The sequence below is a fragment of the Dromiciops gliroides genome, chromosome 5 (assembly GCF_019393635.1).
Source record: "Dromiciops gliroides isolate mDroGli1 chromosome 5, mDroGli1.pri, whole genome shotgun sequence".
NCBI classification, from domain to species: domain Eukaryota; kingdom Metazoa; phylum Chordata; class Mammalia; order Microbiotheria; family Microbiotheriidae; genus Dromiciops; species Dromiciops gliroides.
In genome coordinates, this window is record NC_057865.1 from 100,691,815 (window position 1) to 100,762,778 (window position 70,964).

The 70,964-nt window shown below is 40.7% G+C and overlaps 1 protein-coding gene across 1 annotated transcript; it reads right to left on the bottom strand.

Moving 5' to 3' along the window:
* Positions 1–2,429: 2,429 nt before the first annotated feature.
* On the bottom strand, positions 2,430–30,741 carry ARHGEF5 (Rho guanine nucleotide exchange factor 5). The gene is made up of 15 exons (XM_043965140.1): positions 30,345–30,741; positions 17,960–21,122; positions 14,960–15,017; positions 14,418–14,482; positions 13,991–14,244; positions 12,335–12,495; positions 11,653–11,805; positions 11,014–11,143; positions 10,636–10,710; positions 9,855–9,944; positions 8,309–8,466; positions 5,716–5,877; positions 3,853–3,923; positions 3,265–3,369; positions 2,430–2,905 (listed from the first exon to the last, which is right to left on the bottom strand). Exons 1-15 carry the CDS (start codon positions 30,486–30,488, stop codon positions 2,748–2,750), a joined length of 4,947 nt encoding a protein of 1,648 aa, XP_043821075.1. The 5' UTR covers positions 30,489–30,741; the 3' UTR covers positions 2,430–2,747.
* Positions 30,742–70,964: the final 40,223 nt, after the last annotated feature.

The following is a 70,964-nucleotide window of genomic DNA, read 5'->3' on the forward strand; positions in this document are numbered from 1 at the left end:
AGGCAGCTAAGAGAGGCATCTTGGTAACGAGCTTCATTTATTTTTATTCTTTCCATCCCAGGACACAGCATGTGTGTGTACTCTCAGGCAACATAAACCATGACCCTCCGCCATCCAAGAACTGACCCCTCCCCAGCCCATCCTTCATTTGGTTATATACACGTAACGCAATCAAGGCATGATGGGAGAAAGTCCTAGGCTGCAATATTACGGGATTACCATTGCATTTCCCCTAGACAAAAATGAAAATTCTGCTTGCAATCAGCCACTGTCTCCACACTTGATTACCAGGAATGGCTAGTCTGCCAGAGCAGGCTCTGGAGTCAAAGGAGCTGGGTTTATAGTCTCTTTTGCTTACTACCTGTGTGACCACTGTGGGCAAGTCACTGAACCTTCCCTAGCCCGTTTTGTTATCTGAAGAATTAGGGATTTGGACCTCAGGGATGCTTTACAGTGCTCTTGATCTATGAAGAATACATCAGCTTTGTTCCCACTGACTCTCCTAAATACCATGGTTAACTGCAGTTCCTATTTTAACCCCAAAGAAACGCCAGTACAGCCTCCCACTCCACTCATTTAGTCTCCCAAATCTCTGGTGCAAGAGTCTCCAGTGAACCTCCCCACCTGATACATGGCATTTGCTCCCTGCTACCTCTTCTCTCCATTCCCTGCAGTGCCTCATTCTTCCTACTAAATTGACACTTTTACATTTAAAGATACCAAGGCTCAAAAACATTAAATAAGTGGTTTTTGGTCACACAGGACTAGAACCCAGATTTCTTTTTGATCCAGTGTTCTCTTTGTGGTACCATGCCGTGTCCATGTGGAAACATTAGAGAAATGTATTTAAAAGGTGTATAAAATAATACATTTTATAGATTAGCTGGATAGGGAACATATTTGCTGGAGCCTCAGACAGAAATCTGTGTATCTTATCAAATAGTCTACTTTAATAGATGGTATTTTCTGTCTTTTAAGGTCTTCAAGAGGCCAGATGGCTACTGATTATCAGGACATTTTATTTCCAGCTATTGGTGATGCTCCACCCTCCAAACTAGATTACTAGAAATCATGCCTGAGAGGAGCTAAGCCACTCAGTTCTAGACACCTTGGGACCATATGCCTTTATCTTCAGTAGGACCATCTTCAACTCAGCAACTTACAGCTGTATGGTAACCTCTTGAGTAGCCCCTCTCTTTTTACCACCTCTTAAACAGTAATCAAATTAACACTACGATTACCTCTGGAAATAACAAGTCAATGGATTCCCCTATTGTTCCACTTATCATTGCTTTCTTCACTGGCCACTCTTCCACTGTATGACTTATCTACCCTGCCTGTGTTATCCATCCTGGACCACCCCCATTAGAATGCAAGCTCCATGAAAGCAGGGACTCTGATTTTTGGATTGGTATCCCTATCAGCACAGTGCTTGGCATGCAGTAGGCACTTAATAAATGCTTTTGATTCATTCATCCTGTAAAGATAATTCATCTTTTGGAGAAAAGTGAACTGGAGAACCATTGAATTTCCATCCCATCCAGAGATTCTGTTATACTATAACATAACTCTCACTGTCTATAGCACAGTTACTGGTGCACTCAAGAAGATTGGCCTGCATGAGTGTGTAGCTGGCATAACTCATTACAGGAAGAGGCAGAGAGTCAAGAAAGAGCTACATTCCTGAGGCCATAGCTAACAGAGAATCTCCCCAAATCCCTGGGGGAGTGGCAGCAAGGCAAGAATCAACAGCTGCCACAACAATCTACGCCCACTGCCTACATACAGCCCTTCATGGCACCCAAATGCAGCTGAGCCCACATTCCTCCCTGAAGTCCAGCCATGTTATGAACAATGTTAAGTGCTAAGGAGTCTGGGATGAAAAATTTCAAAGTGCCAAGTTTATTAGAGTGAGAGTGTATGACCCTCACATTTCCATAGCAACATACAGCTTCCCTAGAGGCACCTTAATCTCCTTCCCAATAATGCTGGTTCCCAAAGGAAAGGAATGCTGAAGAAATAATGGAGTTTGGAACAAAGTATTTGAAACTCCAGCCCCAAATGATCAACCTAGGAGCATGGGAACTTGTAAATTTCATAGAAGTGGAGCCCCTTGGCTCAGGTTCCAGTGTAGTTCTCCCAGACATACACACACACACACACACACACACACACACACACACATGTATGTATATACATGTGCACACACACATGTATAGGTGCACACATTCATGCATGCATGCACACATTTACATATATGTATGTGTGCATATGTACATGTGCGTATATTTATACACACATATGCCTATATGTATTGTGTATATATACACACATGCAAATATGTGTGTGTATATGCCTATAGGTATATATACACATGTATATATACATGTGTATATGTATATGTGTGTGTGTGTATATATATATACACATATAGTTTTTATATATGTGTTATATGTGTGTGTGTGTGTGTGTGTGTGTGTGTGTGTATAGTTTGTTAAAAAAATGGCTCCTAGAGTCTTGGCCCCACCGAAATCCCTTTGCCTTATATCCTTATTGTGTGTGCGTGCACATGCACATTCACACATGCATCACTGGACAATGAGTGGAAGGTCTGAAGCTTATGTCCCGTCTTGCTGATTTTTGTTTCCAGACTTTCAGAGGCATTCTGTTACAGAGAGGCAGGTGACTTCTCCCTCCTGTAGAAGTGATCATGTCCATGGGCCCCAGAGGATGCCCTTGAGTAGCAGTTATCTTTGGCGTCCGACCAGCTGTAATTTGGCAGTCTTGACTCTATGTGCCTCTGACAGGTTCCGCTTTCGAACATCAGGGTTGGTGATGAACTCCACGTGTGACAGAGGGAACCAGCCCCTCTCCCCATCTGACAACCTCATACCCTCTAGCCAACCTAGAGGGAGAAAAGTGAGGGAGGGTGATAATGTGGGTGCTGGGGAGAGGAATCAACTAGACCAGAATCTGGACAGCCTCTCCCTCAGTCTCAGACCTGGAATTTTTTCTCAACCACAGAGTTTTCTGAAATGGAGGCCACCCAGCAAGGTGAATCATCTCTACCCCTCCCCACCCACTCTTCTAGCCTGAATACAACAATATTGTTCAGTGATAGATACTGAGTCCTCAGGCATTTAAAAAAAACAAGTCTATTAGCATGAAGTCTACTACGACCCACTTAGCTCTTATTAAACCTTCTCCATGAACAACCCTCTCCCTCTGTCCCTTATCCTCCTCCTTCATACCCATTCTTCTTACCATCGCTGCTTTGCTGAGTCACCATCACCACATCTGCTTTCTCCAGTGCCAACTCATCATTCTCTCGAGGTTTATAAGAACGGAGACACTGAACCTGTGGGGAGTCTAGAGTACAGAGAAAGTGTGGAGGAGGCAAAGAAAAGAAGGTGATTGTGACAGAGAGATGACCAAAGACGGTTGAGCCTTCCCCCTGAGGCTCCTTCCCTAAGTCATTGTCCAACCACCAGCGGCATGCCCCCTTCCTTCCTCCTATTATAGAAATGAGCCAAACAGGAAGGAGGACAAGATTCATAGCCATGCCTCAGACTCAGTCCTGATTGTGGTTTCCTTTTACTCTCGAGCAGTTGGAATGGTAGACCTTTTTCTCTCTTAACTGCTGGCACCAGGCCTTGCCTGGCCTCCAGGGATCTTGAATCTTTCTCCTACCCCAATTCTCTTGGCTTAGGTGGGTATTTTCATTTCCCTCTTCCCTTACCCCACAACCAGAGTACAGTTTATACCTGGGTGACAGTTCTGGCTCTGTTCACATTTCTTCCTCTCTCCCTCCCTGAATTTCTCCCCGGCTTTTACCTGTCCCCTTATCCTTACCGTGACATTCCAAGAGGTCCAACTCCTCTCTTGGAAGTGCTAAAGCTGAGATCCAGCGAAGCTTTTCACTCCTGTAAAAAGAAATTTGGGTCACAACTTCATCTAGAACATAAGAGGGTTAAGGAGGAGAAAGGAGAATAGTAGGGATAAAAATGGGTAAAGGGGCAGTGGGAAGATGGGACAACTATCTAGTTATAGGGGGTAGGCTAACTGCTATTAAAATGCCGTATGGAACTCTGCTTAATTAGAAGTCAGAAAAGTACTTGACCCATAACGTTATTTGTCAGCTCCTAATTGTTCAACCTGCTTTCCTTCCCATCTTTTTTATGACTGTTCCCCCTGGCTGGAGTATTTGAAAATGTAGGAATACAGTCAAACTTTCAATTATACAGACAGGGGCTATGAACTTTGTTGATTACATATTTTTCCAGCCTTTTCATTCACAATTCTGGTGTCTCTGCTCACTTACAATATTTTCTGATCCTTGAATACATTTCTCATTTTGTACCTCTATGATTTTTACTCAAACTCTTCCATCCACTTGGAATGCCTGACTTGTTCCATTTCTGCTGTCAATATTCTATTAATGCCCAGTTTAGATACCATCTCATCCTAAAAACCTCCTCTGATAATCCAACAGGATGGAATCTCTCTTCTTCCCCTATAGTACATGTTAAAGTTATTTTTATGCCCATCTTGCCTTAGGAGATGTCTTATTTATCATTGTATTCCCTGAAGTCCCCAACACATAACAGCTACTCAATGAATATTTGTTGACTGAAGAAAACATTAATGGTGTTTGCCCTACCCCTTTGCATGTTTATGGAAAGTGTCCTTCTATATCTGAATTGGTATATGTCTGAAAATGCAAACTAATGCTGTTATTATCTAAATAGAAAATTTGATTTTGAGAATAGCATCAGAAAGATACAATCAGAAAAGTTACAACCCAGTTCAAGTACATTTAGGAAGGTTAACTTCAGCTTTTTGGGTTATTCATGCCACTATTTCTAAATAATATTGTGGATGATTGAGACTTGACTATATTAATATTCCCAAAGGACTCTGAGGAAAAATATCATTAAACAAAGGAGATATACTTGCTTTGGACCATCTGTTTATATAACATATTCATAGAAAGCCAGTGCTCCTATAAGTTTTTGCTCAATATAAAAAGTATGTAGATTTAATATCTTTATCTTGAAAGCCCACTGACCAAAGGGAACTGGGTATATGTAGAACACATGGACACCCAGAAAGTAAAGTCATTTCCCAAGAGATAAAGGGGCCAAGAATATGAACAAATATTTCTTAAAAGAACAATTGCAATTTTTTAAACAATCATGTGAAAGAATGCTCGAAATTATTAATGAGCGAAATGCAAATCAAAACAACCCCTTTCATTTCACACCCAGCAGATTGGCAAAGATGACATAAGAAGGTAGCAATCAATGTTGCAGGGGTTGTGGAAAAAACAGGCACACTACAGCACTATTGGTGTCATATCCTTGACCTAGAGATTTTACTGTTAAATATATACCCTAAGGAGGTCAACAGTGAAAAGCAAGGTCCCATAGAAACCAAGATATTCATAGCAGCACTTTTTGAGGTATATGAAAAAATGGAAACAGTGCAGTGCCTTCTAATTGAAGAATACTGAAACAAGTTGTGGCAAATGAATGTAAGTGAATATTACTGTCTATAAAACAACAACGACTATGATAGAAACAGAGAAGTATGGAAATATTTATATGAAATAATCTAAGCAGCTTTGTGAATGCTTCTTAGGTCAGCTCCTGCCTCACTACCACTTCCTAGTAATGCCCTCTTTCATTCCCTCCCAGTAACTGATCTCCATCTCACTGAGTCTCTGTTCGAAAGAGGAACTCGGCCCGGGTGCCCTGTGTGTTGTGAAGGAGAAAGAGGCGGAAGAGGTTCTTGTGTGGTCCATGAAGCTTCATTTCACACTTCTCCCCCCGTACGGATGAAAAAGGAGCATGGTCAAATACCAGGAAGCGGTTGCCCCTGTAGAGAAATAAGGGGTGTCATTCTCATTCCACAGACTTCATTCTTTCTCACTTAATTCCTATCCTACAAAATTTCCCCAACCCGCAGATTCTTGTATGAGTCACAGAATGGCAGTCATTTGACTAAACACATTCCTGGCTGGGAATCTGAGTCAAGATTAGTTTGGCCTGGGTTCTCCCAGGGGATCATACTCAATAGGCTCCATGACCCCAGAAATTAGGTCCGGGGTAACTTTATAAGCTCTGAATCAACGTTGAACCCAAGAAGATGATTTAGCCTTTAAACCATTCTTCCCTCTCATTTCTAAGATTTAGGCCCAAGTATGGGAAACCTAAGGCCTGAATTTGATCTGTCAGTCAGTCAACTAACACCTAAGATGTGCCAGATGCTTTATCTACTCAGCTAAGCATGGAGGATACAAAGAAAGGCAAAACAAACAAAAAATATTTAAAAAAAATAGAAAAGAATCCCTGCTCTCAAGGAGATCATAGTCTAAAGGGAGAAATAACACATAAATAACTACGTATGAACAAGCTTGATACTAGATACATTGGGGTCGTCTCAGAGACAAGGCACTAGCATTGAGGGAGATTATGAAAGGCTTCTTGCAGAAGGTATTGTTAAGATGAAGGAAGCCAGGGGAACTTCCTTCCCTGAAGAAAGTCAAGGAAAGTAGAAGGTAGAGATGAGGAGGAACAGCATTTCAGGTATGGGGGACACTTAGTAGAACTGATGACTGAAGAGATGAAGCTGTTGCAATAGTGCCTATTGTAAAGAATTGTTATTGGTCCCCACACTATACTGGGGTGATGGCAGTGTCAGAGGCAAGGAAAGGGGGATAAAAGAGATATTTTGAAGGTAAAAATTATAGGACCTGAGAACTGATTGGATATGGGGTAGTGGTGTGGTACCCTCAATACAAACAAGTTAGGAAAAGGAAATGGCTTAAGGGGAAAGGTGATGAGTTCACTTTTGGAATTTTGAGCTTAAGATGCCTATGGACCAATTCATTCTAGATGTCTGACTGGCAGTTGGAGATGTGAGACTGGAGGTTGGGAGAATGATTAGGGATAGACAAATAGATATGAAAGATATGTGCAGAGAGATGATAATTAAATGCAAAAGAGATGATGAGATCACCTAGTGAAATATTATTGAATGGGAAAGGGCCCAATACAGAATACTATGGGATATCATGGCTAAAGGGCATGAATTGGAAGAGGATCCAGCAAAGCCGACTAAGAAGGAGCAGTCAGATAATTAGGATGGGTACACATTGTAGAAGTTTCATTCACTGCAAAAAGTTAAGTTGTATGCATAGTAAATAGCTAAAGTTGCCAAGAGTTAAGAAGAGACTCAGAATAAATATAGGAGGAAACTAATGTAGATGTCTTTCTCAAGGACTTTAGCCATAAAAGGGAGGTGAGATAAAGGATGATAACTAAAGGGGATGGACAGATCATGTGAGGCTTTTCTGAATATTATAAAGGCATGGGTATGGTTGTATGCAATAGAGAAACAACCAATAGAAATGGAACAATTAAACATTAGTGAAAGAGTAGAAATGATGAGGAGGGCCAATCTCCCAGACAGAATGGGATAGAATGGGATCACTTGTTAGTGTAGAGGGAAAATGTCTTGGCAAGAAGAAAGGCCACTTCTTCATGTGAAACAGAAGTGAAAGAGGAGTTAGTGACAAGAAGTATCTAAATGTGAGACAAGGAACAGGGGAGAAGGAGCTTTCAATGAATAGCCTGTTTCTTTAGTGAAATATGAGGCAACATTCTAAGCTTGGGAGCATGGGGGGTGAGGAGGAGGAGTTATAGAAAATTTGAAGAGGGATGAAAAGGTTTTGAAAAATCCCTGGGGTGACTAGAAGAGTGAATTGATTAAAGTGTTGTAGAAGGATTGCTTTGTCACAATGAAGGCCCACTTGAGATTAGGTAAAGTAAATTTGTAGTGGATTGATCCGGTCCCCTGGGTTAGCCTAACTCCATCAAACAGAATCCTAGAGATTAAGGGTTCTAGAACGAATGAAGCTTCAAGGCCTTTCAAATCAAGGTTGACGCAAAATGCTGCTTACTGGGGGGACCCCACCCCAATCTTGGGCACTAAATCACTGAGCTATACCTAGAGTCACCAGGGTTATACCTAATTGAATCGCTGTTCTGGGCTCGGTGTCAATTACCGAATTTCAGCTCTAAATCGTGGCTCCATCACAGAAGCTTAATTAATCCCTGGGCCTCCTCCCTCTTTTATGACAGTGCCTTCTCATAACACCATGAGTTACCAATAGGTTGATGAAAAGGATCCCTCCTGGAATATATATACCATCCCTCCACCTCTACTCACCCCCCATGACAACTAAAGCTGGCAATTCTACTCCCCCACTTAGTTTCCCTCCCCATCTTTCCAGCCAGTCACTGACTCTCGAGGCCGGGATAACAACAGGCAGTCATTGAAGAGGTGCAAGTGTACAGGTCGAGTGGCCAGTTTCCTTCGTAGCCCAGGTGACACACTGGACTCAAGTGCTGTTAGCTCCCCACTCTTCACCAACCATCGCGACTGTGAGATCAGTGGAAATATCTGTGCAGCAGGAGTAGAGAGGGAGGGAATTATCACAGACTGGACCACAACTATATTCTTGTGTTCTCTTTTCTTTCCTCTGCTCCTATCTTCAATGACCACATTACTTACATCCTCCATAATCCCCTCATAAACACTAGGGTCTTTCTTATACCTTCTTTTTATCACCCCCAACTAGCTAGATAGAGCACTGAACCCAATTTGGTTTTTGTTTGTTTGTTTTGGTATTGATGGCTGGGTGTTTCTGTGTTTGGGATTGTGGAAAAGGTAGAAAGCACTTAACTATACATTCTAGCCTGTTAACCCTTGCCTAAACAGAAGTTAGAGACATGAGTAAAAAAATTGGGGGCCTGCTTATTATTAGGAATTGAAGGATTCAAAATGAGCAATTTCATTACCAGAAGTACATTCATTGAAAACTATTCTGGAAGCAAATTTATCTTGTGCCATAACTAAGAATTGAGGAGCAAAGTCTGGAGAAGAGCACAAACCAGATTTAGATATTGGAGGTGAGAAATACACAGATGAAGAGTACATTCCAGGGGTTAGGATTTGGGCATAACTGGGAAGGGATCTGGATGGAAGGGATTTCTGAAATATAATGGTATTTGGATGGATATTATCCTGATAATAATAGTGATAATGATGATAACAACCAATATTTATATAGCACTTTAAGTGTTGCAAAGCACTCAGTATTACTCATTTGCTTCTCATAACCCTGCGAGGTAAGGTCCTATTGTTATCCCTATTTTTCAGATGAGCAAACTAAGGCTAACAGAAGTTAAATGACTTGTCCAGAGATACACAACTAGTAAATATTAGGCAGGATCTGAACTTAGGTCTTCCTAACTACAAGCCACCACTTGTGTACTATATGTAAGATGCTGAAGCAAGGAAGATGGCAGATAAAGGGAATGGAGCATGCTCTGAATTGAATTTGAATATGGGATATATGTCTTAGGACAGGATTCATGAATACAGGCTACTTTAAGGTTCTAGCATGCACTGGTGGTTAGATAGGATTCTAAGGATAAGAGGACTAGATACAGAGTGGGAGAATAAAAATTCTAAAGATGAAGGTTAGGGTTAGGTTAGGGGCAGCTAGTTGGTGCAGTGGATAAAGCACAGGTGCTGGATTCAGGAGGATCTGAGTTCAAATCTGGCCTCAAACACTTGACACTAGCTGTGTGACCCTGAGCAAGTCACTTAATGCTTGTTTCCCTACCAAAAAAAAAAAAAAAAAAGGTTAGGCTAAAGCCTAAAGTTAAAGGCCAGTAGAATGGTACTGAGAAGTTCATTTGGGAACTATAGGGCCAGACAGAGATTCAGAGTTGGGGTTAGAGGCTGGAAGCTGAAGGTGGCAGTGGGAGATCAGGGGGGCTCACTTTGCACTCGAACTCAATCTTCTGACTTAGGTAGATCAGTTCTTCTGTCCGTTTCATTCTCTGCACATTGTTATTGCAGTCTCGGATGAGCTGGAATGTTGGGAAAAGATGGGGAAACAGGAAGAATTATAGGTATTAAAGGCTTTGGTCTATGACCAAAGTCTTTGACTATGTTGTTAAGAAAACCCTTTGTCCCAGAATCTGTAGAAATAGAACAAACTTGCTCTTCATTAAAGAGTTGAAATTGAATCTTTGCATTCCTGTATTCTTTAAAATAGCAGGAAAGGATGACTGGAGGAAAGAGATGAGGGCATGTTCCCCTGACACAGGATATCTTTGGTAGAGACTCCCCCCACTCCATTCTTGCCTTTTGAAAATGGAAAATTTGGGCATGGCAGAGTTTGTGTGTGTGTATGAGACACACACATACACACACACACACACACACACACACACACACAGAGTGAGAAACAGAGAGTATATCACACTTATGTGAGAGCAGCATTCATGGAATAAGAGAATGGTAAATTCAGGGTACAGAGAACTGGACTGTCTTTTAGGAGTACACTCATCCCTGTAGCCTTGGATTCATAGGACTGGACTGGGAAAGAGTTCTCTATGGGTAAGGAAGAGATACAAGTAAACAGGATGAATGACCAGTTCACTTTGTAAGCCAGGGGATAAACTGGACTTAAGGGTTATTAGCTTCCCACTCTTTACCAACCATCAAGACCACAAGATTAATGGAAAAGGGTAAAATACAAATTTAGGGGCTACTCACCTCTTCCAAGGCATGGTGTGCTTCTGTGGCCTCTGCTTCTTCTGGGGAGCCAGGCTGTGTCCTCTTAAGAATATTCTGTGGCAAAGGAACCCCGCAGTTTAAAGTAAAGATGTGGAGGAAGGATGTATAAAATGGCATGGGAAATAGGAAGGAGAGACTGGGAAGAGAATCAATAGTTGGGGGAGGACAAAGTTGGGCACAAACACAGCTAGAGGCAAAAGTGAAAAGGTTTACATCACTCGTGGAGTCTCGAGTGGTTTGAGAGAAGTGACTGGTACATTGAGAGAGGCTCACTCTGGAGACTAAGTACCAGAGGTTGGATCTTCAGGATTAGAGGATCTTGAAGTAGGGTTGAGGGGAAGAGGGAACCCAAATTACCTGGAGCAGCAGTTTGAGGCGAGTGATACGCTGGAAGGGCAGTATCAGAAAGGACTTGAGGGAAAGGCGTTGGCAGATAGGGTCACTCTCTAGCTTTTCTAGGACCTCCCGGAAATTGCTGTTGCTGCTCCTGTCATTAACACAGAAATTTAGATAAAAGAAATAGAGAGGCTACATTCAAAGGAATGAGGACCACGGGGAGGGGATGGACTCTACCTTAAGGAACTGAGGTATAATGTGGGAAGAATGAGGATGGGCATAGAGAACTAGGAGGTTAAAAAAACAAAACAAGGGGGCAGCTAGGAGGTGCAGTAGATAAAGCACCGGCCCTGGATTCAGGAGTACCTGAGTTCAAATCCGGCCTCAGACACTTGACACTTACTAGCTGTGTGACCGTGGGCAAGTCACTTAACCCTCATTGCCCAGCAAAAAACAAAACAAAACAAAACAAAACCAAAACAAAACACACCAGGGCCACAGACATGCATATTTGGAGGGCCTAGAAACTTCTGGAAGTTCAGGGTCTCACAGTAAGCATAAAGTTGGCTGTTCACAAGCAGGCATAATTTGGAAATTGGGAGGTTCAAGAGGGTTACAAGGAGGACCTATGCCAAGATGAGGCACAGAAAGTGGTCTCACAGTAGGCTTTGGAAAGTGCGCTCCTGGTAAGTCTGGTTGGTGACGTAAGGTAGATAAACACGCCGGAAGGCAGTTGCATGGGTCAGGACCACATCACAAACATGGAAGGTAAAGATGTCATGCTCGAAGTTCTCTTCCAGGTCCGAGAGAAACCTGTGGTTGTCCCAACAGATGTTGGGAGAAATATGGGTCTGAACAGAGTAGTCAGAGTACTTTCCCCAAATCCTGCTGTTCTTAAGCTACTGACTTCCCTCTTCCAGGTACTTAATTCCATCTCTTGAAGTTGCTCAGATCTCTTAGAGGTCAATCCAATATTTAAAATGCCTCATACCTCTGCTCTCCTCTCTCCCTATATCTGGAAGCATCCTTATCTCTGAGGGACAATGTGATACAATGGGAAAAGACATCAAGGTTCAAATGCTAGCTCTAACAAGTACTAGTAGTATGACTCTGGTCAAGTCATTTAATTCTTCTTCCTCATCTGTAAAAGATGGGCAATAATAATTACACTTCTTTTGTAAACATTAAAATCCTATATAAGTGCAATCTCTTATTGAAGCCTTAAATTCTTACTATGGTCAGGATAGGTAAAAGACTGCTAACAGGGACTGGTATTATTTTTGCAAATCATCCATTCATAGAGGAAACAATGGAAGGTGATTCTGGAGGAGGGAAATCTCACGCTGTGCTGACATCCCGCACATCTTGTAGACGAGAGAAGAGCCACTGGTGTTCCTGGTTGGACAACGTAGCCCGAAGCTGTGCTGAGAGCTGGAAATGGTCTACAGCCACATGAAGACTTCGCAGGTAGGAAGCTTCTGACATGATGAGTTCAAACTTGGCCTGGGGAAAGATGGGAGGGAGGGTCCTAAGTAGAAAAGAAAGAAGCTAAAGAAAACCAATGACTGAGATGGGGAAAAGATGGGGTGGCTAAGGAAGAGGCCTCTCTCATTCAAATAGAATTCTATGCAATTCTCTTTTCCCCTGCCCTTAATCCATTTCCCTCCTCTGAGACTGATTTCAAACAAGTACAAGTTTGAGGTGCTTAATACCCTTTCATATAAGCCCAATACTACAGAAATGAAGATAAATTGAAAACAGTTAAAGAATCCCTCACATAGTCAAGGTGAGAACCCAGAGACCCTGGAGTAAAAGCTTCTCCAGAAAAAGGTAACTGTTCTCAAGACCTCAGTGATATACATCTACCCACCCAGAGGCAGGTCCTACCCCAATAGACACAAGGAAGGAAGAAAACAAGTATTTATGAAATAACTATGATATACCAGGTACTGTTCTATGTGCTTTACATATATTATGTCATTGAATCCTCATAACTAACCTGGGAGGTATTATTATTGCTCTCATTGCTATTGCTTTATTATTATCCTCAGGTTAGAGTTGAGAAAACTGAGGAAGACAGAGAGTAAGTGACTTGCCCAGGGTTACACAGCTAGTAATGTCTGAGACTGAATTTGAACTCAGGTCTTTCGGACTCCGGGCCCAATGCTCTATTCATTGAGCCACCTGGCTACCTCTGCCCCTCCACAAGGGTGCACTGACCATAACATGACTTAAGTGGTCAGCAATTAGCCCAGTGCACAACATTAAGTCCAACTGATAAATACTTATTGAACTGAATTCACAGGATCTTTAGTCCATGGAAGTAGCAGTTTGGAATTGGGACAGGCAAAAGGATTTAATTCCTTGACTACTCCAATGCAAATTCAGAAACCAAGATCAAACTCAGCCTCTTAAAATCTGTCTTCTACAGCTTAAATGCCACCTTCTGCAGGAAGTCTTTCCCAGTCCTTTCAGCTGCTAGAGCCTTCCCTCTAAGATCATGGTCCTCTTCAAGAATGAAGGACAAACAACAATTTCCTATTTACTCACTAGATAGACAGATAGATATACACACAGACATACATACACACAGAGACAGAGATTATATGTATGTGTTCATATGTATACCTATACACACATATTTATTTACTTTTTCATTCATTTATTTATATGGCATATCCCTCATTTAAATGTAAGTTGCTTGAGGGCAGGGTCTCTGTATTGCTTTGTACCCTCAGTGCTTAGCACAGTCCCTGGCATATAGTAAATGTTTCATAAACATTTCCTTTTTGGTTGATTGATCATTAATTGGCATATATGTGCAGAGAGGAAAAGGGAAGATGGTAATAACTTGAATATAATCTAAAATTCTTCAGAGATGGTGTCTCCATGAGCTAACAGATGGGGAGCCCGCTCAGGTGGGTAGAGAGCAGGGGTATGGGATGATATTGATATTTATCTCCGATGCCCTCTTTCTTCTGTCCCATCCCTCTATTACCTCCTGTAGTTTTTGGTTCTCATGAGTCATGGAGAGCAGCATGGTGCTATTGCGTACTCGGGGGATGTCCTGCCATAAAGAGGCACTAGAGGCAATGGAGAGGCGCCGAAGGTAAGACTCTGTGATAACTGGAGACTTTCGGGGCTGTCGGGGTGAAGCTGGGCTGGACCCCTCAGTCAGGCTATCCAGCCTCTGCTGGCTTTGTATCTCCTTGTTTAGGGCCACATCACTATACTCCTGGTAAAGCAGGTGGGCTGGGAAAAGGAAAGAGAAAAAGGAACAAGAAGAGAAAATGGGAAATAGTTAAGAAAAAAAGCAAACAAATTTAGAATGAACCCATTAAACTGGCCCTGAATTGGCTCTCAACTCTTGATTCTCACTGATACTCATCTCAGTCTGGATTCACTGCTTTGTCCAAAGTACTCACAGGAATTGATGAACTTGGAGCAGCGTCTGGCAACAGAACCCATCACTTCCCTTGACTTCTTCTCTCTGTAGAGTGGAGATGGTCAATGGGTAGTTGATATCATTGGGAAGAGACATTCACTGGGTAGATGGGATATTTGATTATCTCTTATGCCCTCTCCTTAGGTACCACACATATGCTCTAGAGAAATGCTGAAATGGGATCTCAGTGTTTGGGATATTTTTGAAGCCCCTATGTATCCAACAGTGTATTTTCAGGGAGACAGTTCAAAGGAACAGAACTTGGGGGAAAGGGTTGGGTAGACCTACCTGCAAGTCAAAAGAGTATGTTCTACTTAAATGTTTCCTCTAGAATCTTGGTGTCAGTAATTTTCCTCAGGTAGATAGGGACACTGAGAAATTTGAGGGCTCAGAAGGAAGAAAATTTTTCAGTTTCAGGACCTAGTTACCCATAAACTGAGATTTTTGAAGGAGGCTTCAGTACCCTGAGGAAAGAGGATGTGTATGTTTGGGGGAAGGAAGGGTTGCTTGTAAAAAACTCACCGAAGAACAACTGTTTCTGAGGGATAAAGAGGTCTCTCCATGGGGGGGCCTTCCCTTTCTGGAAATTGAAATGGGGAGAGTTACTTAGGTTACAGGGACCCTGGGGGGTGGCAATTTCACAACAGAGCAGTGTGGAGATTAAGGTCCCAGAAAAGGAAACAGGTATTGCAAAAGGAGAGTGGTAGAACCCTCACTCTGGCTACCAAAAACCCTCAAGTAATCAAAAGAAGCAGTATTAAATCCACAGCATTCACAAAGTGGAGGAAGCAAAGAAAGCCCCACAGCAATGTGTCTTGATAAGATGTCTTCTGTAGTATTGCATTTCTTTCTTTCTGTTGCGGTTTTTTGTTTTTTGTGGGGCAATGAGGGTTAAGTGACTTGCCCGGAGTCACACTGCTAGTAAGTGTCAAGTGTCTGAGGTCGGATTTGAACTCAGGTCCTCCTGAATCCAGGGCCAGTGCTTTATCCACTGCGCCACCTAGCTGCCCCTATTGCATTTATTTCTGAGCAAATTGTATCAAGAAGGAAACTGACAAGCTGGAATGTATCCTGAGGAGTGTGACCAAGTGAGAAGAATAAGAACCCAGATACAAAGGATCAGTGGAAGGAATTGGGGGATAGTAAGCTGAAAGTAGGGGAAAAGTGGGAGATAAGATGTCTGTGTCCAAAGGGTTTTCACAGAGATGGCATTAAACTAATTTGTTTTGCTTTTAGTGGGCAGTAGTAGGACCAGTGGTTAAAAGCTCCAGAGAGGTAGATTTCAATTTAACACTAGGAAAATTTAATAATGAGAACTCTATAAAAATGGAACAGAAACATTTTAAAGGTGTGAGTTCACTGTTCTTTGAGGTCTTCAAGGAGTGACCGAATGGCCACTAGTTAGGGATATTTGAGAGGGTATTCTTGCTCAGGCCTGAATTGACCTAGACAATTACTGGGTTCCCCTATAACACACTCTCTCTCTCTCTCTCTCTCTCTCTCTCTCTCTCTCTCTCTCTCTCTCCATACATACATACATACATACATACATACATACATACATACATAAATTCATCAATATCCCCCTCCCCAAATGTCATAAATAGGGATACTTCAGATGAACAGAGTCTGAAGTATCCTTTGGGGATTTCTATTCATCTACAGGTTGAAATAGATGATTTATATAATCTATTCCAACTATGAGATTTTTTGATTCTCAACAAGCAGTCATCCAGAACTGTTTGAAGATAAATAGTGATAGGAAATCCACTTAAAAAAATTCCCCTTCAAGGAACAACATAAGATCATGAGGATTAAGAAAAGAGGCAGAGAGGAGCCAAGTGTTCATGAATGAAGGAATGAAGAAGGAAGCCAAGAGGGATACTAAAAACGAAAAGGATTTGAATTAGATAAGGTAAGGAAGCATGCAAGAGAGGAAAGGAAAAGAAGGAGAGGTAGAAGGTTAAGGAAATACTGAAGTGCTTCGTACATTGAGTATAGCATTGGCAAGCATCACACAAGTAGGAGGACCATTCTGATTTTGCAAAGGGGATGGTATCTATGTGAAGCTTATACTGATAAGACTGAATCCTAAAATGGAATGAAGTGTCAACTGACTCCAAGTAGGGCCCTGAGGTATTCCAGTCACCCAAAATCCTCTGGGGGTAGTTAAGGAGATGAATTATACTTTCTGTTCTTTGGGGATTAAAGATGAATAAAAGATGGGAGCTGAGGGGAGGGTTAGGCTTATGTTAATATGGGAACTTGTTTAAGTAGAGAGTGGAAAACTGGATAAAAAATGGAGAAGGAAGGGATGACAAGGGTTTAATTGAGCCAGAATCAGAGAGGGTGAGAATTGATACTGTGTGATCAGAGATTCAAGAGTAGGATTAGAGCCTGGGGAACTCCCCATGAAAGAAGGGCTGAAAATATAAGATGGGGCAGTAGATAAGTGTTTGGCCTGGAATCTGGAAAACCTGAGATAAAACTTGGCCTCAGACACTTCCTGGGCAAGTCACTTAACCACTAATAGCCTCAGCTTCTTCATCTGTAAAATAGCACCTACCTTCCAGGATTGTCGTGAAGATCAAATGAAATAATGTAAAGCACAGTGCCTGGCACATAGTAAGTGCTATACAAATGTTGGCTATTAATATTATTACCAGGATTCACTCTAATGGCATAAATAAATTTGTGGGTTGGGAGCTGGTAAAGGAAGAAACTAAAGATCATGTGAGAGAAGAAAAGGTATTGAGGATGCTATTAAGAGAAAAGGTGGGGCAGTATGGTGGCGCAGTAGATAAAGCACTGGCTCTGGATTCAGGAGGACGTGAGTTCAAATCTGACCTCAGACACTTGACATTTATTAGCTGTGTGACCCTGGGCAAGTCACTTAACCCTCGATGCCCAACAAAAACAAACACCCCCCCCCCCAAAAAAAAAAGAGAGAGAGAGAAAAGGAGGGGATAAGTAGGGGGTACAGTAGATAAAGCACCAGCTCTGGATTCAGGAGGACCTGAGTTCAAAACCAGCCTCAGACACTTGACACTAGGTGTGTGACCCTGGGCAAGTCACTTAGCCCTCATTGCCTTACAAAAAAAAAGAGAGAGAGAAAGAGAGAAGGTGGGAGACATAAAGCCTTGGGGGACGGAATGGGAGAATAAGAAGCCATGTTACAAAGCACATGGGGCTATGAGGGAAAAACCATAAGAGGAGGAGATGAGGACAGAAGGCTGTTATGGGGAAGGTGGTCTCAATGGGATCTGCAGCATTTTTTTCAAACAACCCCCTACCATTCTTTCTTTTCCTTTTTTTGCAGGGCAATGAGGCTTAAGTGATTTGCCCAGGGTCACACGGCTAGTAAGTGTGTGAGGCTGGATTTAAACTCAGGTCCTCTTGAATCCAGGACCGGTGCTTTATCCACTGTGCCACATAGCTGCCCCTCCCAACCCCTGCCCCTTCTTTCAATCCACTTCCTGCGATTGGTCTAATGTGTAGGATGGTGGCCTTAGCATCACTTACCTAGGGAATCACCTGGGAAGACAGAGGGTCTACGCAGGCCTTGCCGGTTCCATCCCTTGGTCTTGTTCTGTCCCTCAGTTGGACTCTCTGAATGCCCACCACTCACTTCCAAGAATTTTCCAGGATCTTTCCTATGTGGCCAGCTGGATGCTTTCTCCAAAGGTGGATGGCTGGGTTTCCCTGACTTCCGAACCAGACCTCGATCGGATCTGCGGGGCCCATTGCCATCCCCTTGAAGAGCTCCTCTGCTCAAAGTCCTCTTGGTGAGGGTTTCAGTTCCTTCTGGGTGCCCATGTTCATCCTGGATTCCTCCTAGGATGGAATGTTGTGGGTCCTGGGTCATGGAAGAGATTGGGGAAGAAGGACTCAGTAGGAGGAAGTTGGTCATGTTACTGAAAGCCAGAGAATGCATTTCGCTTTTATTCCTGCCAGGAGAGGTCAAGGAGTCTGTTGGCCTGTCCACAGCTGGAGGCCAGGAGCTACGTCCAGGAGAGAGAGGAGAAGGGACTTCCCGGTTTCCTCCAGGTACCTTGAAGGAGCCAGGTTTTGACCTCAATTGATCTCCTGTATCCACAATTATCCCATGAGTACTGTTGCTTCTCCACTTAGCCTTTGGGGGTAGTGGAGGTGGCTTGGTGTCAGGATCCGAAATGGGAAGAGGAGGAAGAGGTTTGTATTTCTTACTTAGAGTGGTAGATGTGGGAGGATGGGAAGGCTGAGGCATGACTGGGGTGGGGGGTAGCGGCTTATTGTACCTCAGCCTAGAAGTCTGAGTATGGTGGGAAGTGTCTGTGACTGGAGTAGATGGCAGAGGTCGGTTATGTCTTGCCTTAATAGGGAGAGAAGGTCCTTCAGGGGAGCCAGGTAGTACTGAAGCTAAGGCCAAAGTAGGAGGGTGGCTATACCGTTTTGGGGTAGGGGGCTTGGCAAAATGACTGCTATGTTGCCCCACCAGGGGAGGATGACTGTGCCGCTCCCGTATTGGGAGAGGGGGCAGCAGTTCATGTAATCCCATTTCCACCATGGATGAAGAGGGAGGGGAGTCATGGATAAGTTCACCTGAGATGGAGGCTTCTGTCTTTGGTGGATGCAAAGTTTGGCTATGGGTAGTATCAGGCCTATCGAAATTTGGGGTAAATCCCTGAAGTTGGCTCAAGGAAGAAGGGTGAGGTGAGTGCTCCTGCCTAGCCTGCTCCTCCCTTCCTGAGATCTCAACAGTGTGGATGACAGACTCAGGAAGACTCTGAGCCAACTCAGAGTGATGGAAGGAGGCTGGAGTCTGGGCCAGATACTGAAGCTGCCCTCCCCCATAGGAGCTTGGAGCAGAGTTACTCCCATGGTACTGAATAGTTTCTTCAGAGGAGTCTGGGAGATTTAGGGTGCTGCCCCAGTCAGAGTTGGCACACGGTACCAAGGGAATCTCTCCAGGAGAGGGTGTGTGGAGAATGTTCAAGGCAGCATCAGGGCCCACAGGGTCAAAAGAGAATCCTTTATCAAAAGAAAATGATCTAGAGAATTCTGGCAGATGAGATGAGGGTGAAGAGCCTCCAAAAGGAAAGAAAGTAGTGGGGCAGGAAGATGATGAGGTGGCTATGTTGGGATCCGCCTTAGTATAAGTGAAAGGAGTTGAGGTCTCTGTTCTAGGAGCTATGGCAATTGGTCTTGGAGGTGTTGGCTTACTCCCCAAGCTGGGCATTGTACTGTCCCCTCTACCACATTCTTCCTCCCAGCCATTTTGCTCTGCTTCTTTCTCAGAATCCTTTCCAGAGAGACTGTAAGGAGAGATGGACTGGAGAGATCCTGATGATCTCTGTCCAGGCCTCAGAGCAGAGTCTGGGCAGGAAGAGTGTATGGAGAGCTGAACTCTAGAAGACTCAGTGTTCATCCCTTCCTGAGACTCAGATCTTGTGAAAGTGGAAACAGGGTCTCCTGGGAAAGAGCCCCATGAAATATTGGCACCTGGAGCAACTTGGGTCAAAGGGAAGGGACCATAATGCTTCTGAATCTCCTCATCCTCATTCCTCTGTACCATTCCCTCTACTTCCAATGTTCCTTCAGCCACATTCTCCTGTTCTTCCTCACCTTCTTCCTCTGGCTTCCACTGTTCTTCTACTGGTCCCTGTTTTTCCTCCCTCTCATCCACTATCTTCCCTTGTTTCCCATCTAGCTCTGGGTCCTTCTCATAATGATCTACCTTTTCCTGCTCCTCTACCAGCCCATTTCCTTGATTTTTCTCCTTTTCTACTTTCCCATGACCCTGCTTCTCCACATCTTTTTCTCCTAGGTATCCTTCCCTGTGGTTCTGATCTTCTACCTCCCTATTAAATGTCTCTCCTTTTTGTTTTCCCAAAACCAAATCGAACTGTCCTTCTTTATCTTCTTGCTTTGGTTCTCCCATTTGTCCTTGAACACATGTTACCACCTCCAGTTCCTGCTTTCCTGAGAGTCCATCAATCCACTCAAGCTTCCCTTCATCTTCTACTTCCCTCTGTTCCTGCTTCTTCCATCTCCCTAGGTCCCTGGCCTCCTCTTGTCTTTGATACAACAGACCTTCTTGCCCTCCATTTTCCTGCCTCTCTTGAGCCTGGAACTCCCCCTCTTGATGGGCAGCTCTTTTTCCCTCATGACAGAGTACTCCTTTCTCCACTGTCTCACTGGCTTCTGAGCTCACTGTTTCCTTCACAGGGTTAAGGAGCTCTGGCCAAGATTCTATCCCAATATTGCTACTTATTTCATTGGGGATGGAGCCAACATCCAGGCTAGCAAGTACGGTGGGGTAGACAGAGCTGTCTGTGGGAATGAAAGGTGCATGTCCCTCTTGGAGGCCCTGGGATGCTAGCCCTGAAGATCTCTGAACTGTTGACTCTGCAATCATGACATCTCCGTAGTCAGGCTCCAAAGGTAGAGGATCTTCCTGGGAAAGAGTGGGTGGTGGCTCTTCAGTTGTGCCCGGCGTACTCAGATCTTTCCATTGAGCCGCAAAGACATCATTACCCTCTGCCCACTCCCAGGCAGGGTCCTCTGTCTCTGCTGCTTCAGGCTCCGAGCCAGGGGTAGAGGTATCCTTCATGAGGGATGTTGGAATGATGTGGAGTCCCTCCAGAGCTGTTGCTGGAGTCAAAGCTCTACGAGGAGGCCCTTCAGCCTCCATCAGGGCTGATTCCTAAAGAGAAAGAAAGGTAAACATTTTCCAGTAGACAGAAGCCAGAAGAATGTATTTCCTGGGGAAGCCTATGCTTGCTTTCGAGTATCTGAGTTCTGGATCAATTCTGGCTTGTAAGTGAGGTTACACTCACATAGAGAAATTCAGAAGAAACTCCCTCTACCACTGCAGAGGCTACTCTTCGGCAACTTATAACCTTGGAGGGTTCCCTGTGGCAATGGGAGGAGGTTAACTGACTTGGTCAGTCAGTTACTGACAATGTCAGTAGGTGTTAGAGGTGGCACTTGAATCCAAATTATCCTGACTCTGAAAATAGCCTATGAAATACTGCCTTTCATAGGAACCATAAGGAAGAAAGAAAGGAGACATTTGCTCTCCCTTCCTTTAATGGTCATTTTTCAAGGCTAAAAGTATCCAGCAATACATGTCTTCATTATCCAACCCACAACAGAAGTATTTGCGGCTATGATATGAATTTCCTTCTGCCCATTCTTCATTACAAATCCTGTTCCTCCTCTCCTCCCCACAATTCCTCTGGTTAAGACTCTTCTTCTTTTTATTTTCTCAGACTCTTCTTACCTTTTTCTTAGATGACTGGAATCTTCTAAGTGGTCTTCCTATCTCCAGTCTCTCTATCCATTCTAATCCATTCCCTAATCCATTCTAAACACAGCTACAACAGTACTCACCCAAAGCACCCCTCCAATTAGGTTGTTACTTAAGAACCTTCAATGGTCCCTCACTGTTTAATATCCACAATGATTATCCTGGCATTTGAGACCTTATATGACCTGATATCAATTCACCTTTCCAGCACACTACTCTCTTTCATGCCAGCCCATGCTTCACTTATATTGGTATGCTCTCTGGACAGTCTCTGAAATGTTTTGCCTCAATATCATTATTCACAATATCTCTTCCACCTAGCTAAGACTTTCTTTCCCAACTGCCTCTCAAAATTCTATCTTCTGGGGGCAGCTGGGTGGTACAGTGGATAAAGCACCCACCTTGGATTCAGGAGGACCTGAGTTCAAATCTGGCCTCAGACACTTGACACTTGCTAGCTGTGTGACCCTGGGTAAGTCACTTAACCCTCATTGCCCAGCCCCCCCCCATTCTATCTTCCATTCAAGACTTAGCCCAAATACCCTTTTCCTTAATTATATTTCCTAGTCGCAAGTAATTGATCATTCCTATGAATCCCTATAGCATGTGAGTCATCCCTTTCTTATCGCATTTATTATTATTTACCTTTTCATTGTGTATTTATGTACCTGTGTCCTTGATGAGGCTCAACAACTCCCTTATAAGACTGCAGAGTCCTTTAGGGTGATGTCTGTGGCTTGTTCATCCATGTGCCCCCCCGCAAAAAAAAAAAACCCAAACCAAAAACCTAGTACAAGGCCTTGTATACTACCTGTTGGAACAATGACTGAATGATATGGACAATTATACACACCTGGATAGGGAGCAGAGTGCCACAAGTCATTCATTAGCTATTTACATCCCTAAACTATCCAATCACATGTGAAAGACACATGTAAGTACACATACTGTTTGGTACAGCCAGGTACCCACCACCTGATATTTAATCCAATTCATCAGACACGTTTTAACCACTTATTATGTGCAAGGAGGCACTGTGCTGAATACAGGGGAGCAAAGACAAAAATATGAGGTCTATGATTAAATTCTACTAGTGAATCAAGTAAGAAAATACAAGAAAAAACGAGGACAGGAGATACTCTGACCAAGGGAAGCTTTGTAACTTTCCTCCAGACAGCAGGAAGGAGATTGCTTATATAATTCAGGCTCAGCAACTCAGGCAAGGCCCAAGATACTAAGCAAAGGCAGAAATGCAGGAATCCAGTTGAAATGGGGCATCAAAAGAGATAACCTATGTAAAGTGCCCTGCAATACCTTTAAGAGCTATATAAATGCTAGGTATTATATTATTAGTTCAGAATCCCAAGGCCATTATCAGATATACTGAAGACCTTAGACTAGAGGGACCAGGGAACCTGAGACTTTACTGAGAGTCCAAGCAGCAGGGCCAGTTGAGCACATCAGAACTACCTAGGGGGTTTTAAATACAAGGTTACACATGATTGTACATCCTCTTCAGGCTAGCCCACACTTGAAAGTCAACCCTGCTCACCCAGCCTGCCTGCTTCCTCCCCAGTGAGGACCAGACACAGAAAATGACACAGTCTCATTCACATACAAACATGTACAGGGTAACAGAGTAAACTCTAGACACATGACCTTATATATCCATCAGGCAGGACTTTCTATCTATCCAACAGACACCACCACCAGTGTAGGTGACAAGGTCCCATCCTTCTTCTCAGTGTATAGAGTTTGCATGAACGCCCAATGTTTCACTTAGGAATATAGGGAAGTTAATGTCCCACATTCAGTCTTGAGGCACCATGTATAACAGCCATATAAGTAGATCATCAGACAGACAGACATTTGATGGGAAATCATTCCTGAAGATCTCACAGACAATGGGTAAAACCTGGCCTCTGTCCATCCTACAGATACATCATTTAATTTTGACCCATTCAACCCATTGGTATCATATGAATATAATGACTGATGATTTTTGTCAACTCTATGGCTACAAAATATAATGTGGCTCTTTTTACCCTATCAGGGAATCAACCACCAAGTATTTATTAAGTGCTTACTATATTTTAGGTGTTTTAGGAGCTGTGTTAGGTGTTGAGTTAAGGATTAAAAAACAAAGAGGAAATAATCCTTGCCTTCAAGAAATTCCCATTTTATTAGAAGAGAAGACATACTCATATAAATGTACACAAAAACGAATGCTATGAATCACATTAATAAAGGTCTGAAAAATATCTGTGGTTTTGGGATAGACTGAAAACTCGAGATGAATCAACTGTGTGATACAGTAGCCGAACAGAAAAAAAACAACTAATGCGATCTTGGGCTGATGAAAGTGAGGAATAATGATGGAAAATAAGGAGAAAACAGTCTCATTTTACACTGCTCTGGCCAGACCACATCTGGGCCATTGTGTTCTACCATAGGTGCAGCAGTTTATGAAGGACACTGATGAGCTCAAGAGCATCCAGAGGAGGGTACCACATTGGTGAAGAACCTTGAGTTCATAATATAAGACCATTAGAATGTGAGCTTAAGGAGAGGTACTGTTCTCACTTCTTTTTTTTTTGTTTGTTTTTGTTTTTGTTTTTTTTTTGCGGGGCAATGGGGTTTAAGTGACTTGCCCAGGGTCACACAGCTAGTAAGTGTCAAGTGTCTGAGCCTGGATTTGAACTCAGGTCCTCCTGAATCCAGGGCCGGTGCTTTATCCACTGCGCCACCTAGCTGCCCCTGTTCTCACTTCTTAAATTCGTGAACCCAAAACCTAGAATGGTACTTGACATATAGTTGTTGAATTGTTTCAGTCATGTCTGACTATTTGTGAGCCCATTTGGGGGGTTTTCTTGACAAAGATACTGGAGTGGATTGCCATTTTCTTCTCCAACTCATTTTAAAAATGAGGAAACTGAGACAAACAGGCTTAAATGACTTGCCCAGAGTCATACTCCTAGCAAATGTCTGAGGCTGGATTTGATGCACAGTAGGCACTTAATAAATGCCTGTTGATTGATGGCTGATAGCTAGCAATTATTTAGTACTTTAAGGTTTGCAAAGTGTCTTATAAATATTATCTTGTTTTATTCTCACATGAGAGGTAGGCACAAGTATTCTAATTTTACAAACTGAGGGAGACAAGTGACATGTTCAGGGTCTCATCATCATCATCATCAATAATGTTTATATATTGTTTACTGTGTACCAGGTACTGTGCTAAGTGTTTTATAATTATTATCTCATTTGATCCTCACAACAACTCTTGGAAGTGGGTGCTATTAATATCACCATTATAGAGATGGGGAAACTGAGGCAGTCAAGTTTAGTGACTTGGCCAGGGTCACATAGCTAGTAAATGTCTGCAGTAGGATTCAAACTCCACTATGCCTGACTCCAAGTCCAACACTCTTTGCACTATACCACCTTGCTGCTTCCAATGACTGATCAGGTAAAGGAAGTGGGGACATTCAGCTTGGAGAATAGTCAAGTAGGACAAAATAGCTGTCTTCAAGTACTGTCATGTGAAGAGGAATGAGCCCTGTTTGACTTGGCCTTTGAGGGGAGAATTAGAAGCAATGGCTAGAAATTGCAGTCAAATTCAGGCTCGATGCAAGGGGAAACTTTCCAATAACTAGAGCTAATTTTAGGTGGAATGAGCTATCTCCAGATCTAATGGTTTCCCCTTAACCAGAGGGCTTCAAGCAAAGGCTTCATGACTGCTGTTCCAGGGAATTTTATTGGACATTCTACATTGGACTATATGGCTGTCAAGGTCCCTTCCAACTGGAAAGTCCTGTGATTTTGTGAAGCCATTCACACTGGTGTACCATGTGTGGTATAGTTCCCATTCACTCCATAGATGCTATATGAAACAGCCGAGTCCACCTAAAGACACTGAGTCCTTATTCAGTCCAGGTGTGGCTATTCTACATCAATGTTATCCAGTCTCCAAGTGTTACATGGACTCTATATATTCCATTAATGCCATTTTGTCCTAACCCTAAGCACCAAAAAATGCTAGGTGTCCCTTACTTTTTATCCAGTCCAATTGTACATTTACTCTGTGAGTTCTATAGGATCTATGTATTCAATAGATATCAGGACTGAAAAAGACCCGTTTCTATTATATAAATACCATAGAACTTGAGCTTTAGAGGGCATGTAGTCGGACAATTTTATTTAACATATTAGGAAACTGAGGTCCTGAGACTTGTCTAGGGTTACAAAGCTAGTGCCAGAGGTACAATATAAACCCAGGTTATCTGACTCTAAAAGCCAATTTTCTTAAATGGTTTCTATATACACCTAGAAAGTAGCATACTCCCTCTCTATCTGAAGATACTTGTAGTGACTCTTTCCCTACCTTTTCCAAAGACATTATGATATGGTCTCTATAAACCCCAAAGAATTGTTCCAATAATTCCAAAGATACTAGGTATGGCAAAAACCAATCACACCATCGACACTACAGGTCCTCGTGTATCTGAAGACCCTAGGAACAACTGGTCACCTTATCTACCTTAAAAGATACCACATGACATCATTCACTCCATATATATTGTTGAGTGCCTCTAAGCTCATAAAACTAGTGAAAGTACCTTGCTTCCTGTTATTCCGTAGATGCCACAAAGTTGGAGTTCTTAGCCTTGTTTTTTATATCATGGACCTCTTTGATGGTCTATAAAGCCTAGGAGTCCTTTCTCAAAATGTTTATGATGTTTATAAATGCATAATATAGGGGCATCTAGGTGGCGTAGTGAATAGAGCACTGGCCCTGGAGTCAGGAGGACCTGAGTTCAAATATGGCCTCAGACATTTAACACTTACTAGCTGTGTGACCCTGGGCAAGTCACTTAACCCCAATTGCCTCACCAAAAAATTTTTTAAAAAAAATGCATTTTATATATAGATAGATAGATAGATAGATAGAGAGATAGAGAGAGAAAGAGAGTATGACACTATATTTGATATATGATGTGTAAAATATTATATATGTAATATAATGTGTGATATACATACTTACAAAAGAAACCAATTATATTGAAATAATGATGTCTTTTTTCCCATCCAAGTTCACTGATCACCTGCCTCCATGAAATTTATCCATGGAACTTCTGGGGGGAGGAGTCTGTGGACCCCAGCTTAGGAAACCCTGCCATAGAATATATCTATTCCAATAACATTACACTAGAGGAAAATTAAAAGGCTTTTTCCCATAGACGATGACTGACATAGCATCTATCTACCTTATAAACACCTAGCTTGTATCCAATCCAGTCTATGAACATTTTGTATCGACATGTCTCCATCTACCACATATACATCATGTATGATGGGGTACCATTTATTCTCTTTATACCATATGACAGGGGCAGCTAGGTGGCTCAGTGGATAAAGCACCAGCCTTGGATCCAGGAGGACATGAGTTCAAATCCAGCCATAGACACTTGATACTTACTAGCTGTGTGAACTTAGGCAAGTCACTTAACCCTCACTGTCCTAAAAAAAAAAAAAAGAAAAGAAACTGCCTATATCATATAACAACTCTTATCTTACCTTTAAGACACCAAGGTGATATGAGTCTTTCCATAGATAGCACATATGGAATTCATACCAAAGACACAAAGAGTAGTAGATACATTCACTAGCCCCCTTATGTGTGCCATGTACAAAACTGCTTCTAGTGGGCAGTTAGGTGGTGTAGTGGATAAAGCACCAGCCCTGGATTCAGGAGGACCTGAGATCAAATCCATCTTTAGACACTTGAAACTTACTAGCTGTGTGACCCTGGACAAGTCACTCAACTCTCACTGCCCAGACAAAAACAAAAACAAAAACAAAAACAACCTACTTCTATCTAGACTCTGTAGTGTTTACTATAATCTCCATAGGCCACAGAGATAATAAATAGAGCTATACTTCAGTAATTCAGACAACCAGGTGACTTGTTTCACCAGGTTGTACATCCTCTACAGCTTAGCAGCTACTTTTGGGTGGCGGGTGGGGGAAGAGAGGGGTGGATAATCTCCTGATGGCCAGACTTCTAATGATGAATCTCTGATCTTAGTGGGGAATGGTGCAAAAGAGATTCTAGTTTTGAAACTTGTAAGTGAATGCTTTTCCCCCAACTTGATAAGATCTTCCAGAAATTGTAATTAGCTACTGTAGTTTTTAAGAACCCAAGTTATTTCCATATCTTTAAGAGTCAGAGTCTTCAGAGTAGGGCTCTAGTGGAAGACAATAACCATACAACCCAGATTTTCTGGAACCACACCCACTTACAAGAAAAAAGGGTGTACTTTTATCAGCTGCAAAAAAAAAAAAAAGAAAAGAAAAAAGAAAGAAAAGAAAAAGAATACCTTTTGCTTGGCTATATATCCTAATTATAAATGGTTGATGATTGATTGATTATTTGATTGATTGATTGTCACAGTACCCAGAAAAAACAGAATGATAACCCTTAGACAAACCAGAGATACAATATAAATTCCTTATCTACTTCTTAGGCCCAACTTGCAAAACAATTCACCTACACCATAGAAACAGTATAAAATTGTCCTTATTCATTCCATTCCATACACACTTTATATGTTACATTGGGCATTACCTTATAAATACTAGGGAGCCAAGAGTACCTATTTATTTTTACATTGTCTTTTCCATTAGAATGTAAGCTTCTTTAGGCAAGGGGATATTTTTATTTGCCCCGCTCCCCACCTTGAATTTCTAGGGCCTGCAGTATAGTAAGTAATCTTTTAATAATGCTTACTGATTGGTTGATTTATCTCCCAGACATTTTATATGCCAGGGGTATTACTACTCCCTAGCTACTATCATGAAATACTGTATAAGACAGTGCTTGTCTTAACTACCCATAGCTACCATGTATGGCATTTCTATCTACCACACTGACACTATGTGTGCTAAGACCCCTTGACATCTGACATATGTGACCTTTCATGTGCATCCACACACCTAGATAGACCTGAATTTACCACTGTCCAAATCTTGAAGGTGAATCCTGCTGAACCAGCCTGCCTGGTCCTCAGTCAGATCCTGACACAGCCCTATTCGAACACAAACACTGATAATACAAATCCTTCCACATCTTGGGGACATCCTGATCTACCCCTCTCCTGTGCCAGGATCTATTGTGTATATACATTCCTCTCTTTATCCTCATGCACACTTCATACCTCCAATGCTGAACTGCTCCTTTAAAGCATCCTCTCTCACAACTTCCCTGGGCTTAAAGAAGGATTATTTCTATCTGGAGCCCTTAAAAATGATTTAGCTAACTTGTTGCATGTTAAGGCATAGGCTAGAAGTCCTTCTATATTGGAGGTACAGAGATAACAGGAAGTTTTGGATATACACTAGTACAGAAGAAGGGGCAAAATAGTAAAAGGATTAATGGATATATCAGTGGACTTGGGGTCAGGAAGACCTGGGTTCAATTCTTGTCTCAGACACTTACTAGCCATGTGACTCTGGGCAAGTTATTTAACCTCTCTGTGCCTCAGTTTCCTCATGAATAAAGTGAGGGGGTTGGATCTGACAGTCTCAAAGGTCCTTTCCAGCTCTAAGTCTATGATCCTAGGATCTAGTGAGAGTACTACGATAATTATCCCTGCCTCATACAAGGCCTTACAAGGGTGCAAAAGAAGGCACCAGAAGGAAGCAAAGGAGGAAGGAAGCAAGGACAGAAATCCTCCTCCCACTACTACCACCACCTCCTCTTCCTTCTCTCAATTTATCAGCGACAACAAGACAACCTAACCCTGGCCAGAGTTCACTTTCATGAAGACGAGGAATTGTGTGTCTGGAAAAGAAAATCCAAGGCCAAGTGTGGACCCAGTACTGGGAGTCTTGGCAGGATCAATACCCAGCAAGTGTCTTCTTGGAAGTGGACTACCGAGTAAGCTGAATTATGTTTCTGGACATGAGGCTCTGGAGGAAGTACATTTTGGGAGGAGCTTCCAGAACTTGGATTTGGGGAGGGGAGGTTGGGGGAAGGGAGGGGCTCTTATTTCTAGTTGAAGCATCCTTATTCTCGAGAGGGATGTGTTGTGTATGTGTGTGCCCCTATGTATGTTTGGGTCTTGGTGTGTGTATGTATGTATTTGGAAGGAGGTCCCAAGTGTGGTTAAAGGAAAGAGGGAAATATTTCTGGGCATAGGGTGCTTTAGGGCTTCCTTATTATGGTGGTTAGATCTCTACTGAAGGGATTCTGGGGCCCGGGATTCCAGGCGGGAGCCCTGATTTCTGGGGCTGCATAAGAGTTAAGAGCCCGGAGCAGGGACAACATTTTCGAGTTGGGAACCCTGGAGCACTTTCTTCGGACGGGAGCATTTACTTTCCGTCCTCCTCGTCTCGCTTCCCCAAGGGGGACGGACACACACACACACACACACACACACACACACACACACCTCTAAAACTCTTTGCCTATCTGCCCAGCCCCCCATTTCCGGAGCCTGCTCCCAGGGACCCAGCTGGGAAGGCCTCCTTTCCCCACCGTTCCCCACTTCCCCAGACGCCCCACTAGAGCTCAGCCTGAGTTGGGGGCAAGGGGAGGAGGAGGAGGGCACCCACCTGGTCAGTGTCACATGGTCCGGGCTGTCTGAGTAGAAAGATCGCCACTGGGGTCCCAGCTCCTGCCGGCAGTCCCCGACTCAGGCCCCAGCCGCCCCACCCGCCTAGCCTGCCCCTCCCCTCCCAAAGCGGGAGGGATCTCATTCTCCTAGGAAGTTTCAGGTGAGGCAACCCGGGACACACCTTCCTGGGGGTGGGACGGGACCAATCTATGCTGCGGCCTCATTGGTGTGAGAGGAGCCGGGCGTCAGCCCTGGAAAGTGACTGGGGCCCCTAGAGGAGCCCGGGGAATCAGGGGAGGGACAGGCTATTCAGGGAACGAGCAAAAGAAGGAGATGTCTGCTGGGGCTGGGAGCAAGCAGGGTCGAGTGGGGAGATGAAGGCAGCGAAATGGGAAGAGCGGAGACCGAGTTGGGAAAGAAGTTGCCAGAGGAAAGATAGAACTGAGGAGGGGGGTGAGGGGGGTGGTTGGGGCAGCGAGGACCGGGCACGGAGTGACGCCGAGGTGGTGCCCGGAGAACAGGCTGAGGAGGGGAGGAGGAGAAGGACAGAGCTGATTTTAGCTGTGTCTTTGGATATCTTCTCTCTCATTCTCTGGGTCTGTGTTGTTCCCTGTACCTGGCGATCTGAATTTACCTGTACGTTCTCCCTGCGCTGAGATCGTTCCTTCATGTTTGTGCTCCTCTTCCGGCTTTTGGGTAGATCTGTGTCCATGTCTTGGGTGTGTAAGAGTCTCTTTGCCTTTGGTATATACACATATACATTCTTATTGTTTCTTTCGCCCAGAGTTTGTTACTAAGTGTCTATGTGTCTTTCCACATCCGGTTGTTAGCCTTCTGCTTTTATCTGCCTTCCTTCCCATGCTAAGATCATACCTCCTTTGGATTGTACTTCCCTAAGAAGCAGAGTTTTTAGCTCTGTCACATAGTGTCTTTTCCCATAGATTTCTCTCCGTCTCTGTCTCTCTACTCTGCCAGTTACCTTGGATTACTTTGTATACACTCAGGTAATTCTACTATATGAATACATTGTTGTCCCTGATAGAATGTGAATTTAAGCTCCGTGAGGGCAGGAAAGGGGCTCTTATTTTGGCCATTTTTACATAGTGTACTGGCAGATCTTAGGTACTTAATATATGCTCATTTGTTGGGTTGTTTGATAATTGAGATATGTCTCAAGGTATATTTCTGTGTCCCTCTATTACTGCACATTGGTAGTTTTGCGTCCATGCATGCCTGTGCCTGATTTTGTGTCCTGTATTTTTGTCTCTTGTTTTCTTTCTTGTTTCCCTATTAGTCTCTGGGTCTGTATGGAAGTATCTGTGTCTCTGTGCCAATGCAATGTTGTTGTTGTTTGTTCTTCCTTCTCAAAGAGGACCTAGACAAAGGGAGGTGATGTCATGACTTGCAGGGAATTGGATTTAAGTGAGAGAGGGCTATGCAAAGTCACCAGCCTTACTCCTCCAGAGCCATCTGGGTCCAGTGGCAAGATATACATCAGGATGACTGGAGATGGCTGGAGACTTTGACCTTTTTTAAGCTAAGGTCTTTCCCAAGTCACACTTTGTCTGAGGCAACACCCATTCAGTGATTAAAGCTAGGTAAGAAGTGGCAAAGAATGGCCTCCTTTACCTAGTCAAAACAAATGGAAGGAAGGAAGGGGGGAGGGAGAGAGGAAGGATGGAAGGAACGAAGGAAGGAAGGAAGGAAGGCAGGCAGGCAGGCCATGCCTCACCAGGACCCAACTGGCAAACTCTAGTTGGGCAATGAAGCTCCCTCCCCCTTCCCCTGTCCCTTTCCCTTTTCCCTCCTCTAATCCATATGAGGAATCACACCGTTGCCTGCAGGTGCTCAGCCCAAAGGAATATAAGTTTTTATTGCTTAAACCTCACAAGATGTCTAAAGGTTTAGGGCCTAGATTTTTTAAGGACCATGCCCTAACCCCAAATCACTTTGACTCTCATAAATTGGCCAACAATAGATCCCAGCCCAAACCTCATTGACCATTGTTTGCTCGCTCTCACGCTCTCTGTCTCTCTCTGTCTCTCTGTCTCTCTCTGTCTCTCTGTCTCTCTCTTTGCAGGGCAATGAGGGTTAAGTGACTTGCCCAGGGTCACACAGCTAGTAAATGTCAAGTGTCTGAGGTCGAATTTGATCTCAGGTCCTCCTGAATCCAGGGCTGGTGCTTAATCCACTATGCCACTTAGCTATTGTTTGGGCTCTTAATGGCTGAGAGAGGGTAAATAGCAATTGCCTCTGTGCTTAAGTATCTCCTTGTGTCAGGGTACTGCTAAGCCAGTGTCTTAGTGTTTCTTGTATATTTCTTTTTTTTTCCTTTTTTTGGCAGGGCAATGAGGGTTAAGTGACCTGTCCAGGGTCACACAGCTAGTAAGTGTCAAGTGTATGAGGCCGAATTTGAACTCAGGTCCTCCTAAATCCAGGGCCAATGCTTTATCACTGCAACACCTAGCTGCCCCCTGTATATTTCCTTAGGTCCTCATAATTATGTATCTCTCTATATGGATATACCTATGTATTAATGTAGTGCTTTTTTCCAACAATGTGTACCTTTCATGATAATTTTGGAGTAGTTGTGTTAGGTCTTTTAATTGTGGGCACATGAGCCAATCAGTATTGATATAGACAGGTATTGGTAGAGGAATTGCCTAATGGGGAAACTCCTTTTCATTTTAGAGTTGCCTAAGCACTGAGACATTAAGTGACATTGCTCAGATTCACACAGCCAGTATATGTCAGAGGCAAGACTTGGGTTTTTAAGGCAGGCTTTCTATCTGCTACACCATGGTGCCTCTTACTTGTGGCAATGCATGTTTCTCTTGGGGTTCCCTCACTCTGACCACAACCTCCTAATTTGTCTCTTCTCCCATCTACTGAAAATCTGCTTTCATTTTTGTCTTTTATCTTTTCTACTTTAGTCAGTTCATTAGACCTCTTCTGACTACATTTGATTCCATGCTCAGATACTTCAGTATGGTGTTCATAATCAACCCAGGGGTGTTTTCCCCCCATACTATAAACTGTGCCTGCCCTGCCAATCCAAAGTCAGGATTTATTTCAAGCCTGCTTCTCTCCCTATGATCTTTCTTTGTTCTTTTATCTGGGTTGCACTGTTTTCCTGGAGTATAAGCAGAAAACCATGGACACCTGGCCACTATCACTTGATATAACCCAAATTCATCTAGGTCTTTATGGCTTTCCAACATTCATCTACGTTCTCTATTATACTTCACATAACTGCCATTCTAAGCCTGCTTCACTTTCCTCAATTCCCCCCAAATCTCACCCTCTCCATTCTTGCTTTCTTTGATGTCCTATGCTTTCAGAAGCAGGTTAGGGACCACTTCTACTGATGTCAGTCACAAAACAAGAACTCATATTTATGTAGCACTTTTAAGGTTTGCAAGGCAGTTTCCTTACAATTACTCTGTAAGGAAGGTAGTACAAGAATTATGATCCACATTTTCAAAATGAGGAAAAAGACTGAATTTAAATAACTTGCCCATGGTTACACAGGTAGGGAGGATTTGAACCTGTTTCTCAGCATCACATTCTCCTTAGGCATCATTTTCCTAACTTTTTTTTCCTTCAGTCATTCTTGACCATTTCTTCCTTGAATTTTCTCCTTCTTTGGCTTCTATGACAATAGACTGTCCTTTCTCCTTTCCTGGCTCCTGCTTTCATTCTCCCTTTCCAGCATACAACTGTGAGTGATTCCCAAGACTTCTGCTGAGATTTCTGCTCTGCTTTCTCTATACAGCTTCTCTTGTAACTTGAATCTTCTTAAAACATTTCTTTCATCCTGAAAATTGCCTGATCAGAAATGTACAGTAATCTCCATTGTCCAAAGGGCAAAGTTCAAATAGACTACCTGGAATTTTAAGACCTTCCATAATCTAATTCTACCTCTCCAATCTATACACCACTGTACATACAACATACTGATGTATATATACAACTCTCCCAATATACAACACGCATTCCAGTTGGGAAGATCTACTCATTGACCAACAGTATGTGCCACAATAATTCCTGCTGCATATACATGTATTCATGATATTCCTTTTATATAGAATGTTCATCCCTACTTCTTCCCTATTTATCCAAATCAAATCCATCGATTATGTTCTTACTTTTAAATCCCTCATTAGCCATGAAGATTTCCCTGATTATTAACAGTTTACGTATAGCTTTTTCTTCTCTAAACTGGGTTTATAACTGGAAGACCTGGGATCAAATACCATCTTTGTGTCTTAAACCTCTTTGGCCTTGGGTAAGTCATTTTTCTCTGGGCCTCAGTTTCCTCATCTGTAAAATTAAGGGAGGGGGTAAAGCTAGATTACTTCTGAGGTACCTTTGGCCTTTGATCTCTGGTCCTATTAGTCTATTACAATTGCAGTCCTTACCCAAAATTTAATTCTTATTTTTTTTTAGTCGTTAGTCTTGTCCCTCAAGCAACTGTACCTATTTCTTATAATTCTTTTGTAACCCTCCACAGCTCTTAGCATCTTACTAGGAACCAATGTTTTGCACCAAATATATATTTATTAGCATATTGTATGACTATGGGGCAGCTAGGAGGCATATTGGATAGAGTGCCAGGCCTGGAGTCAGGAAGACTCATCTTCCTGAGTTCAAATCTGGCCTCAGACACTTACTAGCTGTATGACCTTGGGCAACTCACTTAACCTTATTTGCCTCAGTTTGCTCAGCTGTAAAATGAGCTGGAGAAGGCAATGACAAACCACTGGAATATTTTTGCCAAGAGAACCCCAAATGGGGTCATGAAGAGTCAGATACTACTGAAAAAACAACTAAACAATAATAAGCCCCTTTTGGGAATCACTCTCTCTCTCTGTGAAAAGAAGTGGTCTGACACATCCATCACCTATGGATGTTGTGTAAGTTTTTTGCATCAGTTATATGGTTTTAATACCTAAAACATATTGGCCCTATAGGAATTTTCAGGCTTGAATCAGATACAAAGAAGGAAAGTGAGGAGGAAGAACCTGCTTCTGGAAAGAGATGCTTGGAGAAGAGGGAAGAAGGGGTAGGAGAAAGTCATAAAATGTGGATTCATTATGCATTAGGAGAGGAGTTGAGAGTTATAATCCAGAGTCTGGATTCCCTCACAGGAAATGAATGAGAATGTTAGAGCAGAAAAGAAGAGATTGTAGGATTTAGAATTGGAGTGATTTTAGAGCCTCTGTAGTCCAACCCCTTATTTTACAGGTAAGGAAAATGGGGGAAGCCCAGAGATTTTATATGACCTAAGTTGGTGGTAGGGCCAGAACTAAAATTAAATCTTTTAACTCTAGAGCCCATGATCTTTCTTATGTTCTTAGCCTGAACCACATGAACTTTTTAAAAAAATAGTAGTTTAATAACTATTTAAATAGAATTTGTTTCTATTGTAATCTTATGCATTTTATTGAATGCATTCTTGGGGGGCAGGGTAATGAGGGTTAAGTGACTTGCCCAGGGTCACACAGCTTGTGTCAATTGTCTGAGGCCAGATTTGAACTCAGGTCCTCCTGAATCCAGGGCCGGTGCTTTATCCACTGCGCCATCTAGCTGCCCCCAAACGCATTTTAAAATATGATTTTGAAAAAGGTCCAGAGGCTTTGCCAGACTGCCAACATAGTCCATAACACATGAAAAAACTTAAAAAGTCCTGCTCTGTACCCTGCCCCAACACAAGTGAGCCATGTAAATAAGAGTTAGTTTCAGTTTGGCAGTAGCCAATGACTGTTTTTGTTAACAGAAGTGACACAGGACTGAACTTTAAGCTTTGATTATATGGAAAGAGCATATATGACTCCAGAGATCTCTGACCCTGGTCTAGAGGGCAGGAGATGATATAAGACAATAGCAGCGTCTGGAAAGAAACTAGATGGCTGCTTAAGTTAAACTGCAACTAGTAATAGGGGGGCCTCAGCCTTAGCACAGTGTCCTACATAAAAGGTACTTGATAAGTATTTGTTGATTCATTGGTTATTACTGATTCCCAAAGTTCAACTCCCTTAAATGTTACTCAGATGAAGATTTCTAGATTTCTTCTTCCCTCATCAATATTTAGAACATTATGTTTGAATATTCATTTGAGACTTACTTTGATGAATAATAGTGATGTAGAAGATGACTCTGGGCTCTCCAAGAACTATGATGATAAAGTTCACGTTCTGACTTTGAGTATAAGCTCAATGATGGACCATAACTATTGTCCAAGAAACAACAGAGCTAATTTTCAGCAACACCCATCACCAGGTCATTTGCAGGATGATGATTCTTTTTTTTAAAACTGCAGCAACTCTGGAAGATTATCTGTTAACTTAGAGAAGGGTTATAATGGTCATGATTGGAAAGAGTACCCTTCCTAATAAATTTGTACCTGTTTGATGTATGAATACATTTTTCAATAAAGAATATATCTCTCTGAAAGGCTTTGAACTCTGAGTCCTTCTGTTATCCCTACTGAAAGAAAACATTCATCCTTCCTAGAGTCAAACAAGACCCACTGTCATTTGGAGTCAGATACTCAAATTTTAAGTTCAACCTCAAATAAATGCTGATTACTCTAAAAAATAGTGGTTTTTTTGTTGTGCTTTTTTGCTCTGTGAACCTAATTGGAACATTAATGACGTCTAAGGTCTAAAAGGGGTCCCATCTATTTTTCATCCCTCTTGTGAACTTACAAAAATAAGCCTTCAAGCTTTATGCAGTTATGTGTGATGTATACAATGACACCCAGACCCTTCATATCCTACATTCCTTTGCCTAGATAGGAAACAAACATGGAAGTGACCTCTGCTTTTGCAGAGCTGGTGTCCCTTTGGTGGTTGGCATCCTTCATGATGGAAGATGATCAAAATGACATCACAATGTTTGGGTCAGGGTACAGTGTCTGGGGCAGCTAGGTGGCACAGTGGATAAAGCACCAGCCCTGGATTCAGAAGGACCTGAGTTCAAATCTGACCTCAGACACTTGGCACTTACTAGCTGTGTGACCCTGGGCAAGTCACTTAACCTTCATTGCCCTGCCCTCTCCCCCCAAAAAAGTACAGTGTCTGAATGTAGCTGATCAGATTAATACAAGCTAGGAAGGCTCTACTACAGGTCAGGCACAAACAGTCAATATGAACATTTGGATTGGAGATGCCTCTAAATTTGTACATCTCATGTTTCTTTTGAGCTACTGCAATTCTGCTTTGCTTATAGAGCACAGTGCTTCCTTTGATGTGCCAGTGTCATCCATGTCTCACAACTGATACTTTCACAGATACCTTGAGAGTAGATTTGTATCGATTCTTCTAACCACCATGTGAGCAATTGCCTTGTGTGAGTTCTCTATAAAATAGTCTTTTAGGCACACATATGTTTGGTATTCAAACAATGTGGCCAGCCCATTGGAGTTGTGCTCTTTGCAGTAATTTGAATGCTTGACAATTCAACTTAAGAAAGGACCTCAAGAGGCAGCTAGGTGGCACAGTGGATAGAGCACTGGCCCTGTATTCAGGAGGACCTAAGTTCAAATCCGGCCTCAGACACTTAACACTTACTAGCTGTGTGACGCTAGGCAAGTCACTTAACCCCAATTGCCTCACCAAAAAAAAAAAAAAAAGAAAAGAAAAAAGAAAGGACCTCAGTGTCCAATACTTATCTTGTCAGGTAATCTTCAGAATCTTCCTAAGAAAATTCAAATGGAAGGGATTCAGTATTTTGGGATGGTACTGGTCAGTGGCTCTGTAGACCTTCAGTTTGGTAGGGAGCTTAATACTTCTCTTCTCTCATACTTTCCTCACAAACACTCAGCTAGGTCTGGCAATGCAGGCATCAACCTCATAATCCATGTGGACATTTCTGGAAAGTACACTGCCAAGGTAAATGAACTTATCCACAGCATTCAAAATTTCTACATTTGCTGTAACTGATGGTTCTATGTACGGGTGGTGTGGTGTTGCCTACTGGGGAATCTCTGTTTTCTTGGTGCTAATTGTCTGGCCAAAATGATCAGAAGTGTCAGAGAATCAATTCAAATTTTGTTGCATCTCAGCTTCAGAGGCTGCATTGAATGCACAATCATCTGTGAACAAAAAGCTGAGTACCAGTTCTCGCTCCCCTTTAGCCTTACTTAGCTTGTAGCTTTTTCAAGTTAAATAATTTACCATCATTGTGGTAGCTGACCTGGATGTAATTTTTGTTCTTGTTGAAGATATGTGACAACACTGCTGAAAACATCATGATAAAAAGCATGGGAGCCTTGCTTCACTCCATTGGTGACTGGGAAAGCACAAGAACATCATCCATTATCTAGAACCCATGCAAGTGTGCCATCAGAATTGTCAGGCAGCAAACACCATATCGATCATTCCCCAAACCTTTCTGAAGACATGCTGGATCTCAGGTAGATGACTATCTTCCAGGTGAAGGATTGGCCTATTAAGGAGGACTCTGGCAATCAGCAACACTGACTTGATGGCAATGATTAAGATAGAGGAGGGCTTACCCCCCCCTCCCCCCAATGGTTGTCACAGGACAACCTTTGGTATATTATTACTGGTAGAATGAGGCATCCCTTATGTCATATTCTAGATCCAGCCTCTACTCTCTGGCTATGTTCCCAGGCTCTTCTCCCTACCAAAAAAAAAAAAGTACTTTTTTATCTCCAACCTTATCCTATCTAGATTCTCAGGAGTGCAGTGTGTGTGTGTGTGTGTGTGTGTGTGTGTGTGTGTGTGTGTGATCTTAACATCAAGTAGTCCTTGGCAATCCAACTGGAAGACAATGTAGTAAAGCAATGGTGTCAAGTCAAATTGCTAAAGTGTACCTAAGGATCCCTGCTGATGCATATTAACACAGAAAACCACACATTAACATTATGTTTCATTGTAATTTTTATTTATTTTGTTAAATATTTTCCAATTACATTTCAGTCTGCCTCTGCTACACTCAGGAGTATTTTAGGCTCCATTGGGCCGTATGTTTGCCATCTCTGTATCAAAGAGTGTGGCTGGTCGGATCTAGGTTGGACTTTCTGGAGTTCTGATTCTGGTTTTCTTCCTGTCCTGCCCATCAGTGAGTTAGTCTTTAGCAGACCAGTCCTTTCTTTTCTAATTATGTGATCCACCACATTTTAGTGATACAAATGTCCCAATTCAATTAAGATCGAATGCTGAGATCTCTTCAAACCCATTTTTCTCTCCTTAGGCCTAGTTTATATTCCTTTGATCTGGTAGCATTGCATAGGTGTCTCTTCCCCCCCCCCCCTTCCCTCAATACCTTACTCCATTCCTCTCTCAGTACATAGTCTTGTCCTTCAAGCCTATCTTTCCCTCATCTTCCATAACAATCAACCAATCAGTCAACAAGTGCCATTTAACCTTACTATGTTTCAGGCACTGGGTTAGGGATACAAAGGTAATGAATAAAACTGTCTGTACTTGTGAGAAACTCACATTCCATAGGGAAAGATAATCAGGACATGCATATATGTGGCACCCTGCTCACTGTCCCAACTGCTGTTTAAACTGACAAGTTGGGTTCCCAGAGGAAAATGACCCTTATTCTCCTCATGATCCAAGGGATAACCCTGAGGAGTTGGAGCTTCTAACACTAATCCCATCTAGTATGCTTCCAATTTGAATCAGCCTGATGACAGCAACTAGCTTTTGCATAGGGATATTTACTGAGATAAAGACAGAAGCAGCAAAGACAGAAGTTCTAAAGATATTTATTCATAATGGTGGTGTATTCTCTGCTTGCCAGTTCTTTAGGGAGAGTGGGTGCAAACTTAAATATGAAGGTACCAAGGGAAACTTGTAGGGAACATACTCCAGCAATGAATAAACATTTATCAGGTACCTATTATGTGTCAGGCACTATGCTAAGTGATGGAGATACAAAAAGAGACAAAAGACAGTCCCTGCCCTCAAGGAGTTTATAATCTAATGACTCCCAGCCCTGGAGGACCAGTTCTCCTATTCAAGAGTATCTATCAATTTTGCTTTGGGGTGTAGATTTCAAGAGCTCCACAGCTCAATTGGGCTGGACATGATGTCTGTTGACAGGTCATTATATTGTTGAGCTGGGTCAAACAGGTCAAACAGGTCACTCCTCTAAGCTAGCACCTCATTGGCCTCAGCTACCACTGCTACTGTTGGGGGGGTAGGTGGGAGGTCTCTGCTACAAACTCTGGTTGTTGAAAGGATCTCTGATGACTTTCAACCTTTTGAAGCTAAAAAGGGAACCTGCTCAAAAGCATCTCTGAAAGTTTATTCATCTAAGATCAAGAAACAACAATACAATACTATGTGCCCAGGGACACATGGGGATGAGGTGGGAAGATAAAGCAATCATTACCCTTCTACCAACTGGATGTTCATAGTAGTTTTTGTTTTTGTTTTTCTCACTCAAGAGCTGCCAGGGAAGAGAGAGAGTATCTATCTATCTATCTATCTATCTATCTATCTTTCTTTCTTTCTTTCTTTCTTTCTTTCTTTCTTTCTTTCTTTCTTTCTTTCTTTCTTTCTTTCTTTCTTTCTTTCTTTTCGCAGTGATAGGAGGTTGGGTGAGGAACAGAGACAAGACTAGTCTGTCTAGATCACAGAGTACAGGAGGGAAAATAATGCCCAATGAAGCCTGAAAGAGAGGCCAGGGCCAGGTTGTGGGAAGCTTTAAAAGTAAAAGAGAGGGGCAGCTAGGTGGCGTAGTGGATAGAGCACTGGCCCTGGAGTTAGGAGGACCTGAGTTCAAATCCGGCCTCAGACACTTAACACTTACTAGCTGTGTGACCCTGGGCAAGTTACTTAACCCCAATTGCCTCACTGAAAAAAAAAAAAGTTAAAGAGAGGAGTTGATTTTGGAAGCAACCTGAAACTACTAGAATTGATTGAGTAGGATAGTGCCATGGTCAGATCAGTATTAAGGGAAACTAATTGGCATCATTGTGAAGGATGGTTGGATCCATTATGAGTCTTGAGGCAGGAATACCCATTTGGAGGATTTTTGCCATAAACTAAGGTGGTAACTGTATTATAAAGAGAAGTGTTGGGACAGCTAGGTGGCACAGTGGATAAAGCACTGGCCTTAGATTCAGGAGGACCTGAGTTCAAATCCAGCCTCAGACACTTGACATTTAACTAGCTGTGTGACCCTGGGCAAGTCACTTAACCTTCATTGCCCCACAAAAAAAATAAGAGAGAGAGAGAGAAGTGTTTGCATGTGAGATCTGTTAAGGCTGAAATATGTAGATTTGGCAACCCATTAGATATATATGGGGCAGGGAAGGTGGCACAGTGGATAGAGTGCCAGGCCTGGAGTCAGGAAGACTCATCTTCCTGAGTTCAAATCTGGCCTCAGATGCTATTAGCTATGGAACCCTGGGCAAGTTACTTAACCCTGTTTGCCCCTGTTTATTCCTAATGAGCTGGAAAAGGAAATGACAAACCACTTCAGTATCTTTACCAAGAAAACCTCAAATAGGGTCACAAAGAAATGGATATCACTGAAATTACTGAAGGAAGATAATGGCAACTCTAGGAATCTGGAAACCATGGTGATGGTTTCAAGAGAAATAGAGAAGTTTAGAAGTGATGGGGTTTGGGGGGAGGGAATGGAAGATAATGAGTGCTATTTTGGATTTTTTTCTCTCTCTCTCTTTTTAGTGCTTAATCTAGTTTCCCATATCCTCAGGGTCTATTCTTATTGGTGTCTATTCACCTTTCTGGATTTGAGCCCTTTCCTCTTGGCATTTTCTGTTTCTATAGTGTGTCCTGAACCCTCCCTGCACGACTTCAGAAAAGGAGTGAATTCCAAGTACTGACATTCATAAAAATACCCTTTGGAAGCCTCTAAACCTTGCATGCACACATGCCTAGCAGTATTCTTGAAGTTCTTCTATGCTTTGAGCATGTACTATTTTTGCATTGGAACATTAAAAAAAATGTTTTGCCTAGAGCAAGCAGCATGAGTCACAGTCTCAAATTCTTCTTGTTGTTTAGTCATTTTTCACTTGCCTTCCACCCTTCATGACCCCATATGGAATTTTCTTGGCAAAAATACTGGAGTAGTTTGCCACTTTCTTCTCCAGCTCATTTAACAGATGAAGAAACTGAGGCAAACAATTTAGTGACTTGCCTAGGACCACATTGCTAGTAGGAGTCTGAGGCCAGATTTGAACTCAGGAAGATGAGTTGTCCTGAGTACAGGCCTGGCACTCTATCAATTGTACTAAGTGGCTGCCTGCACCCTTAGATTAACCTTTTAAAAAAGACAATTTTCTTGAGGAGACTTTGGTGCATTGGGTACACTGGTGCCTGTGGTGAGAGACCCTGGGCACCAGGGAGCCATTTCTGAATTAACCAGGGATAAACCACTGCTTGAACAAAGGAAGGAATGAAGGGTGGAGTCCAGCCAGGAAGGAGCTGAGCCACTGTTATAGAAGCTGTCCCCTGCAAACTGTTATTTCAAATATTTTTGCTAAATAGGCATTAAGCTCCATTGTTTGTATTTTCCCAGAGGAATAAATACAGTGCTGTACCGTAAGGCAAAGGCTGTGTTCCCTCCCTGGACAATCCCAACAGCAGGCGAATAGCTTAAGAGTCCTCAAGGACTATAAAAACCTTCAGTCTACTTGGCTATCCAGGGACAAAGAGAGAGTCATGGGACAGGAATGATAGGGAGTCGGGCTAAACTGGAAGAATCTGATAGATTTCACAGGTCTAAAGAAGCAAGGGGTCAAGGTCAGAGAATGGAAGGTCAGAGTCAGCAAGAAAGGCATTAGGGAGAATGACTGGCAAATATCCGATTGTAGGGCAGAGGCTGTTTCCTTAGTTATGGCTTATGTTGCCTGTTGGGTGTGGGTGTTCCAAGCCCACGGGACTTCATTGTCATCACAAGGAGGTCAGAGAGTTATAGGTGAACCCTGCCCTTGATTGGATCCTACTCTGAAGCTCTGGGATTACCTCACACACAGGTCAGCATTAGCTCTGCTGCTCTTAGGCCCTGTTTGTTTGTTACTCTACCTGGTTCTCCTGAACTGTGATTCTGGACCTTTCTCTTTCCTGGGTTCAGATCTCACAGATTTAGCCTCTCTGCTGAGGGTCTATATCTCAGTCATTAGCCAGGTGACCACCTTTGTTTCCAATCTATCACCTATTGGCTGATTGGCTCCATTGGGCCGGATGTTTGCCATCTGGATTTATATCTTGCTTCAGACACATACTAGGTGAGTTATTTAACCTCTTGGTTTCCTCAATCTGAAAAATGGGAATAATAATAGCACCTACCTCATAGGGTTATTGTATAGATCAAGTGAATATATATATATATATTATACATATATGTATATACACACACACATACACACACATATATACATATATAATACATACATAAGTACGTACATTACAGCATTTTGTAAATCACTAAGTACTGTATAAATGTTAGCTATTATCATTTTCCCTCCTGTCTTTGGTAATTTCATTACAGAGTCCATCAATAAACCCTTTTTAAGCAGCACAGGCTGCTTTATACTCTAATCAAGCCGGAAGAGGATGGCCCATTGCCTGGCACGTCATTTTAGCAGGCTGAGGGTGAAACATTCCCTAGCATCAGGGTCATGTAGAGTTAGGTCGGAGAGAAATCTGCTAGGTCTTTCTGGGTCACATTGATTTCCTGTGGTGCTTCTTTCTCTGGAAGAGGAGAAGGGGCCTGGAATTCAGTCTTTGAGTTGTGTAACTAAGGTGTGTGTACTGAGACAAAGAAAGGCTTATGAGATTCCAGGGATCTTGAAGACTTGAGAGCACTGAAGGCAGAGATGTTGATGCTCTCTAAATATTCTTCTTGCTGTGTGACTTTGAGTAAATTACTTTATCTTTTAGAAACTTCTTTTTCTCCATCTGTGAAATAGAAATAATACGAGTTCTTTCTGCTTCAAAGGATCATTGTGGAGAAAGTGTTTTAAAAGACTAAAAGTGCTACATGAAAGTGACTTTTGGTGATGCTGTTGCTTCTGTGTTGTTTAGAGGTGGTAGGGTGTCATTAATATCCTGGCCCATTGTATCCCTAATTATGACTACTAGCATTATATTCTGGTATCATTGGGATTGCCCTGGCAGGGTTTAGTTCTAGATAACTGAGCCAGGAAGAGAGAAGACCTTTTCTTCCTACAACCAGTCATCTCTCTCCTTTAGGAGGCCAGTCCATTTCACTGGATGCTTATGGTTAGTGAGTGTGAATAGGGGTAAGAGACACCTAAAGCTAGAACCCAGTATACTATAAAGGGTACATGGTTTGGAGCCATAGAATCTGGGTTTAAGTCTTGACTTAACTACTTTATAATTGGGTGACCTTGGGTGAGTCATATATTTTCTCGCTTTAATACATGGTGGTTAGACTAAGATCCCTCATCATTCTAAACCCTGTGATGTTATGATCCATTAGAGGGTTCAGGATTCAGAAGGAAGCTCTAGGACTTGGGAGGACTAGTCAGGGTCCAGTCTGAGAGGACTTGGTTACCAGGTACCGTGCCAAGGATGGGACTTGAGCATGGTGAATTAGATGATATTTTGGAATTAGATTGTAGGGAGAGGGATTGATCACAAAGGACAAGGCAAGAGTAGGAGTCAGTATCTTAGGGATGAGAGTAGAATAATTGACTTCCTGGTTAAATTCATATAGAGAAATGCAACCCATTGATTGACTCAGCACCCAGCCCCTTCTGGGCCAATTAGTTTTCATATTTTCATCTCTCTCACTGAACTAGTTATTTCCATGACTAGATGGAGCCATCACTTGTACATGACAAATTTTTAGCATTCATTAAAAAAATAGTTTTGAATTATATCTCCTTCCCACCTACTGTTTCCCAATTCACTGTGAGGGTGAGAAATGTGTAATCAATTTATACATGTGAAATCATTCAAAACATATTTCCATATTAACCATGTTGCAAAAAAAAAAAAGGCAAGAAAAATAAAGTAAAAAAAAATATATCATGTTTCAATCTGCATTCAGACCCCTGGAGGTGGATAGCATTTTTCATCATAAGTCCTTCAGAATTGTCCTGGAACATTGTATTGATCTGAATAAGTCATTCACAGTTGGACCTTGTATAATATTGCTGTTACTGTTGTACATAATAAATTGAGATCTGAATTGCAGAAGACCAAACTTTACAAAATCTAGGCTTGCAGAAACCATTGAGTAATAACATTTTCTGTAGGATAGTACAAATTTGGCTATGAATTCTTTTAAAAATTTGATTTCCTGGGGGTATTTAGATGACACAGTGGATAAAGCACATGTCCTGGATTCCGGAGGACCTGAGTTCAAATACAGCCTCAGACACTTGACACTTACTGGTTGTGTGACCCTGGGCAAGTCACTTAACCTTCATTGCCCCACCAAAAAAAAATTGCTTTCCTAAAGTCTAAGGGACATTAATACTATACCCCAAAATCCATTTCCTGGCTACTATGAATACTAAAGTGATATAGTAATTTCCCAGTTTACCTCATGGACAGATTTTTTGTTGTTATTGTTGGGCAGAGTTCTTGAAGGGTAGCAAAGTGTTAAGGAATCTTTACTTCATCAGAGCTCTGGCCCAGAATCATTATTGATGTTTTGACTTTTGATCAAAAATGGAAAGAATCAAAGTATTAATCTGACCACCATAGCAATTCTCTTTACTTCAAGTGAAATAGGCACTGGTAGCAGGTATGGGGAGATAAGGAAAAGAGAAGAAACTAGACATATCTGGCTCATTATAAGTAGTTAATAAATACTTTTTCTATAGTTATCTTTGTCTGTCTATATCTATTGAATCTATCATCTCTCTGTGTCTCTGTCTCTGTCTCTCTTTCTCTGAGGGAAAACAAGGGAGATAAGCGACATAAGGCCCTGAACTGGGATGGTGGTTGTTGTATGAGTGCAGAGAAGGGGCCATATGCAATAATATTAATAGCAGTAACAATAGCTAGCATTTCTATAGCACTTAGTATGTGTGGAGCACTGTGCTAAGTGCTTTACAATTATTATCTCATTTGATCCTCACAACAATTGGGAGTGTGTGTGTGTGTGTGTGTGTGTGTGTGTGTGTGGGAGGTGCTATTGTTATCCCCATTTTATACATAAGAAAACAGTTTATACATGAAGTAAGCAGAAGTTAAGTGACTGGTCCAAGGTTTTCCTGACTCCCTGTTGGATATTCTATCCACTGTGTACATGAGTGAACAGATAGATGGTAATGACTTCAACTGAAATAGGGAAATTTGGGAGAAGAAAGGGAGATAATAGGCAGCTAGATGGTGCAATGAATAGACTTGTTCCTAGAGTCAGGAAGATTCTTCTTTGAGTTCAAATCTGGCCTCAGACACTAGCTGTTTGACCCTGGGCAAGTCACTTTACCCTGTTTGCCTCAGTTTCCTCATCTGTAAAATGAGCAGAAGAAAATGGCAAACCACTCCAATATCTTTACCAAGAACACCCCAAATGGGCTCATGAGGAGTTGGACACAACTGAAATGACTGAACAATAACAACAATAAGGGAGAGAATGCTTCTATTATATTCTACCGTGATCAGGAAAAACATATGGAGTATTCTGTTCAAGTTCAGGCAACATATTTTAGGAATTATAGAGAAAAGCCAGAGAATGCCCAGAAATTACCCACCAGGATGATGAGAGGACTGGGGAACATATGATTTGAGGATTATTTGAAGGAATTGAGAATATTTAACACAGGGAAGAAAAAATTAATGGATATATGATAGTTATCTTCAAATAAGTCTGCCATATGATTGTGACAAAACTTTGTTCTAGCTGTCCTTTGTTCTCCTCTTTGGGTTTGCTCCTTTTTGTTCTTTTCCTACCTGTGCAACTACTTCTCAATCTCCTTTGATGGACCATTGTATTCAGCCCCAGTGCCTCTCTTGAATTCTACTCCTACTGTCTATTGGACATTTGGATAGGGATTGCTGCCATTGCAAATGCACCATATCCAAAACAGAACTCATTATAATATTTTCCCTCACTACCACCCTCTTCCTCTTGACTCTTCCAAAACTGTTTCCAGTGAGGCCAACAGCATCCTTCCAGTCATGCAGGGTCGTAACTGGCATTATCCTAAATTCCTCATTTTCACTCACGGACACATCTAATCAATTGCATACACACCCTTCACTCACACATTCAGGATATTGTCACCTCTCACTTGGTAGAACACCCTCCAGATCCCAATCTATCCTTCACCCAGCTTCCAAAGGGATTTTCATGAAGCACAGGTCTGATTTTTATACTTGCCTTCTCCATAATATAGGCTTCCTATGACCTTTCAGATCAAATATAATTCCCTGTTTTGTATTGAAAGCCCTTTAAAATCTGACTCCAGAGTTTTGGGGGGGGGTTCTCCTTTCCTGATTTTTTCTCTACCCTCTGTGTTCTTCTGGAGGGTCTGAGTCATGCTGTTCACATTTGCATGGGGCTGCTTTGAGCAAAGTTTCCAAACAGAGTGGGGAGGGAAAGAGGCTGCAGTTCCTTACAACAGGCAGTGCTGGGAACAGGGAGATTTTGCAAACCTTGCTAAACAGGACTGAGTGACCATTGGACAGGGAAATAGAGAGAGGAGGTGCAGTAGCTGGACCCAACCGTTTTCCTGCCTGATCATTCCTGTTCAGTCTCATTTGCCAGATATTTTCTCCCTATAATGTCAGATGAAGAACTGTTGAAAGAACTGGATGTATTTGGCTTGGAGAGAAGACAGAAGAGAGATATGATAGTAGTCTTCAAGTATTTGAATGGCTGTTGTGTGGGGGAGGGATTGGATTTGTTCTGTTTGGGGTAATAGATATTGCGAAGAAGCAAACAATCATGATGATGATGATGACATATAGCACTTTAAGTTTTGTGAAGCACTTTACAGATATTATTTTATTTCATCCTCCCCAGGAGCCCTGGGAGGTAACAATTTTACAGAAGAGGAAACAGACTAAGTGACTTGCCTAAGGTTTCATAGCAATTAAGCATATGTGGCTGAACTTGGCCTTTGTGACTTTAGGTCCAGAGCTACAGCATCACCTAGTTGCCCCAAATTTATTTTTCATTGCTAGGGGAAAAAGAAACAACTTCTAAACTGAGATGGTGACTTCTTTACCAGAGGTCTTAAAGCAAGGCATGCATGATGACCACTAGTTAGTTTTGTTCCAGATGGGGTTGTTGAACAGCTAGAGATTGAACCCATTAAAATCAGTTCCCCTTTAATTCTGAAATTCTTTGATTCTGTGAGGAAGCATAAAATAATCCTAACATTTAAAGAATTTACAGTGTAGTTGTGAAGATGAAACAGGAAAAGTTAAAGAACCAGAGAGGACAGTATAAAGCTAGTGCCAAAGAATTGTATACTTGATAAATCCTTAAACCATCTAAGAGAGGGGAAATGAGGTATATATTGAAGAATGGGTGAAATCAATAGATGGTTAGGGGAAGGTAAGACAGAGTATTACCTACTGTGGATACCACCTGTCCCCTACCCCCATAAGCCTTCTCCTAATACCTCGGATTACTCAGTATCTTCAAAACATATGAATTAATACATGCAAGTTCTTGTCTACCCACTCACACATAACTTCACAGTATTTTTTCCTTTTCTTTCAGGAGTAGGGCTGATTTCTAGAGGTACCAAAAGGAGAACAAACAAAGTGGGGAGGATAGAATGGAGGAACCCATGAAGTATAAAACTTAAACTCTGGTTTCTAAGGATGACAGTATTATAGCCTGGAGGAAATTCCTACAGGGGAAAAAAAAAACCCCAAAACTTTTATTCTCTGAAGTGATAGGGAACTATATGCCAACAGACTCCTCATCTCTACACCCCCAGAGGTGCTATTGCTCCGAATATTGCATGCTCACTTATACCATTCAGCTTTAACCCCACCTTGACCCCTTGAGGCCCCCACCATGCACAGAGTTCTTCCTTTTCAGAATATGGATGGAATGTAGTGGAGTCTATGGCACCATCTTGTGGACAAAAATTGTAATTGCATGGAACCAGTCTTGATGGTATTCCCCCTATGTGGGTAGATAAAGATTAATTCTTCTAAAACTAGGGGGTTTTGCAAGTAAGAAAATAGACCCAGAGATATGAGGTGACTTACCCACAGTGATAGCTTCTTAGGAAGAAACCTTGGACTTTATTCTCTGTCGAATGTTTACACTATACCACACATCAGTTGTTTTGAAGGTATTGGTGACCAGGAGGTATGGTCCTAAAATGCCTTATTGGAAAATGAAGCCTAAGCAAGAATGATGTTTAAAAATGTCCCAGCTGTTGCTGATTGAATGAGCAATCCATCTTTGAGGCCTCAGTGGCCTGGAAGAAGTTAGAGCTTTCAGGATGCTGGGCAGGTGCTGAATAAGTGGAGCTTTCTCACTTTTGCAGTTCTTTTCCTGGGATCTGAGCTTCAGTGGGTTCAGGCTTCTTCCTTTCAGGTTCAGAGCCCTCGGGCCTGGCCTACAACCATTCCACAGGGTCCCCAGTCACCACTCCAGGAAGTAGGCTCATGGAAAATCCCCAAAGGGGAAAATGAAGTCAGTTGTAACATCCCAGAGCACATGAGGATAGGGAAGTGAACTCAGCCAGGATAGTCAAATACATGGCCCAAGACCGAATTTGGAACAGAGCTGGAGCCTTACGTATCCATCCCTTTTAGATGTGCCCCTGTTCCTGATTCTGTAGCAAAAGAACATCATAATAAACCATTGCATGAACAATAGAGGGTATGTGGACCACTTGTGCTCCAGATACCTCTCCCAGAGGAACTGGCCAGTCTTATATACAAATGTAGTTATAAGGGAAAAATACCCAGGAGCTCCAGTCACTATGACTGGAAACCACACCCAGGAATTTCACCTCTGACCCTACCCTTCCTCCATCCTAGTCTCCTTATATAGGTTAGTTTGAATACATACCTGGGTTGTTCCCTTGTTTAAATACACTCTTGTTAGAGGGTAAAGTAGTCTGAGTCATGTTTTCAATCAGGCAACTAGCATTCATTAAGCCCCTACCAAGAGCCAGACTCTGTGCTAGGAACCGGGGATACAAAGATGAACATGAAACAGTCTTTGACCTCAGGGAGCTTATGTTTTATGGGAGAGATATGTATATCCATATATGCATCGATACCTATATGCAATACACACAATGCACAGCATACACATGCACATATACAAAACTCCAAGTGCATGTATATATGTATATATAGAAATATGTAATATGTTTGCATATATATACCTTTACATCAATATTTATCTCCATATCTACTTATATACCTACATATTTTATGTATATCTTACTATACATGTACTTATAGATATGATTATATCTATTATGTATGTATATGTAAGTATATAGCTACACATAATAGAAATTGATATCTATATAGAGATATAGAAGTACATATCTCTATCCATATGTAATATATTTATATGATACTTATATATCTAGATATAGGTATGGATATGTACTTTTGCATTTATATCTATATTTCTATATAGATTTGGAAAGATATACAATATAGTATATGTATATATGTCTGTCTGTATTTATCTATCATCTATCATCCATCCACCCATCCATCACCTATCTATCTATCATCTATCTATCTATCTATCTACATCTATCTATCCATCTATCTATCTACATCTATCTATCTACATCTATCCATCTATCTATCTATCTATCTATCTATCTATCTATCTATCTATCTATCTATCTATCTATCTATCTATCTATCTATCTATCTATCTACCTCTCTCTCTCTCTCTCTCTCTCTCTCTCTCTCTCTCTCTCTATCTATCTATCTATCATCTTTCTCTTCTCTTGTAGCTGAACTTCCTCCCAAGGTGGTTTCAATTACTGAAGACCTTAGGAAGCATCAAGATTAGAAGGTGGCATTTTTAGATAGTACATTGTGAGTTTAGAAAACTTACAGAGGGACAGGAAGAGATCTGAGGACAAAATGCAGGGGTGGTAGCTACATGCAGCAGTGGGCCTTGGTAGCTGTTGTTAAGGGCTAAAATTCTAGCTAAACTGTCTAAAATGTCTAATGAGTGGTCGCCAATAAATTATAAGCTTTAGCAAGAGTTAGACTTTTAAGCATTTATTAAGGAGAATAAGAATTTGGTAAAGAGAGAAGAAAAGGCCTAGATTCCTATCTATTAAAAGGAGAGCACATTTCTAGCTCCCCTCTCCACCAGTGTCCTCAGGAAAGAGAGCGAGAGTGAGCGCCAGTCTCTTCCTTCCTCCTCCCACTAGTCCGCATCACTTCCTGATGCCAAAGAAAAGACTCCTGGTCTTGCCCTCAAAGACCTTCCTTTCATGGGTGGAACTCTTCTACAGTAAGTCTCCAGCAAGTGGCATCATTCCAATCGTTACAGTTCCCCGCTTTGTTTCCTCAAGAAACGGTATGTTTCCTTGATGAAACAGTCTTGAGGAAACACTGTCATGGTAGAGGTTAGATGGAAGACTCTTGCCAAGAAGCTGACTAAGTTTTGTAAGAGGCTGGAGCCTTTTCTTTTCCATGACTGGTAGCTTGTGTTATTCAGAGAATACTCAAGAGAGTGACTGGATTCTGGCTTGAGTTGGAATAATGGTGAATCTTGTCCTCAGAGTTTTTATTGTCCCAAACTAGGGGCAGAGTTAATTTGTTTGTTTGCTTTTTGGTGGGGCAATGAGGGTTAAGTGACTCTCCCAGGTTCACACAGCTAGTAAGTGTCAAGTGTCTGAGGCTGGATTTGAACTCAGGTCCTCCTGAATCTAGGGCCAGTGCTTTATCCACTGCAACACCTAGTTGCCCCCGCAAAGTCAATTTCTAAGGGTTTATTTGCTATTTAAAAGGGTTGTATTTTTATTTATTTATTTGCCTACTGGTTATTAATTTTTTTAAACAAGGATTTGCTAAGATAAGATAATGTTAACATATTTTATTTATTTATTTTTTGCTAAGGAGAATGTATACAAGAAAAGGGAAGCCTGTGGGTATTTGACTGAGTTAAATTCAACTTGCTTAGACCAATTTGAGTTGGCAATCAACAGATTTCCTGTAAGCTCTAAGCATTTTGATAGTAATAGTGAATCGATAAATTCTTATTAAGCATCTACTGTGTGTCAGGTACTGGGCTAAGCATTGGGGATAAAAAGAGAGGCCTTGCTTTCAAAGTGTTTACAATCTAATGGGGATGACAAGAAGACAACTATGTACAAATAAGATATGGGGTAAATTTGAAATAATCCACAGGGTGAAGGCACTTGAATTAAAAAGGATTGGGAGTATCTTCCTGTAGTATGTAGAATGTTAGCGGGGACTTAAATGACTCATTTCCAATTCAGGAAACCATCTCTAGTTTCTGAAGGGCAGGGCTATAAAAATCATTAAATTTTAAAATTTTTATTTTTAATTTATGGAATAAAATAAGCATTTCCATAACAGTACAATAAAAGAGTATTGTACATGAAACTGCAAACCTACTTTGCACAACTTGCTATTCCTCTCAAATATACAACAAAATTATCATGCACATTTCTTTTCTTCCCTCCCTCCAAACCCCAAACCAGAGATGGCTCTGTTTGTATGTATATGTATATGTACTTCTATTTATCAGTTCCTTTTCTGCATGTAGTTAGTGTCTTTCAAAAGAGTATGACTGGAAGAGGTAACTTCTTTTGACATCAGGGAAAAAGATCTCAAGTGGTTAATTATGTTTTACTTTTTCAGTTCCTGTTGTTTTTCCCTTGCTATCTGTGTTATCACTTTCACTTTAAAAGTCCTATTTTTTCACTTCAACTTTCTAAATTTTCAGTTGGCTATCATCATCCTAAGAGTCTGAGAAAGGGTGTTTCTCACTTTAGTTCCTTAGTGGGTATTCCTTTGCATTTTCAGACATAATCACCTTTGGGCAGTTGCATGTTTTATGCAATGTCATGGTTCCCTATGCACTCTCAATTCATATCAATTTAATTCAACAAATGATTATTAAGTGCCTGCCAAGTATGGAACTCTATAATAGGCGCTGAGGTAGAAACATAATTTAGATAAGACATAGTCACTGCCTGTTTAATCATTTAAATATTTAGAAATCAACTCATTCCAATATTAAATAAATTATTTGGAATAATAGGCAAAGAAGGGATCCTACCAAGTCCTTTTATGAAACAAATATGATAACGACACCTAAACCAGGAAGAGTAAAAACAGAAAAAGAAAATTATAGATCAATTTCATTAATGCATATGGATGCAAAAATCTTAGAGAAAATACTTGCTAAAAGATTACAATATTATTACAAAGATTATACATTCTGACCAAGTGGGATTTATTCTAGGATTGCAGGGATAGTCTAACATAAGGAAAACTTTTAATGTAATTTATTATAGCAATAAAAAGTTAAAAAAATTTAAGATTACATCAACAGCAGAAAAAGCTTTTGATAAAGTACAACACTCATTTCTATTAAAAATACTTGAAAATATTAGTATAAATTGATTTTTCCCCTAAATTGATAAAAAGCATTTATCTAAAACCATTGGCAAGCAGTGTTTGTAATAGGGATAATAAGCTAGAAGCTTTCCCAGTAAGATCAGGTGTGAAACAAGGATGCCCATTGTCACCAATAATATTCAGTATTATTACATTGGAAATCCCAGCAATAGTAATAAGAAGAAAAAGAAATAGGGGCAGCTAGATGGCATAGTGGATAAAGCACCAGCCCTGGATTCAGGAGGACCTGAGTTCAAATCCAGCCTCAGACACTTAACATTTAGAAGCTCTGTGACCTTGAGCAAGTCACTTAACCCCAATTGCCCTGCAATAAATAAATAAATAAATAAATAAATAAATAAATAAATAAATAAATAAATAAATTAAAAAAAATAGAAGGAATCAAAATCAGGAATGAGGTAATAAAAATATCTATTTCTTCAGATGATATAATGAAGTACTTGGAAAATCCCAAATATTCAACTAAAAAGTAACAGGAGGTAAAGTCAATCTACATAAATCATCATCTATCCTATATTTATAAAAAAAAAAAAATCCTGCAAGATACCCCCTTTAAAATAACTCTAGACAGTATAAAATACCTGGGAGTATACCAGCCAAAACAAACCCAGGAACTATTTAAACTAAATTGTAAAAAAACTTTTTATACAACTAAAATCAGATATAAATAATTGGAGGAATATGAATTGCTCATGGGTAGGCAGGGCCAATGATAAAAATGAAACTTTTAGCTAAATGAATTTATATATTCAATGCCATCCCAATTAAATTGCCAAAAATTTATTTTCCTGAACTAGAAAAAATGACAACAAAATTCATCTGGAAGAGCAAAAAGTCAAGAATATCAAAGGAACTAACTAATGGAAAAATGTAAAGAAAGGAATTTTTGAAGAACCAAATCTTAAACTATATTATAAGGCAGTAATTAGCAGAACTATTTGGTACTGGCTAAGAAATAGAATATAGTAGTAATACAACTTATTGCAGGAAATAAATATAAAAACTTTGTATATGACAAATATAAAAACAAGATTTTGGGATAAGAATTCATCGTTTGGTCAAAATTTTTGGGAAAACTGGAAAGTAGGACGGCAGAAATGGGGCATAGACCCATTTCTTATTTATTCAGAACTCTATTTTTCACCAGTTACATGCAAAAACATTTTTCAATGTCCATTTAAAAAAACTTTATGGTCAAAATTCTCTCTTTTCCTCCCCTTCCCAGAAGGCATGCTATTCAATATAAGTCATTAAGTCATACATGTGTAATTATGCAAAACATTTTCATATTAGGTTGTGAAAGAAAAGAGACAAAAACTCAAGAAAAATAAACTAAAAAAATTATGCTTCCATCTATATTGACACCATCAGTTCCTTCTCTGAAGATAGATTGCATTTTTCATTATAAGTCCTTCAGAGTTGCATAGACCAATATCTTATACCATTTACCAAGATAAAGTCAAAATGGATAGATAAACAACCTAGATATAAAGAGAGATATTACAACAAAGTTTGAAGAACATGGAACATAATACTTATTAGGTTTATGGATAAGCAAACATTTTTTGAATAAGCAAGAGATAGAGAGCAGAGTGTGGTATAAAGTGGATTATTTCAATTACATTAAATTAAAAAGGATTTGTAAAAATAAAACAAATGTAACCAAGATCAGAAGGAAAGCAGAAAAATTGGGGAAAATTTTATAAACAGTTTCCCAGATTAAAGTCTTATATCTCAAATATATAAAGAATTTTGTAAAATCTACAATGAGTCACTCCCCCAAATGATAAAATGGTCAAAGGATATCAACAGGCTGTTTTCCAATGAAGAATTAAAAATAATTTATAGTCATATAAAATACTACAAATCATTATTGATTTGAGAAATGCAAATTAAGACAACCATGGGATGTCATTTTACACCCATCAGATTGGCTAAAATGATCAAAGAGGAAAATGACAAATATTGGAGGGAGTGTTGAAAAATCAGGACACTAATTCATTGTTGGTGGAATTGTGAACTGATCCAACTATTTTGGAAAGCAATCTGGAATTATACCCAGAGAGTGATTAAACTGCTTATACCCTTTGACCCAGCAGTATGACTACTAGGTCCATTTCCAAAGATGATTAGGAGAAAAGGAAAGAAACTATATGTTCTAAAATATTTATAGCAATTCTCTTTGTGGTGGCAAAGTACTAGAAATTGTAAGGGATGCCCATTCATTGGGGAATGGCTGTACAAGTTGTAGTATATAATTAAGCTAGAATACTACTGTGCTATGAAAAATTATGAGCTTGATGATCTTAGAAAAATATGGATAGACTTGCATGAAATAATGAAGAGTGAAATGAATAGAACCAAGAGAATGTTGTATACAGTAACAGTGATTTGGTTTTAAGAACAACTTTGAGTGAGTAAGTCATTGTGACTATAATGAATACCTGAATTAACTATGAAGGGATACAAAGGAAGACACTAACTGTATCCAGAGAAAGAACTGATAAATAGAAGTATATACAGAATGATTTTACACACACACACACACACATATTTATGTCTAATGGTAGCCATTTCTAGCATGGGTGGAGAAAGGGGGAAAATAAGTTTACATGATAATTTTATTATATATTTAAAAGGAATAGCAAGTCACACATAATAGCTTTGCAGTTTCATCTGCAATCCTTTTTAAAAAATTATACTATGGCGGAGGAAAGATATTAAATGCACAGGGCTCCTGATACAATCACCCCCAAAATAGCAATAAAAGAACCCTTGGGGCAGAAAAACACACAAAAATATGGTTTGAAAGTTTTCTCCAGGGGCAGCTAGATGGTGCAGTGGATAGAGCACTGGCCCTGGAGTCAGGAGTACCTGAGTTCAAATCTGGCCTCAGACACTTAATACTTAATTAGTTGTGTGACCCTGGGCAAGTCACTTAACCCCGATTGCCTTACTTAAAAAGAAAAAAAAAAAAAGAGTTTTCTCCAGCTATAGATAGATTTCAGGGGGCCATGCTGGGCAATGAATAAAGCCTAACCCCGCTACTGGGGCGACACACCAGACACCCACCCGAGGAGTTTGCCCCAGTGCCTCTGAATCAGCTGCAGCACCAGCGTCTGCTGGAATGGGGCTGAACGGCTGGTCTGGGGGGGGGGGGTAAATGCAGTGGTACTAGTGGACTGGGGGGAAGGATTCGATTGTCCCACCCCAGCGGGCAACCAGGAAGAAATCCTGAGTGGCTGAAGGCCTAGGTGGGGGAGGAGAGCAGGGGATCAGGCTCATTGGAAGCTAGGAACCACACTACAGAAAGCTTTGCTGGTTGGTTGCTTAGTCAGTAGGCCTGAGGTTATCTCTGGACCTGAGAACAGGCCAGGGGAGATTAAAACCTGCCCCTCCCCCCCAACCCAAAACACCTGAGACCCTCTGAAGCTGGGAACAGGAGCAGAGCAGAGAAGCAGCACCCCCCTTCCCCAGCCACCCCACCCCCACCTCAGTGGAGAGTTTAAAATCAAATGAAAGGGAGGCCAGGAGGGCTGAGAAGAAGCCTAACCATCCCCTGGGCCACACTGTAGCTTGAACAGTGTGTCCTGGAAGCAGTGACACACTTTAAGAAGGAGTTAAAGCCAAGAAATAGTAAGACAGGATGAGTAGGCAAAGAATGCAGAAGACCATTGAAAACTTCTTTGGGGGTGAGGTACACCACAATACAACCTCAGAAGAAGAAGATAATAACAGGGTCAAAGGTCCAACATCCAAAGCTTCCAAGAAAAATATGAACTGGTCCCAGGACATGGAAGCTCTCAAAAGGGACTTTGAAGAGAAAGTAGGATAAATAGAAAGAAGATGTAGATGAAGGGAGGAAAGAATGGTAAGGGAAATGAGAGCAATGCAGGAGAGTCATGAGAAAAAAGTCAATAGTTTGAAAAGCCAAATGGAAAAGGATATTAAAAAAACTGTCTGATGAAAATAACTGCCTAAGAATTAGGATTGAACAAATGGAAGCTAGTGACCTTATGAGAAACCAAGACACAGTAAAGCAAATCCAATTGAATGAAAAAATAGAGGGCAATGTGAAATATCTCCTTGGAAAAACAGCTGACCTGGAAAATAAATCTAGGAGAGATAATTTGAAAATCATTGGACTACCTGAAAACCATGACCAAAATAAAAGCTTAGACACCATCCTCCAAGAAATTGTGAGAGAAAATTGCCCTGATATTGTAGAAGCAGAAGCTAAAATAGAAATTGAAAGAATCCACCAATAACCTCCTGAAAGAGATCCCAAAAGGAAAACCTCCAGGAATATTATAGCCAAATCCCAGAACTCCTAGGTCAAGGAGAAAATACTACAAGCAGCTAGAAAAAAGGAATTCAAATACCGTGGAGCTCCAATAAGGATAAAGAAAGATCTAGCAGCTTCTACATTAAAGGACCAAAGGGCATGGAATATGATATTTCAGAGGGCAAAGGAACTGGGACTATAGCCAAAAATCATGTACCCAGCAAAACTGGTATAATCTTTCAGAGGCAAAAATGGGATTTCAATGGGAAAGAGGTCTTTCAAGCATTTGTGATGAAAAGACCTGAACTGAATAGAAAATTTGACTTTCAAATACAAAACCCTGGAGAAGCATAAAAAGGTCAACAGGAAAAAGACTTCATGAGGGATATTAAAAGATCAAACTGTTTACATTCCTACACGGGAAGATAATACTTCGAACTCATAAGAACTATCTCAGTAAGGAATTCACAGAAGACACAGGTCTGAACTGAATGTGAAGGGATGATATCTGTAAAGCACTTATATTTTGTTCTTTGTGGGGCAGACAGGGTGTGGTGTCTTATGTCTGGGGCTGGATTTGGGCTTGGGGCCTCCTGGGTCCAGGGCTGGTGCTTTGTCTACTGTGCCACATAACTAATCTATGATAACATCATTAAAATAGGGTTGAGGTGTAGGAGCAATAAACTGGGGGAGGGAGAAGGGGAGAGATGGTCTGGGGAGAGGTAGTTCACATGAAGGAAACAAGAAAAAAGCTTATGGAGGAGAGTAGAAGAGGGGGAAGGAGTTGGGGAGTGAGTGAACCTTAATATCAACAGAATTAGCTCAAAGAAGGGCTAACATACATACTCAAGTAGGTATAGTAATATATTGTTGCCCTGAGGGAGGGGAGGGAGAAAACGGGAGGGGGGAAGAAGGGAAGGAGGAAAAGGCAGATTGGGGGAGAGAACAGTAAAAAGCAAAACACTTTCAAGGAAGATGAAGATGTTCTGCATTACTGCACCAGTATGACATATTGAATTGCGTGATCTCATAGGGAGGGTTGAGGAGGGAGGGAGGAAGAAAAATTTAGAACACAGAATTAGCTCAGGGACCCTGATCTCATTGGAGTGGGCTCATGGAGGGAATAGGTTTCATACCCAATTGGGAGGAGCAATCTATTTAATAACCCTTCAGGAAAGTTGGAGGGGAAGAGGATAAGGAAGGAAGGGTGAAAAAAGGGAGTGCAGAGCGAGGGAGAGGATAGTCAGAAGTAAAACACTTCTGAGGAGGAATAGGTAAAAAGAAGATAGAGTAAATGTCATGGGAAGGGAGTGGGATGGAGGGAAATATTTATGATGGTTGATTATAATGGCAAAACGTATGGTACCTACTTTGCTGGGTTTTTATGAAGAAAATTCTCTGTCAGGCTTAAGGTACTGTATAAAGGTTATGATGAATAGAACACTATCAGAAAAATCTGGAAAGACCTACATGAACTGAAGAAGAGTGAAATGTACTGTATACAAAATAACAGCAATAGTGGGGGATGATCTGCTGGGAAGCATGTGGTTATTTTCAGCAAGGAAATGATCCAATATAACCCTGAAGGATTTATGAACATTGCAGCCCATCTACCGAGAAAGAACTGATAGTATCTGAAAACAGATGGAAACACATTTAAAATTTTTTTTTCTTTTCCTCTTTGACAATTCCTTAATCTGAAGTTTTGGGTTTTTTGACTGTTTTCTCTCACAACTGCCTAATATGGGAATTTTTCCATGACTACTCATGTATAACTTATTTTGAATTGCTTGAGTTCTTGTGGGTGGGGGGTGGGTATGGAGGGGGAAAGAGAAGTTGGAATACAAAGTTTTTTTAAAAATTGATGTTAAAATTTTGTTTTTACATATATTTTGGAAAATAAAATTCTATTCAAGAATTAGACTATGTTATAAAAATGCTTATTTTGTTCATAAATTAAAAATAAAATAAAACAAAGTTAAAAAAATAAAATTCTTTATGAGACTCAGGGAAGAAAAAGACTAATGAGATTAATGAAGATTTCATTGAAGAGATGACATTTGGATTTGTCTTTAAAGGATGACCAGTAATTCAGAGGGTGAAGGAGAAGGAAGGCATTCCAGGAATAAAGAAAACTATAAGCAAAGGTATGGAGAAAGAGGACATATTCAGGCTGAAATATAGGATATGTGACAGGGAGATATATAAGATGTCTTGAAATATAGTATGGCACAAAATCATGGAGGGATAAAGCACTGGACCTGGATTCAGGAGGACCTGAGTTCAAATCTGGCTTCAGACACTTGACACTTACTAGGTGTGTGATCCTGGGCAAGTCACTTAACCTCCATTGCCCTGAAAAGAAAAGAAAAGAAAAGAAAATCATGGAGGGCCTTGAACACCAGATAAAAGACTTTGAACTTTATTCAATAAGTTATAGACACAAGATTTTCAAGGTAGAGTGACTTGACCAGATCTATGCATAAGTGTTGATTTGGTATTTAATATAAAGGCAAGGATGATTTGAAGACATAGCTAAGGTGTCACATGCCTTATACTTTCAACCTTCTCCATCTTCATAAGTGTAAATATACATTGATGGAATATGCATTCCTGGTGTTGAGAGCTACAACCACACCCATGCCACTGATCAGTCACTTGCAATTCTCACAGTGAAGTGAATGATATTAACTTCTTCCTTTTACCTTAACAATCCTGGAATCCCCCTATACATTTCCCTACTGAGGTCATCCTTGACAAATAACCCATAGGGAGTTGTTTCCTTCTTAGATTTCCTGCAGATTTGCTACAGAGAGACCACAGAAGGTTAAGCTTAGAATGCCTGGGCCTCTTACCTTTATAAACCCTCAACTGTCTCTTAGAAAATGGTACAGTTTTTTTTCCTGAGAGAAACTTCAAAAAGTAACCTATGGGGGTGAGGGGGCAAATGGAATAACCGGAGAAGATTTTGTCAGTTTATTGCAGGTTAATAGTGAAAGCTATTGGAATAAGAAGTTGAAAGAAGAGGTACTGTAGTGACATGGACAATGAACTGGTTGGGAGTCAGGAAGACCTGGGAATAAATCCCTATTTTGAAACATATTAGATTTGTGACTTGGGGAAGTCACTTAACAACTCAGTGACCAAGAATATTTCTAAGACTACATATTGCAAATTGAGTGCCCATCTGCATTGATAGAAGGAATTTTCTCCTGGGGTTGGCCTTTACCAATGAAATCACAGTTCTAAGCAAAAGAAAGAAAGAAAAGAAAAGAAGAAAAGAAAAAGAAAAATGGAAAAAAGAAAAGAAACAAAGAACTCATATACCCAAAAAACAAAAAAGGAAAGTGAAAAAGGCAGAATGTAGGTTAATTTATAACAGGCTTATGTGCTCATTTCACTCACTTTCCAGTAATCTCTATTGTTCTTGACAGATGTGTCACCAGTTGTCTTTCTCATTTCCTTATTATTCAGGAAGAGTGAAGTTCACTGGGGCACAGATATAGAACAGAGCCACTGAGATTGCACACATTACATGCTCTGGACAGTTTTGTCCACACTCTTTTATCTGGCTGGTCAAGAATTTGAAGAGTTGTTATGTGCCGGTGGGATCTGATTTGCTTTGCTCATCTGCAGAGGGCAAAAATAGGGACATTGGGTATAAGTTTCAAAGAAGCAAATTTCTACTTGGGGTTATGACAAATTTCTAATAATTTGAGTTACCTCAAAGTGTAAAGGGTTGCCTTAAGAGGCACTAAGTTTCCCTTTTCTGGAAATCAGCAAGGGGAGACTTGGATGTTCACTTGTTCGCTCTGGTACAATGGGAATTCTTACTGGGATTGATTTGAACTCTCATCACTGAGGTCCTTCCAAATCTCAAATTCTATGATTTAGTGATCTGGTAACAACTGGCATAAAGTTTAGGCAAATAATATTTATAATATTTAGGGCTAAGGTACTTAAGCAATGCAGATGGAGGGAAAGTTGCAGTTATAATAACAACAACTAGAATTTATGTAGCTCTTGCAATTTTTAAAAACATATTCAGTACTTACAATCAACCCATGATGTAGATGTTATTGTTCTCAGATGAGTAAAGTGAACCTGAGAGAGGTTAAGTGACTTGCCCAGGGTCACATAACAGATAAATGTCTGAGGCATGACTTCAGTATGGCCTGGTATAATTTTGGGAACTCCATCTAAGGGGCAAAAGTTTGAGGGTGAGGATGGAGAAAAAGGAGCCTAGTAAAGTCTGTATATGGGGAAAAGGGAGTAAGAAACAAGTATTTATTAAATATCTACTATGTGCCAGGCACTGTGTCAAGCATTTTGAGAATATTCCCTTATGTGATTTAGTGGCATGCTCCTATAGCATAGTCTTCACAAGCACTCTGAATTATCCTATTAGGATACTTGTATTATCTATGTGGGCCACTAGGTGATGCAGTAGAAAAAATACCAGGCCTGGAGTTAGGAAGACTCATCCTCCTGAGTTCAAATATGGCCTCAGACATTTACTAGCTATGTGACCCCAGGCAAGTCACTTAACCCTGTTTGCTTCAGTTGCCTCATCTGTAAAATGAGTTGGAGAAGGAAAAGACAAACCACTCCAGCATCTTTGCTAAGAAAACCCCAAATGGGGTCTTGAAGAGTTGGATGTGACTGAAAAATGACTGAACAACAACAAAAACAAATTATTTATGTCCCTTAGGTGCTCTCTGTGTGTTCTGGTCTGTGTTGCCAGAATATATCTGCAGCCTTGGGAAGAGGCTGTAATGACAGATTGTAACTAGGGGCAGCAATTACTGGGTCTCTGATATCCCTTAGCTTTTTTCTATTCTATCCAGCATACCCATATCAAAGGCTGAAGGAACTTGACATTATCAAGAGTTCTGGCCACAGTCTCCTCAGGTGGGTCCATAGATTCCTCTGATTAAGTGAAAGTACTATTCTCCAAATAAAAGGACCTCTGTGTCTGACACTGAACTTGTCCTCTTGGTCCCCAAATTCTTTTGCTGGAATTAAAATGGATCTGTCCTTTAGATTTGGCCCTGAAAATCAATCCTCATTCTTATTCACAACATTCTTCTGGAATGAGTCTTCAGAACATTCCACAGCTTCTTAGAGTAGCCAGAACCCTTGAAGGTTTAAGGGAACAAATTGTATACAGGTAGGCAAAATTTAGGCTTACAGCATAGGTTCAAAGTTCTGTTTTGTCTATTTTAAGAGACAAATCTCTGTGATCTCTTCAGATTTAGATTCTTGTTTCTCAGATTCAAAGCTCAGTCTATGTCTTTGTTTATTCTACCACACTGTCTAAATAACTGGGTTGCCTGTTAATTAATCTATACTTTCAGGATTTAGCCCATACCAGAGATTTTCCTGACCTCATAGCTAATTATTCTGTATTTCACTGTTGATGCTTTTGGTTAATATTCATATTTTCTGTGACATGGCAACTGTAGATAGCTATTATTTATATAGTACTTTAAGGTTTGCAGAGTACTTTACAAATATTATCTCATTTGATTCTCACAACAACCTTGGGAGGTAGGTGATATTATTATCTCCATTTTATAGATGAGAGAATTGAGTCAGACAGAAATTAAGTTACTTACCCAGGGTCACATAGCTAGTAAGGATTTGAGGACAGATTTAAACTTAGCCTTCCTGACTCCAGGTCTAGTGCTCAACTTATTGTGCCCCTTACTAGCAATTGGTTGCCATTGGGCATAGGGGCTAAGAAGTTTTCTTATTCTTAATAGTATAATTGGGTGTGTATGGTTGCAGAAAGCACGTAGTCAGTTTCTATTTTTCCTCTTCTCTTCAATAATTTAAAAATAGTAGTAGCTTCCATTTCTAATTTTCAAAATTTCAGAACTTTCAAGTCCCCATCTGATATACATGTGTAGTAAGCAGGGTAGTTACTATAGTGGTAAAACATTAGTCAATGATCCTAGTTTCTGATTTTGCTGGATATTACTTGTCTGATCTTGGATATGGCATTGGTTAATTGGTTTAACTGGAATTTAGTTTCCTTAATCCCAGTCAAAATACCTCATTCATTCCAACGCCATTCATTTCCTACAATTTCCTATATAAGGAGAGGGTTGTAGTTAGATTTTTGAATTTCCATCTGGGGCCGCTAGTTGGCACAGTGAATAGAGCACCGGCCCTGGAATCAGGAGGACCTGAGTTCAAATTTGATCTCAGACACTTAATACTTACTAGCTGTGTGACCTTGGGCAAGTCAATTAACTCCAAATGCCTCACCAAAAAAAAAATCCATCTAGCTGTGAGACCTATCATCTCCATTTTAGATAATAAAACTACGATTTAGAGAAGTTTCTTGAGTTCAAATGTCTAGTTAGCTATTACCTTATACTCATTAGAATTACCCAAAAAACAAGGTCGGAGAGATGGATGAGGAAAGGGAGAGTGACAGGAAAGGGTGTGCAGGAGGACTAAGGAAAAAAGAGACAGGGAGAGAGACAAAGATAGCTGAGAACAAAGCAGAACTTTAAATAGACTTGAAAAGGAACTGAATAAATGTACTTTATTGTTTGTTAATTATGAATTCATTTGATTGTAATTTGTTAAATGCTAAGGTTTTTAATGGAAGATTTTACTTTAAATTTTGTATGTATTTTGTCTTTCTGGGCGGTTAAATTTATGATAGAACATTAAAAAAGTGTTAATTTGGTAGAAGCTCTCTTCTAGCAAGGTGTCTCCTACCCATATGTTACACTTATGCAAGATCGTATAAGATCTAATAGTGGGGATCTCTTTTTTAGGTGATCCAGGAAGTATCACCATCAACAGAGGCATAAAACAGAGAAATAGATACTCACACAAGTTTTTTGTTAATAATATAAATATATGTTTATCCACAGTCCCAGCAACAGAATGATTTCCTATTGATGGGAAGTTTATTCAAATGTCCAAGGAAAATATATTTTTAGTTACTTTGAGACCCAGAACTACGAAGTTTTCTCGATGATAGAGATTTGACCATTGAGTAAATAATAAATAAAGCAGATGAAAAAAGCACTAATTCTCTGACTATAACTTGTTTAGAGATGGGTAGGAGAGCAAATAGATAGAGTGCTGCTTCTGGAGTCAGGAAGACCTGAGTTTAAGTCTGGTCTTGTACACTTATTAGCTGTGTAATGCTGGGCATGTTACCTAACTACACTATGCTTCAGTTTCCTTAACTTTCAAAAGGGAGTAATAATAGCATCTACTTCACTAAGTTGTTGTGGGGATCAAATGAGATAGTATTTGTAAAGCACTAAGCACAGTGGCTGGTGAATAATAGGCACTTAATTAATGCCTGTTCTCTTCCCTTTCCCCACTGAACAGGTGGTTTATTGGATTCATCCAGATTTTGTGTATATGCACTCAAACACACATACACACACTATATATAATATATACCCACTATATATAGTGTATATTGTGTATGTGTGTCTATATATATATCTATATCTATATTTATATCTATATCTATATCTATATCCATCTATCTTGGGTGTGTTTGATTGCACATACACAAATATGGATGAATCCAATAAGCTACATATGAATATATCCATATATCCACAATGCACCTATATGTAAATATATAATGGAAAATAGTTTCAGATGGACAGTGACCTAGCCCAGCAATTGAGTAAGAGATGAAAATTAGGCTTGTCTGCATTTGGAATGTTTCCCAGTGTTTAAATCTTTCCCAAACTGCTGATTGCCACAAAAGACCTCCTTATTCTTCTTGTTTGGTTGTTTCAGTCATGTTCAACTCTTTGTAACCCTGTTGGGTTTTCTTGGCAAAGATACTGGAATGGCTTGCCATTTCCTTTTTCAGCTCATCTTACAAATGGGGAACTGAGGCAAACAGGGTTAAGTGACTTGCCCAGGGTCATAGAGCTAGTTAGTGTCTGAAGTCAAGATTTGAACTCAGGCCCAGTACTCTACCCACTGTGTTACCTAGCTGCCTCTCCTCATTCTACAAGACCAATATTCTACAAGGTATGCTATATGTCTAAGGATCAAGGAATGCCACAGTTGAAAAGAATATAAATTATAAGGAAAGAAAAGGTCAATGGAAAGACATAAACCTTGAATAAATAAGTAGGGTATAGCATATTGTTAGTCATGATTTGTGTAATGTCATGATTGAAATTAAGGTAAACTGAAAAAAGTACTATATCAAGCCATCAAGAATGTACGTGACTGGCAAAAGGTGGAGAGCTGGCAGTGTAATGAGAATGGGGGATTGATTTAGAAATTTAAGGAGTTTTGAAAGGTGTCTAGTTCCAACTCTTTTATTTTGAGGATGAAGAAAGTGAGACCTAGAAGAGTTATGTGACTTAACCAATGGGTCATAAGATACAAAACTGGCATCTGGGATCCTCCTTTTTCATGTCTAGAATTCTATGTGCTACTTCACACTGTCTCCTGTAGTGAAAATAAGTTGTGATAAATCAACAAGCCAAGTATTGGACTGGTACTTACAACATTTTAAAAGAATGAGAGAGAATCCTAGTCTCAGATGAATGTTCCATGAAGGATGTACATAAAGATATGGCAAAAAATATCATATGAAAATGAATGGAGAAGCAACGATCTGCTCTGATGAAGGGAGAATCAGCACCTAAAATATTACTGAATCACCTGAGTATGAGGGGCAAATTAAAGAGAGAGACAGAAGACGAGGAAAAAAATAACCCCTAAAGTTCTAAAAAGAAAAAAAAATCACAGTAGTGTCAGTTTCACAAATTACTTAACTGGAGTTTTATTATCCTCCTATGATCATGGAAAACTCTTGAAAGAAGAATGGAGGAAAAACTATCGGTGATGTTCGGAAAAGCCAAATAAATGAATGCACAATAGATGGTACAACCAAGCATAGAACATAGCTAATGTCTGAAATAGCAAAATAGCTAAGGTACATAAGTCTTATCAAACTGATTGGTAGTTGCCAGTTCTTTGGAACTGGACAGGTTGTGAATACAGAAAATTGATTTTTGTTTTGTCAGTGAATTTCAATGACTCTGAAAGAGAGTGTGAGTCTGACAACATCGTGCAACTGCCCCACTTAAATGGCATTCACCCACCAGTCAAAAAATCAATGGTGATATCACTGGTCCTCTTTGAAAACAAAGGACGAATAACTATAACAACTGTGAATGCAGCATTTTAAGAATAGTGCTTTTAGTGATACAACTAAACCAGTTAAAGCAAATTCAACCAATATTTTGGTAAATGTTTCCTTCAGTAAGGCAGTTTTGCATTGGGAATGCAAAGATGAAAATAATGTTGACTGTTCCCTCAAGGAGGGAAAGGCATCTGGACTGCACTACTGCTGAGAGATTTAGGTGCCTGCAGATTCTGGGACATTCCAGACTGCTTGGAGGTGCCTTGTTTTTTTTTTTTTTGTTTTAGATTGTCTGCTTATTTTTCCTTGACATGTTATCCTTCTCTCTGTCTCCATAATGGAGATTCACTGCTCACAACCAAGATATGTGACAATATCCTTAAATTCCACAAGAGGGAGATGTTTGCTCACTTAAAATCCCTACTCCTACCAAGCACTTGCTATTAATGAGCTGTAACCTCACCCTACTATATAAGATTTGTCCCTTCCTTTCCTAAAATGAGGAAAGATAAATTTTCAAAAATGTCTGTGGCTGTGCTGTATGTGTGAGAATCAAAACATTTTATCTGATGCTTATTAGAAAAGTTTACTTCTATATTTGGGTTTTTACATAAAAGGGATGCTCCCCTTTACAACCAAAATGACATTTAGTTAAGAGCAATTTGAAAAGCAATTACAAATACATTTTACTCTTTCAGTTTTTCATTTGACTTTTTTTTGGGGGGGGGCAGGGCAATGAGGGTTAAGTGACTTGCCCTGGGTCATACAGCTATTAAATGTCAAGGGTCTGAGGTCAGATTTGAACTCAGGTCCTCCTGAATCCAGGGCTGATGCTTTATCCACTGCAGTTTTTCATTTGAAAAAACGATGGTTTTCTAATTCTTAATGTTTTCTCTTTGAATTTCAACAAAGCTTTTACTTTATCCTTTTGTGTAACTGTAGAGTCAACATGAATCCAATTCTTAAGCATGATACCTCAATACAAAACCTATTTTTTTCCATCTTGTCAAGTGGATAGTAACATTTTGCTTAATTTTTATTGTGAAATTTAGGCCAGTTTGAAGTGCTTAATTCAATGTTGTTTTTGCAAACAAAACTGAGTTTTTTGTTTTCCCAATTTCTTGACAGGTAGCTATGCACACCAGTCCGCCTGCGACACACGCCAGATTGCCTGCTGAGCACTCGACTTCCGGGGTGCAAGCTTAAAAGGCAAGGAGAGAACGGAAGTGGGGACTTTTTCCTGCTCTGCTGGTCTCCTGGCTGCGCTGCACAGACAGACGCTGACTGGAGTTTGACTCAGCCCCGCTCTCGGTTAGCAGCACGCGCTTGACACGGTCTCTCTCTCTCTCCCCAAAGGTGGCCCTGGGCTTTTGGTGAGTTTTATATGGAATATAGACTAAGCTTAGACCTAAGACGATCTGTATTGTATTTCTACTTTCCTATCCTTCTAATCAACATCACCTTGTAACTACCACACGATAAAATCTCTAACTAGAAAACCAGAAGCTTCTTCCATTTACTAGTCTGGGAGATAAATTAAGGGAAAGGTTAAAGAGGGGAGATTTATGATCTAATATCCTATTTTAAATCTCACAGTTTGGCCTATTGGTGACCTACTGGATCAAGTGTTGGGTCTGAAGTCAAGAAGACCTGATTTCATCCTGATACACTTGCTAGCTATGTGATCCAGGGCAAGCCACTTAACCTCTCCCCCACTTCTCCTCTCCCCCAGTTTCCTTATCTGTATAATAGGGATAATAATAGGACCTACTTCTTGGGATTATTGTGAGGAGCAAATGAAATAAGTGTAAAGTGCTTAACACAGTGCTTGACACTGTTGTTGTTGTTGTTGTTGAGTCTTTTCATTCATATCTGACTCTTTTGTGACTCCATTTGGGGTTTTCTTGCAATCTGAAGTGGCTCTCCAGCCTGTTTTATAGATGAAGAACCAAGGCAAACAGGCTTAAATGACCCACCCAGCATCAAATAGCTAATTGATATCTGACTAGATTTGAACTCTTGAAGATGAGTCTTCCTGATTCCAAGCTCAGTGCTCTATCTACTGTACCAAGCTATCTTCCTGGCACAAGTAAGAACTAGATAAATATTTGTTATTGTTGTTGTTGTTATTAAAGTGCTTAGCACAGTGTCTGTCATGTTATAAAGTGCTTGTTGTTGTTTGTCCTGTATTCTCAAAGAGGACCATGACATTGGGAAGTGATATCATGACTTGCAGTGAATTGAAGTGAGGCAGGGTTGTGAAAAGTCACTAGCCTCACTCTGTCCTCCAGAGCCATTTGGGTCCTGTGAAAAGATATACATCAGGACGACTGGAAATGGACCTGAATGCAATGGGAGACTTTGGCCTTTTTAAGTTAAAGTCTTTCCCAGGTCTCAGTTTGCCAGAGGCAATGCCCATTCAGTGATTAAGGCTGGGTAAGAAGTGAAGCAAAGAATGGCCTCTCTTACCAAAACAAATAAATGAATGAATGTAGAAAGAAATAAAAGAAGTCATTAAGGAAGGAAGGAGGGAAAGAAAGAAGGAAGGAAGGAAGGAAAGAAAGACAAAAGGAAGGAAGGAAGGAAGCCTGGGAGGGGAGGGCCCTCAGGGTTTCTGACCAAAACAGAATCAATTACTCATAATAAGTGCTATATAAATATTAGCTATTACTATTAATTTATAAATCTTCCTAATGTTCACTAATATTTAGGTTGATTAGGTAGATTATACCAAAACACTAAGATATTTAAATGGATCTGTGCTAGAATAGTTAGGGTTGTTTCTTCCAACAAACTATCCATGACTATCCAATCCTTTGTGATTCTTAACTATATCCTCCCAAAAGTTTGCTTAAGAATATATCCCATGTGGGGCAGCTAGGTGGTGCAGTGGATAAAGCACTTGTCCTGGATTCAGGAGGACCTGAGTTCAAATCTGACCTCAGACACTTGACACTTACTAGCTGTGTGAACCTGGGCAAGTCACTTAACCTCATTGCCCCCCCCCCCAAAAAAAAGAATATATCCCATGTGCTGGAGCCTTCTTTGAATTCTCTTCACATCCTCAGAGTGCCAATAGAATATGTATTTAGGCTGCCTCTCTTATCAAGTGACCAGTCTATCTTCTTTGTGATTTGGATGTTCTCTGATGACATCCCCTCTGAAATAAGTCTTTCTTTATTTCACTGCTGTTTTTCTAGTGATATTGTTTGATTCTGAATCATAAAACTCTACAGTCTCAGAAGAACAGAAATAAGGGATTGATCATTCCAAGGGCAATAAAAAAAGTTCATTAAGGTTGAGAACGGGTTGCAGCACATTATAAAAAAGTCACTACGAAGTAGTTGTAAAAAGGACATCAGCAGAGAAACAGACAACCTTAAACTCTAGGTCTACCATAACTAACATCAAAACCACTTTACAAAGATACCAGAAGTAATTATTTTTCTCTATCCACAAGTTGGTGACTTTTGACTATATATAACATATAGTCAAAACATAGAGTACCCTCATGCATGACAGCCTATCACACACTCTGGGGAGACTTTTTACTAAAGAAATTACTTGAGAGATTAAGCCTGTTCATATGTATTCTACCTTATCTGTCAA

Excerpts from the sequence above, each read along its gene's own strand:
- ARHGEF5 (XM_043965140.1), bottom strand. The coding sequence starts at position 30,488 with ATGAGATCCCTCCCGCTTTGGGAGGGGAGGGGCAGGCTAGGCGGGTGG. Across the intron at positions 15,018-17,959 it reads CTTCCCAGGTGATTCCCTAG|AAAGGGAAGGCCCCCCCATG; the intron begins GTAAGTGATGCT and ends TTCAATTTCCAG. Across the intron at positions 8,467-9,854 it reads AGATTGAGTTCGAGTGCAAA|ATATTTCCACTGATCTCACA; the intron begins GTGAGCCCCCCT and ends CCTGCTGCACAG.